Below are 72,089 nucleotides of genomic sequence, written 5' to 3' on the forward strand. Positions count from 1 at the left end.
AAAAAAGTTCTTGCCTACCGGAGCTTAAGTACCCACAGCAGCAAATAAACACCAGATTCCTCAGTTCAACAAATACACGTGGAAATTGCCTTGAACCAATGCCTTATACTTTCTGTAGTGAGAGGTGAAGCCCTGAATCAGCAGAGGAACTTTGCAACACAGAGTTAACAATGTGCAGTGTGCACTTTGAGAAATCAGACCCTCAGGCACCCATCTGAGCAATCAGAAAGGATCCTCCTAGTAAGCCCTCTTAGTTTAAGAGCAAGCGCTCTGCCCACCCTCTGCCTTTCTCAGCTGGTGGCTGCCTGGGTACCTACCACTTCCTTACCTTGGGGCTGGCTGGACTCTGGTTTGCCTTCCTGGCTGTGAGCTTGCTCTCTCAGTGCTCAGCCGTTTGTAGTAACTGTGAACTCTGGAGCTGCAGGCATCTGAGAAATTTGGAGTAACTGTGAGCTATGGAGTTGCTGGCATCTGTTATATAAGCTGCAGAAAGGTGCCTTTAGGTGGCAAATTTGTAACCCTCATCCCCTTCTCCTGAACTTCCCTGCTCCTCACACAGGCATGCATGCAGACACCCAGAGTACACACACCCTCTGGTAAACATCCACTAGTGTCCTTTCTGGCACATGCACACTCTTGGGAAACCCAAGTCTTCCTTCATTTGTAAGCTAAAATGAATCACAAGGTCTACATCCCTTAGGGGAAAGTGTCAGCAGAAGAAAAATTGAAAGAAATCCTAGTACTTTGCAAAATCATCAAAATTTATCTAGTCTCAGGTAGATTTTTAATAATCCCATTAACACCAGAAGTTCTTTTAAATGCATCTAGCTATAGGGAAGACTTTGTTCCAAACATATAATACCCTGAACTTCTGAACTTTGGTGTTGATTTATTAAGCCTGTGTTCTCTGGATAATTCCTCCAAAACAGAAGTCCCAGTTTTGGTATAAGCAACTAATCCATACTGAACCATATAACTCAAAGTGTGCAAAAGCCCTTTAGTAATAGATCTTAATATAGTTTCTTTCATACATTTTTTTTGTAAAGGTCTTTAGATGCAAAATCCTTAAGACTCTCTAAGGGTGTTCTGCAGAGAGTGCTTTATGCCAGGATCACATTTAGTACTGATCTATGTGTTTGATAATTTCTTCCCTCTGGTGAATGTAGCAAACATGTTATTATCATCATAATCATCATTATTAAAATCTATATTCTTATCTAGAAACAGAGTGTAAACTACTGTACATGGAGGAAGTCAACCTAAATATGGGTTTCAATGTCATGTCTCTAATGCTCCACTTAGTGAAATCAACCCTGTAAGCCTAACTTTTTCTTTTGGGTCTTCAGAACTGAACCAAGGGTACTTTGCCACCAAAGTGCATCTCCAGTCAGCTTTTTTTTTTTTTTCTAAACAAGGGATTGAACTCTGGGGCAAGTAACAACCGAGTCACATACCCATCCTCTTTTATATTTTATAAGAGACAGGGTCTCACTGAGTTGCTTAGGGTATCACTAAATTGCTTAGGCTGACTTTGACCTCTCTCAGCCTCCCAAGTTGCTGGGATTACAGGCATGTGCCACCACTCAGACTTTTCCTTGAATTTTTGAGACTGAGTCTCACTGAGTTGCCAAAGTGGCTTCTGCTGGTGATCTTCCTGCCTCAAACTCACAAATCTCTGGAATTACAGGAATGGGTCACTGCCATCCTTGTCCCCACTGCTGGACTTTTAAGACCATGCTATTTGCCAACCTTGCCCGGCCAATTCTGAAGCACTGGCCTTCATTCTGCTTTCTGATTCTCCCAAAGTCCTTTAAGAAGAGTTGAGTTCCAATGTGTGGAGGCACCAGCTGTAAACACACTTTCATCTCAGCTACAAGTTTTTGAGATTCTTTTATGCAGCTACTAAAATAAAAACAGATCCCTAAGTGCTGAACCTTTGGGAGTGGAAGGTCAGTGTCACGTGACTGGGAAGCTTCAGTGTGCAGAAAGCTCTTAAGAGAAGTAATATTTTGCTCATACAAGAATGTAGTATTTTTCCCCTGACCTGGGCAGACCTGCTAAGCAGTAGGCAGTGGACAGCATGCACACCTGCTCTCAGGTGGCTGGTGCCAGGCATTAACCAGTCCTGAAGTCCCTACCCTGGGAAAAAGCTTCAGTGTCCAGAAATGCAGCATGGCAGTTCTTCCAGCCAGATTAGACATTCCACCAGGATTGCCATGACACCAAGCCCCTTCTGCAGTGGAAAGACTTAGAAGTAAGTCAGGATCCTATCCTCCAGGGACCCAGGATCCCAGCAGGGGCTCCAATCAGACATACCTGGCTCCTGGCTGACCTGCATGCCCCCTCAGGCTGCTCAGCCCCTTAAAGGGTTAGGTTCCTGCTTTAATGGTTAAATAATGATGAATTCTGTTCTTGCAGAAACTCATTAGGATTCAATGAGGGTCCACATTAACTGTACCTTGAAGGTACCAGATAGGCTAGTTTTCCCCTCCTCCCACATCTGTCATCACTGAGTTCAGTGGCACTGAGCACATTTAAGGAATATAATAGGACATAACCCAGGACTCCCAGCATTTTATTGTCTCTGGTGAATTCAAGAGGCTTCAAAGCACACCTAAGCACAGCACTGTTACCCATGCCTATCAAGGATGTAACCCACATTCTTTCATTTACTCCTCATAAAAATAGTATTTTGTCCCACTTTTGTGACAAGGAAACTAAGGACCAAAGAGAGCAAGTGAGCTGCTTAAGGGTGACTGCCAGTGTACAGAGTGGCCATGCAGATCCAAGTTGGCCAGTCATAGCACATGCTGTGGACACCACAGAAAAACAAAGAAAATAAGTGTTAAGCATATATCAGAGACTGAGGATGCAGCTCAGTAGAAGACATGATCTGGGCATGCACAGGCTGGGTTCTGTCTGATATAATTAAATCCCTTAGAAATTAGGAAGAAAGGAAGAGAAATACACATCGGGCTTGTGCTCTGGCTAAGTGTTTTCACAGTCTGCTGTGCCATGGCTCTCTGCAATCCAGGCCAGGGAGATGAGACTTCTGCTCCTAAGTCCTTCATCCAATGCATGAGAGCTGCTGGTGGAAATTGGGGGAATTGGGCTCTCAGATACTTCCTGACCTGCACTCTCCTGGCCCAAGCAGCTCCCTTAACCTGAGGTCAGGCTTTCCACAGTGAGCTACCTCCCACTCAAAAATGGACTGCACACCCACATGGAAAGTGCAGGAGGGAGCCCTGCATCCCCAGTGTACCCTGCCCAAGCCTCTGACCAACTAACACATCAGTTATGGCCAAAGTGAGGGTGTGCTCTCTAACACTCAGGCCTACCAACTACTGCCTCAGGTCTTTGCCTTACCCTTGGAGGCTTTTCCCAGGGACTGCTGTAGGGCAGAGTTCTTCTCATTCTTCTGATTCAGGCTTAAATATGATTGCTTTAGGAAAACCATCTTTGACCCTGGTCTAAGTGCCTGCCATCCCAGTTCCTGTCTCATTAGTCTGTTTTTTTCTCATTACCATCCCACTTTACCAGTTTATTACTTGTCTGTGTCCTCCACAGAAATGTCGCTATCTTACTCAATGTAGGGTCCCCGCCATGATGTTCTTGGCATATCCTGGGTGCCTGTGAATGCCATGTAAATGAACATCTCAGAATCTCACTGTGAAATCAGGGTTTTGTTCCCCCTCCTGTATTTCATCCACTGTCTTCCTTGTAGAAATGAGCTGGCAGCAGGGCATTGGAGTCAGTTTAGAAAGGGCCCAAGTAAAATCTCTCAGGGCAACTTAACACATACTTTGAAAATGGGCAAATATTTGATAAGTACTTCATGCAAAGGGATATTCAGACTGTCAGCTCAGGGGGGAAAAGACATACAACTTCCTTAGTCCCTGGGGCATCAGTACCATCCAACAGCACACACTCCAGAAAAACTAAAGTAAAAACTGCCAACCCTTAGCAGGGACCTGGAAAAAACAGAGTTTCCACACACTGGTGCTTCTCAAATTCCATGTGTTGGGAGACCAGCTTTCTCCTATTCTTTTTAAATGTCCAATTCATTGCTCGGTTTCACTGAACTTGCCCAGGATGATGCATGTTCCACGTGTGTCTCGTTACACAAGTGTCACAGCTTCTGAGCAAGCCTGAACATGTGCAATTTCTGGACCTGCCTTGCTGCATATAAACAAACATCTCATGGTCCACACTCAGGGCAACACCACTGCACCCGGTGTTTTGTGCACATGGCAGGACCACTTTGTCAGCATGTACTCAAGCCCAACACACACACACACACACACACACACACACACACATCTCCTCCATCCCAGGACATCACTGCAGCACACACACCCAACTGGAAAGTGTACATGCTGCACTCAAAGAACACTCAAGCTCACTTACAGCAGGAATGAAGGAGCCCTGAACTGAAAATAACCCAACATTACTAGAAAATAAGTTATAGACAATATACTTCATGAATATAGAGATAAGTTTCCTTTTATAAAAGAGAGGTAAAAAAAATACAACAATATACAGACTACACTAAAGGAAATGCAAGGGCTTCATCTTCTGAAAATTAGTGTCACTAAAATTAAAGTACTTGACAAAATGCAAATTTAATTAATGACAACTTCCTGTGCACTAAGAAAAGAATCATTTCTATTTTATTCATTTCCTTGATTTGATATAGGAAGTGTGGATTTGATGCAAGCCAGATAGGGACTCCTAACTAACTGCATGCTTCATGATGGAAATGGAATACTTGGCCTCTACCCTGGAGAGCAGTGAGGCCACCATTCTCACCACTCCCTCTCATGTCCTGCAATGAGGAAGAAAGAAAATGCATATGTGTGACCTGGAAGGAAAGAGGCAAAGTCACTGCTATTAGGGCTGACAGGTTATTTATGCAGAAATCCTGATGGATCTGCAAAACTTCTTCAAGAACTAATGAGTGGATTTGGAAAGTCCAACTACAAAGTCAGTAAATGAAAAAATGATGGTGTTTCTATATTTCAGCAGCAAACAAATACAAAATGAAAGTAAAAAAAAAACTTTACAATAGCCTGCAAAACAGAAAAGACACTGAAATAAATTTTACCAAAGACACAAGACCTCTACCCTAAAAACAGAGATACTAGAACAGATCAAGCTGAACGCAGACGTGTCACACTTGTGGCTCAGAGGACTCCATATTGTTATTGATTTTGTGGAATCTGTTTTCGGTCTATAACCTCTAAATTTCACTTTAATTTATATGGAATATTAAAATCTGCTCATGTAGAAGTTGAGAGCAGAAGGGTGGTCAGAGAGGCAGTGTCTGTAGGAGGGCTCGGCAAGTTTAATGGCAAGCAACAAGTCAAACTATGTCCAATGTTTGAAAAAGCTTGAAGAAAGATTTTTGCACATTTTCACCACAAATAAATGACAACTGTTTGAAGAGATCAATGGGTTTACCCTGATTTAAACACTACATGATATATACATGTACTGAACTCATCACATAGATCCTCATTGATATGTACAGTTTATTTTTATGTACCAGATAAAAATGATTTAAGTTTGTTTTTTTTTTAAAGAGAGAAATCAGTCCTCTCTAGTGGGAGCACATTTGCACTGTTCTGTTTTTCAAGACCCAGTTTGGTCATGATTCTAATTGTCTTTAGGAATTTATTTTGTTCATTAGCTTTCAAATAACAAAACAAATGACTACTGGAAATTATTCATCAGGTCTAAACTATGGTGAGAAAAACAGACTATTTGTTTAAATTCTACCTTAATTAAAAAACTCCTTCACAACAAAGGAAACAGTTAAGAACATGAAGAGAGTGCCTATAGAATAGGAAAAGATCTTTCCCACCTACTCCTCAGATAGCACTTTAATATAGATTATATAAAGAATACAAAAAAAAAACTTGACACCAAAAACAAGTAACTCAATTAATTAAAGGGAAAAAGAACTAAACAGATGCTATTCAAAATAAGAGATAAAAATGGCCAACCAACATATTAAAAACCATTCAACATCTCTAGCAATCACAGAAATTCATGTCAAAACTACTCTGAGATTTCATCTCACTCCAGTCAGAATGGGAATTTTCAAGAATACAAACACTATTAATTGTTGGCCAGGAGGTTAAGAAAAAGTACACTCACACTTTTTGGTGAGATTGAAAATTAGTGCAACCACTCTAGAATGCAGTATGGAGATTTCTCACACCATATGATCCAGAAATTCCACTCTATGCAATATATCCAAAAGATCTAAAATCAGCATACTATAGTGATACAGCCACATTGATGTTTATAATAGCACAATTCACAATAGACAAGCTATGGATCCAACCAACATGCATTTAAACACAATGGATAAAGAAAATGTAGTCTGTATACACAATGGAGTATTACTTAGTCATGAAATGAATGAAATGATGACATTTGCTGGTAAATACATGGAAATGGAGACTTTCATGCTAAGTGTAGTCAGACGCAGAAAGCCAAATGTCAGATGTTTTTTTGGATATGTGGAAACTAGTCCAAAATAAAGAAGAAAAAATAGAAAGGAAAAAAGGAGAGGAGGGATTTCTTCAAAATATAAGGAAGTTTGTCCACCAGAGGTAAGGGAAGAGGGGGAGGGAGAAGGGATGGGATAAGAGAAGAACGGAGGAATGAATTGAACCTCAATTTCCTATGTACATATATGAACATAACACAATGAATCTCAACATCATCTATATTCACAAGATTCTAACAAAAAATCTATAAGTAAATAGCAGAAAGATCAGTAAAGTAGAGGAAAGGGAATGGGAAATACTAGGGACTGAATTTGAGCAAATTGTATTCCATGCTTTTTAAGTTATATCAAAATGAAACCTAATGTTATGTATGACTAAAAAGGAATTATAAAAGAGAATTAGCACTTCCCAGGCTGAGATGGTTTTTCTGTTTTCCTTTTGTTGAAGAATCCATTTTTCAACTTTATATGATCCTCCTATTTAATTCAATAAGTGGGCAAAACTAGCCAGGTGTGGTGGCTCATGCCTCTTATCTCAGTGATGTAGGAGTCTGAGGCAGGAAGAGAGAAAGTCTGAGGCCAGCCTAGGGAACTTACTGAGACCTTGCCTCAAAATAGGATTTAAATGGATGGGGGTGTAACTCCATGGTAAAGCAACCAGGATTCAATCACCGATAACCCAACAAAGTGGACTAAACTAAAAAAAGCATATATCTTTATTATAATAACTAATACTTGTGAGACACTATGTGCTGACAGTGTTCTTATTACCATAAGTGCCCTTTCTTGGCTTTAAAAATAAGACAAAGGATTCCTAAAGATGAGTTTTTCAATAACAAGAGGAAAGAAGGAATTTTTAGTACTTGGAGAAAATGGTAGGGTGATCGATCTTTACAGTTATGGAAACTATTTCATTTCTCCCTTCTCATCTACTTCTGTAAAAGTGACATTATTCAAAAAGAAAAATCAAGATCCAAGTTGCCACTTTACTTTTGATTTTACATGGATTATATGCAAACTGACCTGAAGTGTTGAATTTCAGAGTTTATCATACTATACTATCTAGTGTTTTGAAAGGACATTTTATTATTGATTAAACAAATTTAAACTTTTAAGTGAAAACATGTTAATATATACACTTATCTGTATTTAAACATCCCTGTGAGGTAAACTAATGCAAAATAGAAAAAAATTGATCACATATATTTGAGTCTCCTTCAGTTGTTTAAAAGACACATTACTTGGTTAATTAAAACCTCAAACCATGCTTAATAACTTTCCATGATTAAATAGATGAGCAAATGGCTATATTAAATATACATATGGGCTGGACATGGTAGAGTATGCCTGTAATTCTGGCACTCAGGAAGCTGAAGCACAAAGATTAAAAGTTCAAAATGAGCCTCAGCAATTGAATGAGGCCCTCAACAACTTAGTGAGACCCTTTTTCAAAATAAAAATAAATATGAAGAACAAGAATGTGAATCAGTGAGCAAGAGCCTCTGGGTTCAGTCTCTAGCACAAAAAAAAGTATATAGGAAATATTCATATAATCTTAAACATAAATGACCTAGAAAATATAAAAGAAAGGTGTCTAATAAATGGATATTTCCTCAAATGTGATATTTTAGACATCACTTCAAGACAAAAAATAGTCTGATTTCTAAAAATGTAATCAACTATTTATAAATTTTTAAAAAATCCAAGGTTTGGAAATAAAATGAAGTGATAAAGTGATAACCTAGTCAGCAAAAAGACCTGGGTTTAATCCCCAGAATGGCAAAAGAAAAAAAGAAAAAGAAGTCTAAGTGCTAATTTTGGGGGACATTCAGTAATTAAGCCAAATGTATATGTAAGAAATTAAAATTTATACTTAGGTCAATTATTTCCAAAATCACTAAAGATAAAACAAAATCACTACTTTGTAAATGTTTCAGAGAAGTTTTTAAAAATTTTTACTTATTTATTTATTTTTTTATTTAATTTTTTTGTGATATGGGGGATCAAACCCAGGGCCTTGTGCTTGCAAGACAAGCACTCTACCAACAGCTATCTCCCCAACCCTCAGAGAAGTTTATAAATCAAGACCAGAAAAGAAACCTTTTATTTGGTGTCTCTTCATTTTCTGGCCTCTGCTGGCAAAAAAGAAAAGTGAAAAGTAAAGAAGCTTTAGATGCCACATATTGTGAAAGCACATTTCTGAACAAGATGTATTTAGTGTCATAAAACTTTTTCCTTAGACCACATTAACTTGCCATTACATCATAATATCATTCATTTTAGATGAAATATTCATACATGAAGCATACTGGTTGTGAATTAGTATTGAATTTTTAAAAATGAGAGTTGGAAATAGTTTGCTATTCAGACAAATGACCAAGTTAAAATAAGGATACAGCATCTAAAAATGTCATAATGAGAGATGTTTTATGTCATTTTTATTTTCACATCCTTAGTGACAAAAAAAATGGACCAAATGTGAGTCCCATTAGTAGTATTCATAATTGATTGAATAACCGTCTAGAAAAATCTGACTTCTAGTAACTGTGAGTCAAAACAGAAGTTAGTAAGGATGGTAAATAAGGTTCTAGTTTGAGTCCTCCCTGAACAACATAAATGCTTAAATTGAAAATAACTCACAATCCATAAATATCCTGTTAGATTAGGATCAAATTCTACCACAATAAAATAAAGCAATTACTGCACAGGTTCAAAATTTGTACAAGCATGAGATTCAGTTTTGAAAGAGACATTGATGTTTAAATTATTAACAAACTCAAAATAAACCTATAGTGCAATGCAAGATACAAATAGTTTAACAAGTAACTGTCTTGAGTGCTCCATATATGTCAAATCTACATTGAGCAGTTTGCATATATAATAAAACCCCAGAAAAATGCAAATTAGGATCAGTAATTTGCTCATTTATTGCCCAGCTCTCATTATCAAAAATGCTGAGCTAGAATTCTTTTTTAGGGGAAAGGATGAGAAAATGATAGTCTCTTGATATTTTCAGTCTCTCACAAAAAATTCAAATTGTTGAGTGCAGTATAAGTTTCAAAATATTTATATTGTGTTTACTATGAACATACATACAGACTTATTAATTTCACAGCATAGTAATGCAAAATATTTAAGTAACTGATTTTTAAACCTAATTATGGGAATTATTTTTCATTTTAAAGTTCACTTTTTTTGATACCAGGCATTGAACTCAAGTTTACATTACCCACTGAGCCACATTCCCAATCCTTTTTATATTTAATTTTAAGACAGTGTCTCCCCAAATTGCTTTAGGGCCTTGCTAAACTGCTGAGGCTGAATTTGAACTTGCAATCTCCTGCCTCAGCCTCCCAAACCACTGGTATTATAAGAGTGTAATATTTTACATACTATATATTACTTTTATGTATGTATATTATCTTTCAAAAAGTGAACATTCAAGTCCAGCTACAGTTCACTTTTGAAACATACTATATATATAGAAAATTGCCTACTTCCTATAGATGAACTTTTGCAGGTTGAATACACTGAAGTAACAATTACCAGGGTAATAAGAAACCTTACTTCTGTCACTTTCTGGTCATTTAACTTACCCCCATAAAACTATCTGACTTCTAAGACCATACATTCATTTTGCTGGTTTTTAGATTTCATGTAAGTGGAATCACAGTATGAAATCTTTAGTGTCTGGTTTCTTTTGCTTAATTTATTTTTGTGAAACTCATGCATGGTGGTGTATGTAAAAGTAGTCATTTCATTTCTACATAGTAATCCATTGTATGTATATAATGAATACATTAATCCATTCTACTTTGTCAATATTTGGGTTGTTCAGTTTTTGCATATTTTAGGTATTATCTAGAGGTAAAAAATCTTGGGCATTAAATTTGCACATGTTAAGTTTTATTAACTATTGTTATAGTTTTCAAAAATATTAGCTTCAGTTCATAATTTACATTTTACCAAGAACATATGGGAGTTCTAGTTGTTCCACATCCAAGATAATACTTAGAATTATCACAACTTATGTTCTGCTTTGTTTTAATTTTAATCATTGTGGTAAGTTATAGTATCTCATACTTTTAGACTGTATTTTCTGATGGTTAATGATTTTAAATACATTTTTATGTTTATTGGTCACCAAGTATGTTTATTTACAAAGCACTTGTTCAGTTAATCTTCTCTTCTTCTGTTTTTTTTTTTTTTTGATTGTTTGATTTTTAGGAATTTTTCACATACTATAGATATAAGTACTTTGTCAGATGAAATATACTACAAATATCTTCTTCACCTCTGTGGGTTGGATTTTCACTTTATTAGTGGTAATGATTATGTAAAATTTCTTCATTTTAATGAATTCCATGTGATTAATCTTTTCCTATATAAATTGCTTGTAGCCTGTTGGAAATCTGCAAGTATCTTCTGGTGTATAATTTGGGCTTAATTTCTTCAGCATCTTGGCCTCTCAAGCCCTGGCTGCTAATATTCTTGAGCAAAGAGAAAGAAGGTTGGTAATAACATGGTGTTGTCTTCAAATATTTGAAAGTTTATCATAGGGTTGAAAACATTTGGCTTATCTGCATAATCTTGTGAAAGACAAAAGACCCCAGGCTGAAAAGTGAATGGAGGAAGAACTAGTCTCAACACAATACTGGATGTCTGTATAACCAAATAACAACAGAGATTATGTGTTCTTCCTATCACTGGAAGTGTGAAAGTGCAGATTGATATCTTTTTGTGTAACCTTTATGCCAGTTTATCTGAATTTAAAGGTGTGGTTATAGCTCATGAAATGTCTAGTTGCCGTTAGCCTTGGCAACTAAACTTTCAGGAATGAACTCCCATAATATGATTATTTGTCTCTTAATAAAATACATAAATAAACTCTTATTTACAACTTTCTATTTTGACTCCATATGATCTCTACTTTTAGAATAATATAACAATTCCTTTTGCCATAAGTTTTCTGATTGAAACTCTTTATGGAAAGATCTCTACATTTCATAGGCCAAGATTTGTCACATATCATTTTGCTTATCCTAAACATAGCCTTCAAGATTGAAATCCAATCTTTGTTCCTTTTTACCTTCATTTATTCAAAAGAAAAAATATTTATTGATAACATGACAGCAACAAAATCCTTCAATTCTTGTTTACTCTAACATGCCAATCTCTACACCTTCTATTCTAGTTTTGTGTACATTCTCAAGTTCATGTTTCAAAACTATATTAGTGTTTCAATGGAGGACATGACCACTAATGTGAAATTTTGCTGTGATGCCTAAACAAGTGAACACTAAAGATAGACCTAGTTCAAATTCCAATTATATCACTTACTCAAGCATGGTACTTAAACTTTCTAGGCCTCAGTGTTCTAATCTATAAACTGGAGATAATCATATCTCCTATATTAGATTTTATGAGGATTACATGAGATATTGCCCACCAAATACTCAGCATGTGCATGTCTGATGGTATACACTTCCTTTTTTTAAAAAAATTACATATAATAAAATATTTTTCACCCATTACAAGGAATGAAGTTCCAATACATGTTATAAATTACTTATACTTATTACTTATACTTATTAAATTACTTATACTTGTTACTTTTTATTACTCATTACTTATTACTGAATTAACTTATAAAACTTTGCTAAATGAAATAAGCCAGATACAAAAGGACGACTGTTTCATAATTTTATTTTTAGGAGGTAGATAGAATAGGCAATCATAAAGATTACCAGGAGCTTGCAGGCAGAAGAGTGGGGAGATATTTTTAAATGGAATCAGAGTTTCTGTTTGGAAAACTCAAATTTTTTTGGAAATTCATGATGGGGATGATGGCACAACATTGTGAAGGTACTCAATGCCACTGAAATGTACTTAATGTCCCTGAAAGAGTTAAAATGATAAATTTTGTGTTAAGTAATCTTACCACAAAAAATTAAAATAATTTAAGTGTAAGCCATCGTTTGGATTCTTTGTAGTCATATAATCTATCTTATGCTTAGCCATACCAACGTTCAACTCTCAGTTCTCATTTGCAGCATTTAGGACATTAAAAACCTTTTTGTTCCATTTTTTCATAGACAAAAATCATTTGTATAATATGATTGAAAACTCAGAGATCTAATGTAAGTACCCAGTCTATAAAAATTCTGGTTCAGATAAGTACATTTTGCTGCGGGAGTCAAGTTCAACCTTCTTTTTAATAAGTAACTGTCCCAACTCTGTGTTGTTTATAAGTCAATTCCTCAATAAAACAAAAATTTTCCCCTATCCTGTAGTTAATTTATCTTTCTAAGGTATAGCTTCTTGTGTGCATGTCTGTGTGTGTGTGGGGGGGTTGTATGCACACACATGCACATGTGTTTGGGGTTGCATGTGGGGTTGGTGGAGCACAGCAGAGGAAAGGAAAACATTATCAAAGGTATTTTTGCTAATGTTAATAAGTTACATCTTCTTGTTCCTCTTTTTTCAGAATGCTATTTATTTTTTCTTGAATTCCTGATGATTAGTTGCCATGATTTCCCATTATGTAAATCATACTGTTTATTCCCAAGTAGATTATGTGTGCTTAAATATTCAACAATTACACCTTTCATTACAAATTCTACCTGCTTCCCTGATTTTGAAATAAAACTGTACAATCTGCAGTGAACAAGGACCTCCACCAGAATGCTTAGTGAATCAATTACACAGAAGTTATTTGTCATGATAAGGTGTACCATTTCATTCAATGGTAGTATATTGATCTGTGCTTGAAAAAATTAAATCCTTTGTGAACACCACCTAGGCAGATCACTTTGTTTCTTAATTTTGGTGTTTCCAATTCCTGGACAGGTAATCTGTATTATATTCTTATTTCTACATACTTTTAAAATTCTGAATGTAAAAGCAATTTGCTTAACAAATCTATATACTAGAGGCAAGACACTTAGTACTCTGTAATAGAGAAAATACATAGTATTGCATGGAACCTAGTTTTCTATCAACAAAAAATATTTGAATTTTGTTTCTAGTGATATAATTTTATTATCAAAAATGCTAAATATTAAACCTAATTATTTTCAGAGGAATATATTATTAAATTTTCACTGAATATCCTTGGACCAGCATATTTCATCATTGATTACAAAAATTTATCCATTTTCTACTTTAAAAAACTCTCAGTGAAAAGAGTGTAGCCTAAGATCAAATGAAGCTGATCATGAGATGCAGTCATCAGTAGGATTAACTTTATCATACTATTAATTGACATGAACAATTGAGAAAATGTATCATGAGTTAATAAAGTAAATCTTGGTTCAATAAAAACATAAGACAATGTATTGTAGTGGTTAAAAAATGGAATTGGGAGTTTACTAGGTCACATTCAGTAGAAAAACCTGAGATGATTTTCTTGTCCAAGAGTTTTACTGTCTGCTCTCCCAAAAGAAGATAAGGGGAGGAAGTAGGACAGATCAGCAGAAGCATGTTGCTCAGTTAGATATTGATTTTATTTTGATCCCAAAGGAAAACCCTTGAGCACAAATTGCACCACGGAATCATCCCCACCTGAGTCAAGTGGTCATCCTGTTGCAAACCCCTATTGTTCAATCTTTGGTAAGACCATTGGGAGGAACAGGAGGAATCATAGTCTCAGAGTAATGCAATTCTCTGAGTTATCACTCCAGTCATGTCAGCTGGAGGTTGGAATTGCCAGCAGAATAAAATGGAGCTAGTTGCACATCAACATCAACTACAGGGTCCAATTTTTCTGACTTTGAATCCCACCCTGTAGCTATTAGTCATGAGATACTTGGCAAATATTTAAGCTGTTCTCTCTTGGGTGACTTATCCATAAAACTGAGAATTACCCTCATTCCTTAAAGTTCTTTCAAGTGTATAAAAGGTAATAATGCATATATAGCACTTGAGCTGATGATGATAAAGTGTTCAATCAGTAGTTGCTTTAAATTATCCTAAGTGGACAAGAAGGCAGGAATGATGAAAAGAATGGTATGTTTTCTTTCAAAAAGACATAATGCTTGGCAAAGTTTCACAAGTAATAAATATTTTGGGACCCTGACCAGCAAACTATTACACAATAAAGACATTCTTGCCCACTTTAGATATCTATGCAATTACTAAGTCTCTAGAAACACAGGGATGAACTTCAGTGACCAAGCCCAAGTGGTTGGATAAGTGCCATAATTCCCATGGGAGCAGTAGCCTGGTCTCAAAAGTAGAGAATTACCAGCAGAAGTTCCATTACTTAACATAAGTAATAGAATGGGAAGAAAAAAATGGTGGAATCCATGAGGTACCTGACAGAACTTATTTGAGAGGCTATGAGAAATGTGGTAATTGAGCCATGGTGTGGGCAAGGCAGCTGATGCACAAGACACAAGCCCAGTAATATTGAGGAGGAGTGATGGTGAGAGTGAGCTAAAAGAGAATAGTGCTAGTTCCTTAGGAACTACTGCTTCCTCATTCATATTAATGCTGCATGTTTGAATAGCTTAAAAGAATAGGTACAGGCTCAGAAGAGACATTTATGATTGAAATCAATTTCAGTCAAATTCCTGAAGCTCTACTCAAGGGTATTAAGATCTATTAGGAAATGAAACACAAATGGATCACCAGTTCAAAGCCAGTCTCAGCAACTTAGGAAGCCCTAAGCAACTCAGAGATTCCCTGTTTCTATAAAGATACAAAAAAGAGCTGCAAACATAGGTCAGTGGTTAAGTGTTCCTGGATTCAATCCCCTGTTGCTCCCAAATCCAAAACAAATGTCTTATGAACATTTCCTGGCAGTTAAATTGATATCTTCCATATCCTTGGAACTTTGAAAACTGAGAGCTCTAGAATTATTTTGATATTATGGTACACATACATGAGAATTTATTGAGACAGAAAAAAATTATCTTAAATTTGTGTATTTACAAAACATTGTAGCAACAAAAAAAATGATGTTGCCTATTACAATGTGAAAAGTAATATAAACTTAATTTTATTACAAGAAACAAAAGATTCATTTGAATATTCAAAATAATTGACATGAATTATGTCAGTAAGGTTTTGATTTCTTTCAGACAATAACAACAGTGTCTATAGCTTATTTCCAACACAGAATATACAATTACTCAGAGTTATATTTTATAAAATAAAGCTATGGAAATACTGTGTCTTGCCTTACCCCCTCTCCCCATTGTGTTACAAAATTTTAAGGAATCAAGGAATCAAATGTGGTATCTCAGACACTACCATTAAAAAATTGTTGAGAAACATTTAAATGCTTCCTTTTAAATTTTTAAATTTCTGTTATAGATGTAAGAAAATTTTAAAATGTAACACTTGTTTCAATTATTCTTAAAATTATAATAAAGGATATAGGGAGAACACTTGCCCACTATTGGTGGTGATGTAAATTAGTCTAGAAGTTCCTTGAAAATTTAAAACAGAACTACCATAAGATCCAGCAATCCCACTACTGGATATATACCCAAAGGAAAGGAAATCATTATGCAAAAGAGACCTCAATAGTCTAACCTTTCATTGCTAGTGTTATTCACAGATTCCAAGAGATGGAAACAATCTAAGTGTTCATCATCAGCTGGTGAACAGATAAGGAAAATGCAGGACATATACTCAATGGAATATTCTTTGACCATAAAAATAATAAACATTGTCATTTTCAACATGAAATATTATTTTTATCATATTAAATGAAATAAGCTGGGTACACAAAGGCAATCACTGCATAATCTCATTCATACATGGAGCCTAAAAAAAAATTGATCGCATAGAAGTTTGGAGTAAAATGGTGTTTACCAGAGGTTGGGGAGGTTATGTCAATGAAAAGAGCTAGATCAATGGATATTACAGTTAGATAGCAATAAGAAGTTTTGGTACACTACATTGCACAGTAGGGTGATTGTAGATCACAATAGTGTACTGTATATTCAAAACCCTAGAGGAATTTTTAAAGATTTCACTGTAAAGAAATTGCAAGCATGTGAGGAGATAGAAATGTTTAAACTGATTTAAACATTATACAATGTGCATGTGTATCAAAAGTTACATGGATTCACATTCACATGTTAAATTTTCCTGTTTTTATGTACCAGCTAAAAATGAATTTGTAAAAATCATTCTCATGAAAAGACTTCTACCTTGGCAGATATCTAATCAAGTAAAAAGTGCCTGCCTCTGTGCAAATCTGAATTGAATTCCCAGAACTCTTTGACACAACCTTGACCTAGTATTCCCAATTATCCATTGCAATCACATCTAACTCTCTGTTTCTCACAGGATTTATGAGAAAATCTCAGATATCAGGTATGAAAATTTTAACAATTCATGGAAAGAATGATTTTACAAATTTGAGTTAGTTAAGTGGTTTATTGCTTTAGAAAGCATAAGAGTAATAGCACACTTTTATTTGATTTTACCCTTAGGTGATACATTGTCTATTATAAAAAACATTCATGAGAATAGTAAGAAACAATATGTATGATCACTCACAGAAGAAGATAAAATGTTATGTCTATGGATTTTTCCACACCATAGTAGATTGGCTAAGAACAAGGTAGATTCTGGAGGCAGACCATCTGATTTGATTTCCAACTCTATGCTATTTAGTTTTGTGAATTTGATCTAATTTTTAATTTATCTCTCTTAGTTTATCATTTGTAAAATGGTGATAAAATTACCCATCTGATAGGCTTTTCAAAAGGACTGCATGGACTCAGGGCAGTCACTGTTGGCTGTCAAATCTAAGACCCATTCCCAACCTATTCCACTATAAAAGCTCAAAAAGTGTGATGACTGATTTCCCAACCCCTCTCACTACTTGGGTACTAGGTAATAATGCCAGTGAAGGAGACCAACACAGACATCTATTGAAGTTTATAAAAAAGGTTTGGTTTCCCTGATAAGAGGGGACAGATGTAGCTGGGACCCTCTTTTATTCCTTTTCTTATCTTTAACACAAACATATGACTTGAGATTGAGAGATACATCTTGCAACAACAAGGACAAGGCAAAGAGAATGGAGTAGATGCTGTGAGAAATTATTGTGAACTGAACTACTATGAGCTATCAGACTATTTTAACTTGAAAAATTAACCATTTAAGTGAATATTAATGCATATTTTCACCTGCAGCTAAAAGTATTCCTAACTGATACAAGGTTAGTATATATAAAATGCTTGGAATAGTCTCTAGCCATTGTAAATGCTAAATGAGTTTCAGCTCTAAGTATTGTAGCTGTCCCTTGGTATATAAGGAGAATAGGTTACAAGACTTCCTGGATCCAATATTTGTGAATGCTCAAGTCCTTCACAAAAAAAAAAATGGCAGAGTGCATAAAACCAAGAAGCACCCTCTCATATACTTTATATCTTCTCTAAATTACTTACAATATCTAGTACAATAACAATATCATATAAATAAGTGCTTGATCATATTTTGAGGGGTAAATGACAAGGAGAAAAGACTATAAATATTAAGCACAGAAGCAATTTTTACAATTTAAAATTTCTATCTTCAATTTGTTGAATCTGCACATACAGAATCCAGAGATACAGAGGGACAATTGCATTTTTCAGTTAATAAACTATTGTAAGGTATTAATTTTATTCATTAATTTGTGATGTATGTTTGATATCTTATCTTGTAATTTCAACAGCTGTATTATTTAGAATGCATTGTAAACACATGATTGATTTTTTTGTAGCAAATAATTTATCTAAATGCCCATATTTTGGTACCTACTTTAATTCAAGAGCCAAATATATCTGTTTAGTTCTCCTTGGTGTTCATCAATATATTACTAATTTTCAAGTGTCCTGTATTCAAGAAAGTTCTGGAAATAATGTTATAGGATTTTATCATTAGTTACTTTTTAATCCAGTTTTTAAACTTGCATTTTTTGCAATGTTTTTTAATACAAGATTGCCTCTGTTTTTATAAGCCATTTATATTTCTCAGTGTCTATAATTAATAATGTGTTTGAATAAAGGTTAACATACTCTTAAGAACTATCTTCTATAATATCTGTCTACAATGCAGCAGGGGATACATTAAAATCTAGAAAGAAAATAATAGATAACATGAAGTAAATTTCTACAGACAGTAAATGTGTAAGAAGATTGCCTTCAGAAGTGAAGTAAATAAGTAAATTTCCTAGTTAATTAAAAAATGTAAATTTCCTACTTAACTAAAAAAACATAAAATCAAAGAAGCATCCCAGGAAACAATTTATACAAATTGTGAATCTATATCTACCTTTCTATTTAATATTCATTTTAGTTTAATTAACACTGTTTTTTTGGAGGGGAGACCAGGAATTGAATTCAGGGGCACTTGACCACTGAGCCCATATCTCCAGCCCTATTTTGTGCTATTTAGAGGAACGATCTCACTGAATTGCTTAGCCCCTCATTTTTCCTGAAACTGGCTTTGAATATGAGATTCTCCTGCCTCAGCCTCCTGAGCCACTGGGATTACAGGCATGTGCCACTGCACCCAGATCTCAATTGGTACTCTTAATTTCAATGCCCAACTTATCCCGTGCACACACATTCAAATCTGCCATTATATTTATTTTTCACCATTGAGGTAAACACCATCATTCTCCAAATTATCCAGGTCTATAATTTCGATGTCATTCTGACCTCTCTTTCTCTATCATCTTACTTCTAACTTATTAGACATTCTTATGTGCTGTTGAAGAAACAAACATATAAGAAACATTTTTATTAACTTGATTCTTCATACTGTACTACTTGATGCTTCTTAACCAACATCAATTTTCATAATTTCCAGGTGAATATTTTCTACTTAAGGATTTGGGTTATATTCTTATCTTTTTCCAGAAAGAAACTTATAAGAATACATAAAAGAATTCACTACTGTATTAGTACCTTAACTTCAAAATTCTAAGTATTTTTTTATATTTTTTTATTTTATTTTATTTATTTATTTATTTATTTATTTATTTTTGTGGTACTGGGAATTGAACTTAGGGTCTTGTGCTTGTGAAGCAAGCACTCTACCAGCTAAGCTATCTCCCCAGCCCAAGCTATCTCCCCAGCCCTATATTTTTTAATAAAACTTAATAAAAGTTAATAAAAACTTGGAACTGCCTTACATCCAAATCCTGAAATCTTTCTTTATATTCACTAATTCATGTGACTGGTCTGCTTCTATATGTATACCCTTTCCTCCTTGCAGTCAATGATTTTTTTATAATGGTAAATCAGATTCCTGTTGCTTCCCATCACACTAAGAATAATACCTCAGAGAGGACTTCCCTGGAATTCCTATTTTAAATTTCCATTTGCTTCCATTACCTTTTATCCCCTTTACTTGGCTAATTTTTCTTAATAGAAAATTTCTCCTGATATTAAATATATTCATTCATTTGATTCTGACTAGACTATAAATATTCTGAGGTCAAAGATCTTGCCTGCCTTTCTTACAACTTCTCCCATGATGCCTAGAAAATACAGCAGGCAGACAGTAAGTATTCATGGACTCAACTAATGCTATATAATAAAAAGATATAGCTTATCTTTCTCCTTAAATGTCTTGTGAATGTAAATTGAAATTTTTTTTTGCCATTTTATGCCTGCAAAATTATCTCCAATGAGAGAGTTAACCCAACTGAAACTCAGACCAGATTAAGATTTTAGGATCTCAATAGAATATTTTCAAATTTTTACAAATAATACCACACATAGTCCTATAAAAAATAAGAATTTTGAAAATGTGATAATACTGACAGTAAGACAAGTTCTCATTAAATACAGCATCATCATTTGTTATGGCAAAATGAACTGTATTGGCTAATCATCACTAATGTCTGAGTCAAAGCTTAACAGTTATTAAAAAACACAAGAACTGGAAAAGTCTAAATTTGAGTAACAGTTACTCCTGGTGTGTCACTGGTTTCCTGTTTTCTTTGTTTTACCAGGCTCCTGTCATCAGAGAACCACATAGAATACTGAATTCTTTCCTGTAGTGGGTAGGTGGTTTTCCAACCATTCCAGGAAGTCATCCTGGGGAAATTCCCAAATGTTTTCAGACAAAACCAAGTCACCCATGACTTATTTGTCCAGGAATAAACTTGTGATTTACCTGTAAATGAATCATAGTTTATTCTGAGTCTGGTTTTCTAGTAAGAAGATGAAAGCTTCTTTGGAAAAGAGTGCTTCCCTTTACAGTGCTGGAATCATTCAAATGGCACAAGTATCCTCAAACAAGAGAGTGCTTTATGGGTATTCCATTTTCCTAGTTAAAACTGAGCACAACATGGGAGCCAAAGAGCCTGGTACAAATTCAGTTTATCCTACTTATGTGTTCTTGAACAGCTTATATAACTTCTGTACTTCAGTTTCCTTATCAGTAAAATGGTGATACAATGGCATATTAAAAACTATAGTGAGAATTATATAAATTAGTGGATATAAAGTACTTAGAGAAGTGTCAGAACACACAGAAGTACTAAACCCTGTGTCTTTATTTCCACTTCTGTTAAATTGATATAGCATTTACTTCCATAGAATTTCATGAAGTTCACTAACAATATAAGTAAAGTCATTAGAACACTAACTGGAATATAGGAAGCACTATCAAATGAATAGTATCATCATTATTGTTATTATTTGGGTTATAATTTGGTACAATTTTTGAAGCACTGATCTTTCCCTTATCTTCTGCTAATTTGATTACTATTCATTAAGCCCCTTGTTTTGCTCCTTTTCCTTTGGTGGTACCCAAGGATATATTCCCAGACCCCAACCTCATCTTTGCTCTCTTTGGGCAATTATTACCTTAATTTGTCATTTCCTTTTAGGAAGATGACTTCTTAAGTTTAACCAATAGCTCAGGACTCTCTGAGCAACTCCAGACTTACCTGGACATCAATGTTCCTTAAACATTTATGCTGTTTCCTCCTCTTTATTCTCTTTATTATTTGTTATTTTATTATCTACTTTAACTTCTCACCTCATCAACCTTCACATTTAATTACAAAATCCTATTGATTATAATTCACAATAAATTTTGTAGGCAATCCCTACCTTCAACTTTCCAGAACAATGAGAGAAAAAAAAATCTAACTTATAAGCCACATAATTTTGTGATAATATGTATCAGCGGCCCTAGGAAACTAATACAGATGGTATGGATATAACAATTTTGTTTATCCATTCATCAGTTGATGAAAATTTGAGTTGTTTTCTACTTTTGGCAATTATGAATTATGTAGTTATTAGCATTCATGTAGACCTATGACCCATTTAAGTTACTATTGTAAAAGGTTAGGTTGAGGTTTTTTTAATTTTTAACATATATATATTCAATTGCTCCAGCACCATTTTTTGAAATGACTATACCCTTCCTGCTTTAAATTGATCTACATCTTTGTCCAATTAGCTACACTGTAGTTACATGGTGCCATTTCTAATTTCTCCATTCTGTTCCATTGATCTGTATCAAAAAGTCCTGAAAGTCTTAAAATCAAGTGCTTACTTCATTCTTCTTTTTTAGAACTGTTTTAAGTATTCTAGTTCCTTTACTTTTTCCATATAAATTCTAGAATAATCTAATTAATATTTACAAAAGCTCTTGCTGGATAAACCACAAGGTTTAAAAAAACTACTTGTATGGGGATGACTACCAATTGCAAATCTTCAAGACAGACTCTCCTAAACTCCTTACCTCTAACCACCCACCTGAAAATTATACTTGACTGTTTGGCTTTGAATTAATTTTGAGATGCTCATTATGTCTTCAAGTTTATTCTGTAGTCTTCCCTCATCATAATAAATGATATCACTACTTATCCAGTTGTTCAAACTAAAAGACTTATCTTCAAAAGGAATGTCTTTAAATTCACACACACACACACACACACACACACACACACACACACACTTTTCAGAATACATCTTTCCTTAGTTTAAAACATTTCATTTTTAAAAAGCTCTTAACAGTAAAACACAAACTCCTCACTTAAAGTCTGAAAAGCCCTTTCATTTCCCACTCTCCTCTTAATGATTCTACAAGCAAGGAAAGGGATTAAAGTGGCTGAGATTTAAAGGGGCCCTCATTGCATTTGTTAGTGAATACATCCTTAAACTTTGCCCTTTTGGGGTCTCATTTATCCACCATGGTTATATACCTGGGTCTCAACTTTTTCCTGCCTTACAGCCATGCCTAGGCTTCTCCACTGTCAGTCAAGCTTTACTCTCCCATGTTTATGACTAACAACTTTTTGTCATATGGTACCCTTTTCAGGCTTTAAGTACCTTGTCTAAACTTACAATATAATAGTTAAGATTTATTTACCTCACATTGAGATGGGCCCTATTTCAAGCCCATTACTTAAATTTAATCCTGACAACTCTTTTTGTTGAACACTATGGGCATCTCCATTTTACAGAAAAGTTAACTGGTACAGAGGTAGAAGCTAAGTAAATTGCTCAGGGGCTCACAGCTGCAACTAGTTATCCCACCAGAAACAACCTAAGTGATTTAATTTCAAAACCTGCACAAAAATAGTTTATTTCCTTTAGGGCCCTTAGTATCTGAAAGTCTCATTTATTTGCATACTTTTACTCATTAAAATGTTGGCTCCATAAGGCCACTTGGTTTGTCTTTAATGTTGTCTTATCAAACCTAGCTGGGTCAAGCTATACCTACTGATTCATAACATGCATTGAATGAAAGCATTTAGAAAGAAATATGTGATCCCAAAATAACTTACTTAAAAGTACTTACCTTTGAAAGTCTCTGAAGTAAATAAGTAACCAAGAATCTTCAAGGAAAAAATGCACTGCTTAGCACTTTTTGAAGAATGGTGCATGGCTACTTCCCTTTTAAATAATCTTGATATATGAACGTGTTCTGTTTCTTGATGAATCAACTTTTCTGTGATGGCAAAGATAATGTGCTACCAACATTCCATCTAGAAGTCAGATGTTGAAAATTGTGTTTGACATTGGGCTGCTGTTAGGAGGCTCAACTTAAGAACAGACCGATCACCACTGAGAAGTCCAAATTTGAGAGTCTTTAATAAGCCGGCTGGCTGACTATCTCACACAATGCCCCAAAAAAATGGCTATTAGGAGAACAACCCCAACCACAGGGTTGTAGGGTTTCTTATACCAAAAATCACATTAATTATAAGTGTCTGTTGCTATGATATAAACTAACATCATGAGATCATTGACAGAGGAGCAAGAGGGTCAAACTGACCCTTGCCTAGGTACAAACTAAAGAATGGTTGCTACAAACTAACATCATGAGATCATTGACAGAGGGGGAAGTGGGTTAAACTGACCCTTACCTAGGTACAAACTAAAGAATGGTTGCTAACATCCACACAATTACTGTTTACATGTTACATTGGTTAAGAGCAATAGAGATCAAAGGAAAGCAATTATTTACTGTTGTGCCCAAAGGCTTGAGACCCTACAAGGACCACCAGAGACCACGATCAATGCAAGCAGCAAAGAGTCATTTATTAGCGAGTTCGAACCCGGTCCTCTGCGTCCTTAATCAACGACGTTAGGAGAGAGGCCCCGAGCCCTCGTCAGCAGGGTTTTTATAAGGAAAAGCAAGCAGTTTTACAGTGTTCTTCTAATTGGCTAACATTCGAACAGCTAAACCTCCCCTGGTTGGGTCTGGTCAATCTATTTGATTTTCATTGGGTCCGGCCAGATCTGGACGGTCCTAGAGGAAGAAGGGAGGAGGGAAGGGGTGAACTATTCAGGAGCTGAGTTGGGGCTAGGCCCTGCTCTCGTCCTTGACGGATAAGGTCTCCAGGCAACTGCACATTCCTCGGACAAATATCTCTTAACAACCTTGGTAAGCACAGGGGCCCAGCAGTCCTGTTTGTCCTTGAGACAGTTAGCAGCACAGATACCACCCTGCTCTCAACATTACTACATAGGAGTTGCCATTGTATATTATTAAACATGTCACGCTAAGTAACTTATGATGGGTATAGAGGCGGGGTGTTCTCATGGGAGAAACTTATTTCTTTCATAACATAGATTCTTAGAGCAAAATGGAGTCTGTTTAGTCATTTCCCTTAGACTCTGACCTATAACATTCTCATGGAGCCAGATCAGTCAGCCCATCACACTGCTTTCTCCTGGGGTTTGAATCATTTACTTCCTGTCTGCTTGTTTAAATCTTTGCAGTCTTTCTAACTCCTTGGACCCACTGCTCCCTGCACCCCCAGTTCTTGGCTGAGTTTTCCTCTGGGACATCTATATTTCACAGTGGGCAATTGTTCCCATGGTCTAAAGTGTCTAATTCTGACATCAACTTAAGTGTAAAGAAATCCTTGAGGGTCCTCCTCCTAACTCCTCTTGGCTCACACTGTCTGATGGCATCTTGAGTATGCGTGGTGCTCCACCACTGTGAGTCCTTGCCCCTGGACACACGGTTAGCAGCAGAACTGGCCACTGGCAATGGAGGGGATGGTAGACCACCAGGAGAACCTGGTCTTGTCGGCTTCTGCCACAAGCGGGCATTCCTGCCCCAGTAAATACTTCACCAAATACTCTATAAGGATGGTGGGAGAGTACCTGAAAGGAACAAAAAATTCCAGTCAGGAGCCTGTCAGCCTGGGGGACACTAAGTGTTGCCACCCCTCAAGCTCTCCCTTGGGTTAGTAGGAGCCCCAGAGAAGTGGGCATGCACGCAGCCATGCACTTGCGAGGAGACTTAGGTCCCAATGTTCTCATGTGGCACATTCCCGCACCACACTTAGGGGCCAGACCTGCGCTAATGCACTGTGCACACGCACCACATATGTGCACTCCACAGAGCATGGGGAGAGAGTGACTGGTCTGGCACAGTGGCAGATGCTGTAGTGGGCCTGCTCCAGGCGTGGTGGTGGCTGGCGGAGAGGAGAGTAGCAAGAGGTAGGATGACAGACTGGCAGATTGGGTAACTCCACCGTTTCTCCCAGGTAGGGCCGGGGTTTTGTGTGTATGGTTTTTGAAGGCGATGTCTCAGCTGGAAACTTCTTAACTCCTTGGGGTGTTTCTCTTTTCACCAGGGTTTCCAAGTTCGGGTGTTTGGGCTGAAGCAAATCCCTCATTATTCCTTCCATTCCCCAGACATGGTTTTTAGGTCTCAGGCAACTCTTTGCTCAGGTTCAGATCTGTCCTTGCCCCTCCTCTTAGGTAAGGACAAGCTGTGCCTGTGGACCAGACCCTGACAGCTGTGCCCTCATCAGTTGCCACTGTTTCCTAACCTGGGAACAGAAACACCATTAACATGGAGCTAACTTTTTGACTTTCTTTAGAAATTAAACATTCCTTTGCCTGTACAAGAAAAGAATGCAATGTTTAAGAAGGCATTGGCCCCTGGAGATACTTCCTCAGTGGAGGAGCTCCTGGATTCTGGTGAGAGTTAAGGGGTAATGTCAACTGAGCACACTCTTCTAAGTTCACAAGCACTCCTTGTTTCAAGAGGCTTGTGCTGCTTTTATAATGAAAATGCAATAGATGTTGATATATCCATCATTCTAAATATCTTAGTTGTCTTTGAGTTCTGCCTGCCTTAATATTTTTGCCTTCTCATTGTGTGCCATGCTAATTAACTTACATCATTTCTTACAAATCATTCAAGAGGGCTATTTGGACTAATCCTAACCCACCCTGAGTTTTCTTTTTCAGCATTTACTTTACTGTATTTTATATTTCTCAAGAATTATCTCCAGTTGTAGTTATATACGTTGTAGTGATTTTTTTTTTCTGTCCTGTAATTTTGCTTTTGGTGGGATGAGGCCTGAGCTTAGATATTATAAAAAAAAGCCTTGAATATTTGTTCCAGCTTTATTGCCTATTCAGTGTATTTCTTAGGAAAATTACTTAAACTTTTGGAGCATCTGTTTGTTTATGTAAAACATCATGATTCTGTCCTGGGTTCCATTTTGCTTTTCTGTTTCTTAAATATATTTTTTAAATTACCTTCATATGCAAATGTAAATTGTTGACTGTAACAACAATTTATGCAACAATATAACAGATATTTACCATCTAGTTATAGCTACAAAACATTCTCACACAAAATAGGTGAGATTGTACATAGTAAGATGATTTTCTTCTCTGTTAGAGATGATATATGGTTTGGCAGAAAGTAAAATCTTTGGGAAACAAATTGGATCAGACTTTGATTACTAACTCTCCCACTCAATGGCTCTGTAATCTTGACCCAGGTACAAATATTTCCTACCTTCAATCTTTCTCCCTTGAAAAATATGGATCCATTTATATAAAAGGGTTGTTGGGGAGAGAGAGAATTGAAATGAGAGAATATGTAAATTAAAGGATGTAGAACATATAAACAATATACAAATGTTTGTTATTATTAGCAAAAGAAAAAATGTTGGACTTGGTAGTCAGGTAGTGCAACTTCAGTTTCTACTTAAAGAATGAAATCAAATTAAATTTGAATAAGGAGAAAGAGGTCAGAATAACTAACATTAATGGATGTATAGTTTTAGTAGTGTTGCTGGGAAAGAATAGGCAGAAATTTGTTTTAGAAAAGAAAATTTGTCCTGGAAATAGTGGGATGAGATTCAATGAAGGTGATGGAGGCTCTTGAAGAATTAGAACTTGATATAATTTATAGCATATATGGGTTTTTGATTCTTTTGAAAGAACCTACTGCTAAGTAGTCAACCATTTGAAATTTGATCTTAACTACAAAATATTGAAAGGTAATTAAAAAATAATAACAAATACACAGGAATAAAGTGGAAAGATATGTTACCTTTTTGTCCCCACTCATACACCCTTACTGCTGTTTTGGGGTATTTTATTCTACATGTCCTCATTTAAGTCTTTAAAAACTATTTCTATTATTTTGCCTCTCAAAATCATTTTTGTTTTTGATACATTTCTACACCAGTCAAAACCTTTAATTAAAAATTGAAATCATGCCAGGTGAGGTGCCACAATTCTGTAATCCCAGGGGCTCTGGGGATGAAACTGGAGGATCATAAGTTCAAAGCCATCCTCAGAAACATAGTAAGGCCCTAAGCAATTCAGTGAGACAATATAAAAAAGGGCTTGGAATGTGTCTCAGTGGTTAAATTGTTAAGCACCTGGTATTTGGGAAAAAAAAAAAAAGGAACAGCTATTTTTAAATTTGAAGGTGTCTCAAGTGTTTGTTATTTTTCTGTATACTAATATTTTTAGTTCTTCATAAAGTATTTTACATATTCAAGAATGGTATAGAAACCCCCCCACAATGAGTTGATCACTTTCCTACAGTTGTTGAGTATCATTCCTATGAATATCTTTATGTTTTTATGACATATATCTATATCCAAAAACAATGTAGTGTTAGAGTATTTTGAACTATATAATATATTGTATTAATCTTTATAAGATATCTGCTTTAAACACTATACCTAGAACTTAATATTAATATTAGAGGTGGTGATTGGTAAGAATTTTTATATCAAATGTTTTATTTATTTTTGTTTCATGTCTTTTCCTTTTTCTATATTTACTATCAAAATTCAAACAGTATTGTCAATAAGAAAAGAATGAGAGAGTTTTCAGTTGTACTAATTTAAAGAGGAAAATTTAAGAGTTGACAAGTTGTGATAGCATTTTATGTATGTACTGAGATGGTTAAGTATTTTTTTCTCTCAATGTTTTTCATTGGCCTTATACCAATTAAAGTGAGACAATTGGGAATTGGAGATATGTAGTTTTTAAGTGACTTAATGTTTCAACAGAAAAAAGTGATCCCTGCCCTAAGTTTATATTTTCTTGGTGATATTACCTTCATCTTTACAAGTGGAATACATCAGAGTCAAAGACAATACAATCTGTAAATTATTCAGTGTTAAAGACAAGTCCACATTCAGTGGTGCTTCATATATAATTTTTCCTTCTTTGAAACAAAAATGTTTTTCTTATTGAGATTACCAAACTCTACTTAGGTTGAAGAGAGAGGTTGCCATTAAAATCTCTATCTCCTTGTAGAAAAGTTTTTGCCTAAATGTAATGGATTTTGTTCATTGCCTTACTGTATCCTTAGCCTTGTATTACATCTTTTATGGTCTTCTTCAGTCCTAAAACAGTTCAGTCTTTTTGTATATAACCAAATCCATATTATTAGGGAAATATTATCCATGTTGTTAGGGAAAAATATATAATTTCAAGGATTTTTACCATTACATAATTAAGGACTTTAAGGTCAACTTGTTCTTGTCCTAGTTACTATCTATCCCTATATCACTCTGAAACTTTTTCCTACACCTAAGTCCTGATATGTCATCTGTGAAGAGAATTCTGACTCACTACTTATTATTCATTTTTCTAAGGTAGAACCTGATAGTCTTTTTGATTTCTTTTTTTCACTCCTTGTCAAAGTAATGTTAAATTCTGATGATCCTACCTTTGAATGTCCTTTTGTTATATACACCCTGCCCCACCCTGCTCATGCCTTCTCTCTCTCTGTCTCCCTCTGTCCCCTTCTCTCCCTCTCCCACTCATACCTCCTCTCTTCCTGCCTCTCTCTGTCTCTCTCTCTCTCTCTCTTTCTCTCTCTCTCTCTCTCTCTCTCTCTCTCTCTCTCTCTCTCTCTCTCCCTCCCCCCTCCCTTTCCCTCTGCCCTTAAATTGATGTTTATAAATTGGTCTCCCTACATCCTGCCCCATTCTCAACAGTGATATATCTGTGTTATCTTTATAATACATATAGAATGATGTTAATCCCTAGATCACAAAGTATAGTTTGTATTTAATAACAGGGCTTTCAAAATCTATCCTAAACCTATCTTTTTAGCTTCTTGTTTTATCTGGTCACCCATGGGTAAGTTTTGTGTTGAAGAGAAAGTTAGGATATCTTAGGGAAATATGTGGTATTTGCAATCTTAGATATGGCCCAAGTGTAATATTCTAACTTAAAAGACATTCCCTGTCTGAAATCATTCCCAGCTCCCCTAGAGAGAAAGAAGTGGCATAGAAAAACCTATTATACTATAAACTATTTTATATTTATATTGATAAAGTCAGATCAAATCTCAGAACATAGCACATATAGTGAAACTTAAGTTAGCAAGTTTATCAGTCACAATATTACTATTTTTCTAAGGCCATTATTACCAAGAAAACCTCTCATAGAATAAACTATATTTTGTATGTTTCTATGTGTATATATGTTACACACACTGTAGTGAAGGTCTTTTTTTTCTAGTTTTCTTTTTTTTTTTGATGGTGGGACTTTTAAAAGTTTGTTTTTGTGTTGACAGGCATTAGTGTACATTCCAGCTTTCGATATGGATGGATCCCTCTGATGTCTGCTGCTAGCATTGCCAACATAGAGATGGTTCAGCTCCTTTTGGACAGAGGTGCTAATGCAAGCTTTGACAAGGGTAAAATGTTTGAGAAAACTTAACTGGTTATGTCTGCTGTGATTCTTTTAATCCCAAACAGCAATTAGGCAAGGAGAAAAAAGTTAAAGGAGTTTGGAAAATAACCTATTAGTTGAATTTTATAAATAATCTGCACAAATTAGAAGCCTAATTCAAAAAACTCCTTGCACAAAGGTAGATTCTAGATATGTTTTCTTTATAGCATATAGTTATGTACTTGTAACTTCTATAGTAGGTTTGGCTATTTTTAAAGAAAAAATGTGTTGAAAAAAATCAAAAGAGAATTTTTGGAAAAGTACTTGAAAATCAACATTGAATTATATCACATAAAGTTGTTTCAAAAGTAGTTTACTTAACATATTTATTTCTGTTTTTGTTAGTATATGATTTCCACTCAGTGGTACTTTTAATGTTCTTAAAGAACAAAAGTATGTATTTTCAAATCCAGTTTGTTATATTGATTTACCAAATCTCTTTTTTTTTTTTTTTTTGCAGTCCTGGAAATCAAAGCCAGAGTGTTCTACCACTAAGCTACATCCTCTGTCCTTTATATTTTTTTTATTCTGTGACAAAGTGTCACCTAGGTTCCAAGGCTGACCTGAAACTTGAGATCCTCTTGCCTCAACCTGCAAGTCACTGGGATTATACACATGTGTACTTGGTTTAACTTGTTTTTAATAGGTAGTTGAATTCCCTTCATTATTAACATATACATGTTATTTTAGAGTTAATTTTCACATTCTTTTTTTTCTATGTACATTAGGTACTTGTAAAACCCTCCCTTTTTAAAAATATATTTTTAAAAATTTGTCTTAGTTTCATGTTTAAGAAGAATGTTTTTCATCTTGTTGTTTAAGAATATCACTCAATGAAATATATATGTAAGAATGGCACTTTTGAAAGGATAGAAAATATTCTGCACAAAAACTTCTATTTGGAGGAATACTTACAGTTTTAAAAGCTTTCATATTTTTTCTTAGAATGTACATATAAATATTTTTATGTGACTGTTAGCACAAGTCAGGTAAAGTGGTAGGTATTAATTTCATACTTTTAATTTAGATCTAATGAAATATTAAGACATCACTGAACTCACAGTTTTTAGTCACAGAGCTGGGAGTAGAATTTTATGCTCTGTAGTGAATCACTAATATAAACTATGGCTATAGTGACTTTTTGAATTTCTGGGTTCTTGAGAAATTGGTTTTGTTTTTTTTCTGTCTACCCTCTTCCACATTGACACCATAGGAACTAAGGGAAGAATAGTTTCAGGGAACAGTGTGAGTTTAGAGAGATTAAGTAGACCAGGACTGAAAAGGAAACAATGAATATGGTTGTTGTATCAGTTTTATTAGGGAGGTTATAAGATAGATTTCAAGAGCTGTCAGATGGGTGAGAAATAAAGAAGTGAAACCAGAGAGTACAGTTCATTTTCCAATCATAAATTGAGCAAGGAAAATTTTAATCTACCAAGAACTGTTCATATTCAGGCAATGTAGCAGAGTCATATGCTTCACCACTTCATTGTCTTGAGGAAAGGGTAAGGGGAAGTAAGTTAAGAAGTGCATTTTACTTATAATATGAAGAGGAAAGGGATCCATCCCTGATCTCATGTTTTGGTGACTTAATCTTATGAGTGAGATTTCAGGAGATTTTGTATAATTGAAGAGTACAAAAAATATATAGAATATTTTAAATGTAAGGAAGTCAATTAGATATACTTTCTAAAGTAAGAGAACTTTTTCTGGCTTGGTTATTGTACATAAGCAGCCTGTTTTGATGACTGCACGTTCTTCTTGTGGCTCTGAAGAACAGATCTTGAAGTTTGTAGAGCTGCTACTTTCAAGAAACCCTGATCTAAATGTAACTTGTAGAAAAGAGCCTTACTGTTGGTTCAACATGTTGAAGATACTTTTATCATTCTGTTAAATACTTTATAGTATGAATTTTTAAAAATCATAAACAATGCTTATTTACTCGGCCAAATACTTGAATGAAATTAGGTCATAAGTTTCTAGTTCCAATTATATAGGAGTACCAAGAGAAGTTGACCTTTCAACTTTTACTTTTAAGAGGAATATTATACACATTTGGACAGAAATGGAAAAGAGTACATCAAACAATGATTTTCTGTGAATACACTCAAAAGAATATGATGATCAAGCTAGAGAAGTAAACCTATTAAGTACTTTCTCTGTGTAAGAAGTTTTACACAAATAGTATGAAAACATATTGAAAGGTTTCTATTTGCCTAAGATTTTAGCAATTAATTATGTATAGAAAACAAACAAAAAATATATCTTGCATCTGTTGAAATATCTATAATAAGAAAAATGAATACTTTATATGTCTTTAGATAATTCCCAGATGAAAAAGAATTTGCTCTAATTGGAATGATTTCAAGGTTGGTATGTTCTGCTGCCCAGGGGCGATTTGGTAATGTCTAAAAGGATTTTTGATTGTCACACCTTTAAGACATTATTAGCATTTAGTGGATTAGGTCAATGGGGGCTGTTAAATCTTCTATGGTGTGTGGGACAGCCCTCCAAAGAATACAAAACCCAAAATGACAAAGTTGAGAAATTCTGATTTAGTATGAAAAAGGCCAATATTTATATAGTAGACAATATTTAAACAACTAAAGATTAACATTAACTGGAAAAAATTCTATCTATATAATGTTAGCACGTCAATTCACAAGAATTTTAATTCTGTCATTTTTGATATCCCTAATGAGGTGTAACTTTTGAATCCAGTTGCGCCTTAAAATTGGGGCATGTACTTCAGGACACTAGCTGAAGTACACTTCCAGATGTGTTGTGATTTTGATTTATATGTTTTGAAATAGCATAAGATAAGACGTGCCTCTCTGGGTTCAATGGAAAATTAGTTTTAACTGATGTACCTGTTTTTAAAATTTCTTTTGGTACTTCTCCAAGATATTTTAGGTAGTCAAGTCTTTACCATCTCACTCACTTACCATCTTCTAAATTCTGAATGTAAAGTTAAGCAAGTCATTATCATAGGCATTAGATTATTTTTTCTCTCAAGAAGTATATGGGATCTTTCAGCTACATAGGATATATCTGGACAAAGATTTCATTTGAATTAAAATAATAGAATTATTATCTCATGTTAAAATCTATAAAGCAATCATACTGTAAGGTGATTTTAAAGCTGAAAACTGAAGAAAAGCTAGTGAATTTGAAGCAGCACAAGATTTAGACTGATATGTAATCAAATAAAATACATAATTTTACAGCATGATTAAAGAAAGCTATTTAATTAACAGATATGAGAAATAACTTCAGAAATAAACTTTCAGCTACTTTGTCTTCTTTAATATTCAGAGCTTGAACCAATACAGTTACTGAATTATGTTTTCTTTGTACTCCTGAAAAGAAAATACCTCATGGCAAATAGTGATTTTTAACCTGCAGATTTTATGAGGATAGCAATAAGTGATTTTACAGTGGAGTAGGGAAAACATACATAAATATGAAAGGGGACAAAAACATCTCAGGGCTCAAGAATACAGTGAAATTAGGGAAATTTCAGAGACAAATTATATTGTTACTAAGTTTCATGTAAAATGTGCCAAAATATGAATTAGGGAAGCACTATTCAGATATCAGGGAGAAAAATACATCTTTAGATGAGTTTCCTTTCATTCTGTTTACATTCCCTTCTGTTGAGCAATTCTTTTACTGAGAAAAATATCCTTTCCAGAAAAATAGCACAAGTGAAGAGTTGACCATACAGCTCATAGTTTTCATCAAAGCTGCTTGGCCACATACTTACTAGTTGCAAAAGACATTGAAAACTAACTTTTTTCAAACTAAAATGAGACCCATAATTTTTTTTCTCATAAAGTGAAAGTAATAGCTGTCTTAGTGGTCAATCTCTAAACTAGGGAATGAAGTCCCAGTTCTGATATGTAATAGTAGCATGGAAACTACTCATTCTGTGGAAAAAGTTCAAAAGACAGGGCCTTAGTTTGTAGATAAAATGGGGGAAATAAAAGAAATGGATTTACTTGTGTTTGTAACAAAAGGACAATTCTAGGGGTTTGTAGATCTTATAGTGAAAATAAATTAGTTGACTCAAATCACTTGGTTCCATTTGTACTAAAAGCCAGTAAATAAAACAATTAGAAAAATTAAAATTAATTAAGAGGAAACTGATGAATTTCCTATACTTAATTTATTTGAAATCTTTCTGAAATGGTACTGAAAAAATTCTATAATAGTTTTCAAAATCGGGTATAACTTAAATACATGAAATACAATTTATTCATTTAGATCAGTTTTGAACAATGCATTTAGTTTTGTAACTCACACCTAATTTGTTCTTAAGTTCACCAATTGAATCAATAATTTGAGTTACTTTTTTAATTTCTAGAACTTGTTTCCTTATTTTTAAAACTGTTGTATCACTTTATAACTCATTTTTTCCTGAAATATTTTAAAGTTAAGTTTAAAATTTCTTTAGCCAGGTTGGATGGTGTGCATCCAACAGTGAGACAGTAGGCTGAGACAGGAGGATCACTTCAAAGCTAGCCTCAGCAACGGGAAGGCACTAAACAACTCAGTGAGACCCTGTCTCTAAATAAAATACAAACTAGGACTGGGATGTGACTCAGTGGTGGAGTGCCCCTTCATTCAATTCCCCACTATGCCCCAATTTTTCTTTAATATGATAAACATATCATCTAGATGGAGCATTTCCAATTTCTGTAAGTTTATTTCTGTTAGTAATGTGTATGATGCTTCTCATTCATGCCTAGGTGCTAGTCATTAGGTTAAAAATCTGAATGGAGAACTAATTATGAATTCTAGGAAGTTCCATTAGAGAGAATTTTATATATTTTTAAAACATGCTTTGAGTACTGTGGATCCATGACTTGAGTGAACTTATATTAGGGATTGTGGTTCTTGGTCATTTTGGAGTATACAACATGAAGAGCTGTTTTTTTTTTTTTTTTTTTTTTTTCTGGTTTGTCCTTAACCTGAAGATATAGCCCTTTGAGTCTCAGCTGAATTTGTCTTAAGTATAGCTTATCAAGCTCTATAACTTGTACAGACTCAGGGTTGTCAGTTTTGTTCCCCCTGATATATAGGCCACCAAAATCAGCTGTGGCTCATTTTCCCATCTGAACTGGTACATGCCATTAGGGAAAAAACAAATGTGAATGCACATTTTATGTCTCAGGCTTTTTGCTATCTAGATTTTGCTTCCTTGGTATCTTAGTTCTACAGTTTTTAAGAAATTGAAATTTGTTATCATTGAGCTGTTTTATATGCTTTAAAATTTTGGTCTGAATTTTGTTCTAACTTGCTATTTATTACTAGAAATAAAATTCAGAATTTTGGACCTTTTGAATTATTTATTTGTTTATAATTATTTTATCTATGTCAGCTCTGTTGTTTGTTATCCATGGAGTTTTTTTTTTTCAAATTTTATTTAAAATCTCATTGGAAATAGCATTAGTTTAGTATTTCATGATAGACTTTTCATAATTAGTACATAGGAATCTAGCTTGTTCTTTTAATTGTATTTTCTTTTATAGTTTTTCTTTTCCCTCCTTTGGGACTAATAGTAAAGAACTGGCAACTCGAAATCTATTTTTAAGTATAACTCTCTAGAACACAAATCATATCTTTTGTTTCTCTTAGATCTTTCTGTAGAAGATACTTAGCACAGTGTACTGTGTCAAGCCAATATGGCAATTTAATGGTTTATTTATTTTGGCTATAGAATTTTTCTTTGAGAGGGTTATGCTTTTTGTTTTTAAATTAAATTTTAGTTGAATATTTTCTGTATACCAAGCCCCATGTTAATTGTTTTTAAATATTGTCTAAATAATTCTTATAACTCAGGGGTAGAAGTTATTTGTACAGAACAGAAACTGTGAGCTGAAATATGTAAGTGCCTTTGAATGTAGCAGAAATGTGATAAGGATATTTATAACAATTTAATCCAAACAGCATCTGGCAGTAGAATGTACTTATATTTTCCATCATTTTTACCTATATTTAGGAGATTTCAACACAAACCAGTTAAACAGCATGACTTTTCTAATTGTTGCAAAACACATATTTGTGTCAAATTGCCTTTATCTGAGTATTTTGATTTTATTGTCTTTTTCTGTAAATTATAGTAGATAGTGAAATATTTTATAAACTTGAGTATTTGTAAATATTCAGATTTAAATATTTGTAAATTGTAGTAGGTAGTTGAGTTTTTAAAAGTCCACAAACTGTATAGGGAAGTATTGCACAGAAAAATGTTTTCACTTAATTTAGCTTAATTATATTTAGTCCTGAAAACAAAATGGCCTTGATGAAGTTATTTGGGACTAGGCATTTATGATGTTGTGTGAACTTACTATTTATTTTCTTTTTATATTGATAATGCAATAAAAAATGGTATTATAAGTTAAAATCAAGCAGGCCTGTATTAGATTATTGACTACAGAAAATAATTTGAAACACATCTTGAATGAAGTTGGCAATCTTCTTGTTAAGAGTAATAATAAAATTGGAAATATTGTGTGTAGTTAACATTTGTTTTTTGTGAGGGTTTTTTTTTCTTGCTCACTGAAACCTTTTGTGTCTTAAAAAAGGAACAGATTTTTTTACATTTAGAAGGCAGTTTTTCTAGCATAGAAGTTTATTTTCAGATTGTTCAGTAGTGAGATAAGGAGTTTGTAAAACATTATGATATTTTAATTTCAATAAATTTTATTATCATTAGTAAGGTAGCACATATTAAACTGATGCCCAAGATTTTGACCTAATACTTGTTTGGTTTTTACCTTGTTTAATGTTATTGCTGTTTTAAGAAACAAAAGATGCCTTCAGGAAAATGTTCCTCACTTTCTTAGAATATAATTTTGGTTGCAAATGTCACTACAGTAGTTTGGTAGATTTACAGTATTGACTTTCAATACTAACTTGTTTTCTGTTTTTAAATTTATTTGTTTTGATTCATTGTACATAAGTGGGGTAAAACTGTTGTTTCTCTGGTTTTACACAAAGAAGAGTCTCACAATTTGTGTAATCATACATGTACATAGGATGATGTTTGTCTCAGTCTGTTATTTTTCCTACCCCACCCATCTTTTTCCTCTATACAATGTTTCCTTCCTCATTCAAAGAACTCAAAAAACTTTACATCAAGAATACAAATAAGGAAATCAATAAAAGGCTAAGGAAATGAGCAGACAATTATAGCATGGGAAGTATGTTACATTACAATATGGGAAATATGTTCATATTGTTAAATGAAGAGGTTGCATCATTCTATAAATTAACCATTCTCTCTTTTTTAATGTGCCATTAATACTGTTGAAAACAATTCCTATCTCTCTCATGTGCTCTCCTTCTCTTTAAGCAATTCTCTTTTCCTCCCCTTATAGGCTTTAACATGGGCAGCACGTCATGGTCATAAAATGTAAGTTTGAAGTTGCTTGAACTTGGAGCTAATAAAATGATACAAACCAAAGATATAAAGACACCAAGTGAGATTGCAAAAAGAAACAAATATCTTGAGGTATCATCTATATGTTAAACTAATTTTTCTGTGGTATAGCATATTTTCTTATATAGAACTTTTATGTTATTTTGTTGGAATTCACAAGTGTAATAATAGTTTTTTTCAGCTATTAAATGTATATATATTTTTTCTCCACCTAATATTTGTCTAGTAATTTTTCATCTACTAAATCAAAGACATTTATAGTGTGATGTTATATAAAAGGATAAAAGTCTTATTCTGTTGCTGATAATGAAAGTAGAGTACACTAATATTATAAACTGGTTTAGATTTTTAAAAATTAACTTATGTATTGAGACAGTATAAGTGTCAACATTTGAAGATGTATTTAAAACATTGTTGTATAATTTTAAGTTTTAGATGTTAGACAATTTAAAAGTTAAATCCTTTAAGCTACATATATTCCCATATGTATGACAAGGTATGTGATAAAGTGATAACATAATTGGGTATATGATCTGCTGTCATTCAGATTTTAAAGCTGAATGATAAGTATTTGCCATATATCAAATTATTTTATGAATAAAAACTTTTGGTGTGAATACTAAACTTTTAGTCAGTGGACTGTACTTTCTAAGCATGAATCAAGTACAGTACCATTGTAAAATTATTAAGTTCAAGAGTTCATAACACTGAGGTTCTGAATTTTAAAGTTTGTGAAATTCTACAAGCTCTGTCATACAACTGTCAGACCATGTCACTTACACTGCATATAAAATAACTTCACTAAATTTTAAGCAATCTAGTAAGCATGATATAAATTTCCAAAGAATATGTACATTTCCAAAATTATTCTAGAATAGAGATTAATCACTAAAGTCTTATGAAATTTCAAAAAGAAATCTGGGTATGGGGGTGTATACCTGTAACCCCTGCAGCTCCAGAGGCTGAGACAGGAGAATCTCCAGTGAAAGCCAGCCCCAGGAGATTAGCAAGGCACTTAGCAATTCAGAGAGACCTTGTCTCTAAATAAAATGTAAAAACCTACTGGGGATGTGGCTCAGTGGTTATACACCCATGGGTTCAATCCTTAGAACAAAAAATCATTTTTTTGCATTATTTCTTCTAATCATTGAAAATTTGGAAACTAAAAATTAGTACATTATTAAATTTTGGATAGATGACACTGAATTTGATACAATATATTTATGAGCATCAAAGGTTGTATTGAATCATAAATCATTTCTTATAATGAAATTTGATCTTACATGTTGAATGAATACATGACATTGCCTTGACTTTGTAAAAAGTTAGATTGTAAAACTAACAAAATTTGCCATATTGCTTTGAGTTATATAGTTGAGATTTGTATACATTTAAGCAAGTTTATTGCTCCCTTCCCTCTTAGCAATGTATTTCAGTCGCTACCTTTATCTTGATCTTTCTGAGTCATTTATCAAATGACATTTTACTTTTGCATTATGTATTACTAAAAATTCTACTCTAATTTTACTCTTTCAAATAAGTTATACTCTTCTACTTATTTTATAACAAGGAACAATTTACTTGGATTTATAAAAGTCATTCTCAGGGTAATAGGTCATGAATATTTTGTCTCTTATACCTTGATAAATTTTATTTTTCATTTGAAAAATAATCATGTTATTTCTTTTTAAGTGTACTTAACAGTATATAAAAATATTTACTATATTTGGCTAATTTCTGAATCTTTTCAGGTCCCCAACTTTCTTTCTTTGACTTTAAATCCATTGGAAGGAAACTTCAAGAGCTACCTAAAGAAGAGGCTATTTGTAAACACTTGATAGCAGATTCTGATAAAGGAAAAGATCACATATTTGGGTAACATATTTTACTTCAAAAGAATTCCTGTAAATAAATTAAAAATGTATGCTTTTACTACTTATTCTAAATATAATGATGTGTTTAAGATATATGATATTTTATATTTTGACAAGCATTTTTAAATATCACTTAGAAATATCTGGGTTTTAGATGCATTTGTCTCCATAATTTTAGAGGGTGTTAATTATGTGTACCAATATTAATCATAAGAACTTTGACTTTAAATATAAACTTAGTAAAATATCAGTAAAATGTATTTGAAGGGAGTCAGCATCTGCATTACTATTCAAACAGTATTATCCCTTGCTTTCTGAGTGTTTTAAGCACATTACTCATTGTTTAAGGGAAAACTAAAAATATTTTTTCCTGAGCACTATTGTTCATTATACAATTATAAACCATTCTCTACCCCATATAAAGTTGTTTGTTAATTCTTACTTATCACAATTAAAGAGAATTTTACATGCAGATATTTTACACATTATTTATGTTAATGTATATTTTCATTCTTAGGAAAGATGAGCTACACTTTGCCATCCTTCATTTCCTGTGATATCATTGCTTAGGAAAGCCTGCTTTGAGTTGAGAGGATTGCTCAGTGGTATGCTTTGCTTAGCATTTACAAAGCCCTGGATTCTGTTCCAACCCAAGTGGATGAAAAAAGAATTAAAACTTGCTCAATCCTTGATACAGCATCAAGTCTGGAGTGTACATTTATAAATATATTCTATATGAATTCATTCTTACTATTCTATTTTTTTCTTGAAATATAAGTATATATTTATTATTTGTACATTGATAGCCTGTTCTGAAATTGACATTACTATACATATATATAGTTCATACACAGGATTTGGAGATCTGGAAATATTTTTACATGGTCTTGAACTGGAACATATAACACACTAAAGGTGAGATTTATTTATTTTTATTTGTTGTTTAACATAACATTACATTTTAATTCATAAAGATGCCTATGAATGAATGCTGTACCTTTTCTGCATATTTTATAATACATCCCATCTAAAAATTGTAATAAATATCCCTAAATTTTATTATTATATTTACATAAATTATAAGCTAGTTGAATTTAACAACTTTTGCCAACAGTCCAATGCCTCTGTAAATAAAGCCATTTGTTTTTGCAGTTGCTGATATTCTTGTATATGATACTAGAAGCATGATTTTAAACCAAACAAACATGACATAAGATTCTTCCTCTGATTTTTCACCAAAATATGTTACTTAAACAATTTTTTCCCCTTAAAGATAATAATAGGTAATGTCAGGTTGTCTTGAATATTAAATTATAACCCTATGCCAAGCTTTACCTAGGTATTTTAAGCATACATTTTGAATTTGAGTAGACAAGAATTATGAGGATACTGAAACAATAAATTACTACTTAAAACAGATCCCCCATAGGGTTATGGACATTTTGTTCAGGTGTTTTAGAGTTGGGTTTCTTTGGGGGGGCATCAGGTATTGAACTCAGGGATACTCAACCACTGAGCCACATCCCCAACCCTATTTTGTATTTTATTTAGAGACAGGGTATCAATGAGTTGCTTAGCACCTCACTTTTGCTGAGGTTGGTTTTGAACTCTTCCTGCCTCAGTCTTCTGAGCCAGTGGGATTAGAGTCATATGCCACCATGCCCAACTAGAGTTGGGTTTTATAGTTCAATTTTGAAATTATTTCAAAATTTTGAAACTATTATTCTATTTGGAATAATCTTCAGCATAAATATAATTTCTATCCAATTTTATAGAAATGTTTCCATGCCATATAAGCAAAATTGTAATTTGAAAGTCATCATGTTATTTGAATCTGGAAAACTAATTATATTTATACTTTTTGAGGTGTGTATATATTATCTACCCAGTAGTATAGTGCTCTATCTATCCCCTCTGGAAAGTTGGAAGTTGTTTAACAGTGCAGCAACTCATTATCTTATGTACACTTAACTACTTCCCTTTGTACTATTTCTATTGAAAGGTAATAGGGTTTTTTTAACATTTTCTACAGGAATGAAATATAACTTTAACACACTTTTTGACCATGAAAAAAGATGAATTTGTAAAGGTTAGTATCATTTTCAAAAACTCTAGTTATACTATTTTTTTTAAATTGGACCTTCTTTTATTTTCTATTTCAGTAATCCTAGGTTACAAACTAATTGATATTTTATTAGGTTCTTGATTAAATATGATTATGAAAAATTCATTCAAAAATCTGATTATAGTATTAAGTTACTTTAAAAGCATTTAAAGACATAAAGTTGTGGTTTTGTTCCTTTAGGTGATCATGATATCTCAGTTAAAGCCAGTACTTCATTTCCAAATGTGAAATAGATTTGCAAAACAGACTTCTTAGAAAAAAGAGGTGCTCTTTAAATGTACATGGATATAAGTATGTGTCTTCCAAATAGTACCACTATTGTTATTTTCTCAAAACTGTCAAGATATTATTTTGCCTACATATGAACACGCAACCAGTGGAATCCAAATCATATACAACCACAAGAATGGGATCCTAATTAGGATAAGTTATGTTCCATGTATATACAATATGTCAAAATATTATCTACTGTCATGTATATCTAAAAAGAACAAAAAAGTCATGAATTTGACATTAATATTACTAAGAATTAAAAAGTAGTGTGAGAAATATTAGAGATATTTTGATAAATAGACTTTGTAAAAAAGCAATGAACTTTGTTATCTGAATACATTAGAAACTTGAAATTATTATAATCACTAATTTTGATTGAAACCTGAAATTATTATTAGAATCACTAATTTTGATTATTATAGAAATCAAAGTAAGCATACTATATCAACTTGTACTCTGTTGTTTTGACTATTATGTCTTAAAATCTAGTAATTGGTTTGAGGGTCTATCACAACTATTATATATTGCAAAAATATTTTAATAGTGTAGATAGCTTTATCAGTCACATTTGTAAGCAAATTATATATTTTAGTATATTATTTTCTAATATGTCTGTTTTTCAAGATGCAGATTTCAGCAGAAAACCTTTTAATGATTTTGAAGATGAAATTATTCTAGTATAATTATCTTAACTACATCTTAAAATTATTTCTACTTAGTTTGGGATTACCAATAATGATCAGCAGAAAATTCTGGCTGCTGCTAAAGAATTGGAGGTAGAAGAGATACATTTTGGAGAGTTACCTGAAGTGGCAAAGTTGGAAGTCAGGTAAAGTAACTTATCAATTTATTTTAATATTATGTAGAATCAACTATTCTTGTTGAGTTTAATATTGATAATGTCTCTCATTTGATTTTATTATATTATTTTCTCAAGGAAAGAGATTTTGAAATATTCTTTGTTCAAAAATAGATACCCTTTGTAAAGTCAATTTTTATAGTTATTTACTAAGAAGCAAACCAGCACACCATCTTAAGTCACGTTGAAATATTGTTTTTTTTTGCATTTTGTTAAATCAGACTATATAAGAGATACCACACTTTTCCTAGTATAGTTCTTACACTGTTTAAATTATTTTAGATGTCAAACAGAAAAAAAATTACATTAGTAATATTTTCTCTTAATAAGATAGCATTTCTCATATGATCTTGGATATATTTTAGCCTTAATTATGTGAGATATTATATTATAAAGATAGAAATTTTATTTCCAATAATATACAGTTGTTAAGCACTGATTACTAATAATCCAAAGTCTATTTGATTTTATTAATAAATTATAGAGAATTGAATGTTTTTTAACTTTTTTTCAAAGAATATAGATTCACATATTTCAGAGATAAAAAGGGAGGTCCCATGCATCCTTCACACAGTTTGATCCAGTTTTCATATCTTACATAACTGTAGTATAATATCCAAACTTGACAATCTGCAGAGCTTATTTGTATCTTACCAGTTATACATGCATTTATTAGTGTGTGTATATTTAAGTATGTAATTATATCATGTATACTTTCCTGTAACCACTGTCAACACTTACAATATTACTTACTACTGGCTTCCTCATCCAACCTCATTATTGCCATACTCATCCCTTTCCCCATTTTAACACCTAGCAAACAATAATTTGTTCTTCATCTTTATAATATTATTTTATGACTATCATATAAATAGAATTATGCAGTAAATGTCCTTTAGAAATTGAATTTTTGTGATCATTGTTAAGTTCAATGTTGTTGCATTTATCAGTAAAATACTTTATTCCTTTTTGTGGATGAGTAGTATTCCATGGTATGTTTTAACCATATTTTAATCATTTACTGATTGAGGGATATTTAAGTAGATTTTAAAATCTGATTATACCAAATTAAACTGCTGTGAATAAGATTCTTTTCTAAAGTAAGTTTTCATTTCTCTTGGTAAAATATTCAGGAGAGCATTTTAAAGGTTGCATAGGAGCTACACTTATGTTGTTTTGTTTTTATTGACTAGTCCCCTTTTTTCCAAAATGTCAGTATTGTCTTATGTTTACCCAACTATTTATTAGTGATCCAGTTTCTCTGCATACTCATCAGTATTTGGTGTAAGCACTAAATATTTTTAGCCATTTCTACAGGTCTGTAGTGATTGATCATTGTGATTTTATTTGCATTTACCTAAAGGATAAAGGTGTTGAATATCTTTTCATGTCTTATTTGCTATCTGTGTATCATTTCTGGTGAAATGTCTCTGTTGCTTGTCCATTTAATTTTGTATGTATTGTTTTATAACATTGATATTGGGAAGTTGTCTAAATTCAAGTCTTTTTTTGAATTTGTGCTAATGTTTTTTGAAGTCTGTAATTTTGTATTTTATCTTAATGGGGTCTTGCATAGAGAAAAAAATTAATTTTCAGGGCTAGCATTTACCTTTTATAGATCCTACTTCTAGTGTCAAGTTTAAAATAATTAGATTCTTAATTTTTTCAAGTCCATGGTACATTTTTAGTTCATTTTTGTGACTGTATGGTACATGATGAAGTTCATTTTGTGGCTGTGGATGTCCAATTGTTACAGCACTATTTGTTAAAAAGCTTATTCCTTCTACAGAATTGGTTTTCATTATTTGTTAAAACTAAATTGGATATATTTGTGTAGAGTCTTCTGGGTTCTCTATTCCAGTTTCTTCATATGTCTGTCCCTCTATAAGTACTACATTGACTCTCTACCCTTATCTGAAATGCTTGGTATCAGAAATAGTACAGACCTTTTGAAGCATTTTTGGATTTGGAAAATTTCCCGAGATGCTACCTGTTGAGCATCCCTAATCCAAAAATCCAAAGTGCTCAGAAATTTGATTGAAATTTCAGATTTTCCAGTTAGTGATGTTCAATTTTTACCAGACCGTCAAGATTATTCTAAATGTATATGGACAGACTTAGCATTAGGAAAAATTATTCTTATCATTTTTTTCTTTCCCAAAATTATCTTGGCTATTCTGGAACATTTTTCTTTTCATATAGAATTTAAATTAAGCAATTCTATGTCTACAAATTTTTTTTCTGACATTTTTATAGTAATAGCACTAATCCTTTGTAAAATTGACATCGTAACTATGTTAAGTCTAGTAAATTCATGAACAAACAAGTTCAAGGTTTTCTTTTAATAAGCATTTTGTAATTTCCGTTGCATAAATCTAACTATACACAGAGTTGAAGCCTTTCATTATCTTTAGAGCATTGTTAGTGGTATTGACTTTTTAATTGTTTCCACATGCAATTCATTTCTATTCTCTGTGAGTGTTTCAGCTTTGCTGAACTCACTTACTAGATCTAGGAGGTTTTTTCCCTAGGTTCTTTGAGATTTTCTATAGAAATAGTGTGGTATGCAGAGAAATCTGATAATTTCTTTCTTTCCAATCTTTGTTCCTTTTATTTCTTTTTCTTGCTTTATTACAGTGTTCAGAACTTTCAATATTTTGTTGAATAAGAGAGATGAATAATGGGCATTCTAATCTTCTCATTTTTAAGGGAAAATCACTTTTTTTGGTGTGGCGCTGGGGATCAAACTCAGGGACTTTTACTTGCAATGCAAGCACTCTACCCACTGATCTATCTCCCCAGTACCTCTAATTACTCTTGTGATTTGTTATTATGTTCACAAAAAAGGTTGAATTATAGTTAATGGTCAGTGAAAAATATGTCCTTTTTTTCACATGAAACTCACTGAACCTCTGAATTGTATGTAAACTCAAGAGTCTGTAGACCTCAGAGTAAATATTCTTGTAAGACCTGCATTATCTACTATTTACTAGTGTTTGCAATCTGCCTCTCATACTAATTGCAGTCATTATCATAATTAAGTCTGCTTGAATGCCAGCCACTTGGAAGACAAAATGCTTTATATTGCCTCCTGCAGTCCTTCTGAAAGTCCTTTTGTCACCATTCTAGAGATATGGAAACATTTGGCTTAAGATTAGACTTATGCAGGATCATAAAGCTAGTAAGTGTGGAAGTTGATTCCAAACTCAGCTTGAGTCTTGATGCAAGAGTCTGTGCTCTTAGTTATTATGCCATGGTGTTTTCTCTCCATCCCCTATTCTCCTAGCCACCGATTCTCAAATTCAGTTCTCTACTTGTCACCAACTTTAATGGAAAGCAAATAACTGAGAATCATTCTAGATTCTTCCTATTATTTTGCATGCAATCTATCATGAGAATTTTAAGTTTTTTTATCCTAGAAATTTCTTAAACTACCACTCAACCTCCTGCTTCCAATGAAACTTCCAGATTCTTAGTTTAATTTCATCATCTCTTCAATGCATCTTTCTATTATTTTCCTAGTGATTCTCTCTACTTTTGTTTTTGTGTTACTCTAAGCCACATCACTCTCCTAATAAACTTTCTTCTTCAAAAGTCTGATTTTATACTTTCTTATTTAAAATTCTTTAAAAACTCAGTTATAGATCTCATTTACAAACTAGTATTAACATTATTTGTTGGTGAGGATTGGAAAAAATAATATATGTAAAAATAATCTAGTGGTCTGTTCATATAGGAGATATTCAAATATTGGATCTTTTATCTTTCTTTTTCGTGTCCCTTCAGGTAACAATGGTATTGTGTGTTCACATTCATATTGAAATATGAGACCCTTAAGATTTAAACTTATTTTTCACATTTTTTTAATTGGTATAGTTCAAGGTCTAATTCAGTTCCTAATATGTATTACCTAATATATAAGCATTTTTAAAGGATCTATTAACTTTATAACTAGATTTCGTATCTACCCCAGTAGAAGGAAGTAAATTGCTCTCAAGTGATTTCTATTTATTTGCTTCCTTTCTTTAGTGCTGATGAGTTCCTCAACTTCCTTCTGAAATTAAACAAAGTGTGGCCATTTAATAACAGCTGTTCAGAATATCATTACTAAATTACCTGTAAATCCTCATAAGGTATTCTACCAAAATTATTAAGTGAAAAAGTTTGAACACTGAAGAACACTCCAAATAAGTTCATGATAATTCAGTAAAAAGTACTGATCTGGTAAAATAGCAGTTGTTCAATGTAATATCAAATTAAGTAAATTAATTTAATATTATTCCTTTGCATACTAACTAGTTGAAAAATACTGTGTTCTCACCCACTAGCAAAAGAAAATGAATAAGACCAAAAATTAAGCCAATTCCTATAATGAACTTCCCTTTGTTTTTAAGGGGATTTAATTGTTTAAAATATAAAGTGACAGGAGACTCAAATTAAAGTTGAAACAAAAGATGTGGTTCAGTGTTATTAAAAACTATTATCAATATAAAGTTGTTTTAGTGAAGGAAGTTTTAGTGAGAAAATAAGTGACCTATAAAACAAACTTATTTTTTAGTTATTTGCAGTTGTTTTAGTTGTTGTTGAATAAAAATTTTTAAATAAATTTGTTTTCCTATGATCTTATGTAATATTAATATGGGAATCATTTATTCAAATATTATATTAATTACCATTTTATCTGTACCTATATTTAGGAAACACATTTAGCAAGCTGATTCTATATTTATACAAAATTACTGAATTATTTATATAAAACTAATATATATATATATAAAATTACTGACTTATTTTTGTGTCAGGATTTATCCAGAAAAAAACAACTTCTCACTTATATAATTTAGTGTTTAGAAATTTTGTGTGACCATTATGTATATAAAGTTGAAAAAAGTTATTTCTGTTAATTAAAATGTGACTTTTGAAACTATTAATAGATAGTCCTGGAATGGGCTTCTCCCAAGAATTTTACTTCAGTTTGTGAAGAACTTGTTAATGTTGAAGATCTGAGTGAAGAAGTTTGCAAACTAAAAGTCTTAATTCAGAAGATATATGTTTAACATTAAAAGGGGGAGGATAATTATGCAAAATGTTTCACAGCAAAAGATGCTAGACAGTGGAGCAGTTCTGATGAGAGCAGTGAGTGGAACATGGAGACAAGTGGGAAAGGACAGTTTCCAAAGGAAGGAATTCACATAACAAACAAACTTTTGTGGTCTTCAACAAATGGTGCTGGGAGAATTGGAAATCCATATGCAACAGAATGAAACTAAACCCATATCTCTCACCATGCACAAAACTAAACTCAAAATGGATTAAGGATCTCGGAATCAGACCAGAGACCTTGCATCTTATAGAAGAAAAAGTAGGTCCAGAGCTTCAACATGTCGGCTTAGGACCAGACTTCCTCAACAGGACTCCCATAGCACAAGAAATAAAAGCAAGAATTAATAACTGGGATAGATTCAAACTAAAAAGCTTTCTCTCAGCAAAGGAAACTATCAGCAATGCAAAGAAAGAGCCTACAGAGTGGGAGAAAATCTTTGCCGATCATACTTCAGATAGAGTGCTAATCTCCAGAATCTATAAAGAACTCAAAAAACTCTACACCAAGAATGTAAATAATCCAACTGACAAATGGGCTAAGGAAATGAATAGACACTTCACAGAAGAAGATCTACAAGCAATCAACAAACATATGGAAAAATGTTCAACATCTCTAGTAATAAGAGAAATGCAAATCAAAACCACCCTAAGATTCCATCTCACCCCAATTAGAATGGCAATTATCAAGAATACAACCAACAACAGGTGTTGGCGAGGATGTGGGGAGAAAGGTACACTCTTACATTGCTGGTGGGGCTGCAAATTAGTGCAGCCACTCTGGAAAGCAGTGTGGAGATTCCTTAGAAAACTTGGAATGGAAACACCATTTGACCCAGCTATCCCACTCCTTGGCCTATACCCAAAGGACTTAAAATCAGCATATTACAGAGATACAGCCACATCAATGTTCATAGCTGCTCAGTTCACAATAGCCAGATTGTGGAACCAACCTAGATGTCCTTCAATTGATGAATGGATAAAGAAACTGTGGTATATATATACAATGGAATATTACTCAGCCATAAAGAACGATAAAATTATGGCATTTGCAGGCAAATGGATGAAACTGGAGAATATCATGCTAAGTGAGATAAGCCAATCTCAAAAAAACAAAGGAAGAATGATATCGCTAATAAGTGGATGATGACACATAATGGGGGGTGGGAAGGGTTAGTGTTGGGGTTGGAGTTGGGTTTAGGGAGGGGGGCAGGAATGGAGGAAGGAAGGACTGTATAGATGGAGGGGAAGGGTGGGGAGGGAAGGGGGGAAAGGGAAAAAATGGCAGAATGAATCAAACAACATTACCCTATGTAAATTTATGATTACACAAATGGTATGCCTTTACGCCATGTACAGACAGAGAAAAAACATGTATCCCATTTGTTTACAATAAAAAAAAAAAGAAATGCATACTACAGAAGCACGCCCCTTTCATGCTTTTGTTCAGAAAGGGAAAAAGGGTTACCCCAGTGATTCTTTCTAATTAGAGTTTACCAGGTTAATATTCTCAGTGAAACTGGTGGTGCACCTTTCAAAAACATTCTAGCAAGATGTGCCAAGGACTGTAAAAACATTTCTGTCTTCAATAGTAGTTTTTTCCAAAATTGTTTGTAACATAAGTGTCAAATACTGGGAAAATAATTTGATAAATTATCATATACTTGTTTGTTTTAATGTGCACAGCCAGGTACCAGGTAGGTAGCATAGGACTATAGAGTCCATATGGATGCACAAAGCTCTTGGTTCAATCCTCTGCACCAAAAACAGAGAAAATGATGTTCAGCCAGTTAAAAAATTAATGAAGGTCAAATTGTTAGATTGTTAAAGATAGAAATTTCTATTTATAAATTATTTATGTGCAGCTATGTAGTTGTAAAAGGCCAAAATGAAATATACCTCTGTTAATACAATTATGGATGAAATATTCCTTCTATTTATCAGACTCTATATTAATTTGTAATTTAACTTGTGTTTTTTGTTTCTGCTTTTGTATTCACATAGAAGTGTATGTTTGGTTTTATGGGCAGTTGATTTAAAGAAAATTGACTATACCAAGATCTAAACTGCTGAAATAGGAACCTTTGATGAAGGAGAAGAAAGAAGAAGAAAACATTTAGAGGAATCTAAGGAACTCACTTCTGAGTTCTTCATGTGTATTTAATGAAAAAATATTTATTTCTATAAAGATTTTGCAAAGCATATTAGGTGAAAGTTAGATTATATATTAAAATTTACACCTTCAACTTTTGTAATTTATTCAATGTGCTCACTAATATTTTATCAAAAAAGGTATTTTCCTCAAAACAAATTTCATACATGTGCTAGGTAATTTTTCATTCTGACTATAACAAAATATTTAATCAGAAGGAGTCTTTAAAGTGAGAATAAAAAAGTTGTGAAGCAAATTCTACAAAGTAATGGTGGGGAAATTAAATTGTAAATGGGGAAATGAGCAATAAATTTTATAATTCTTTGAGAAAGTAACTCCTTGTCAGTGAAAGAGGCATCTTAGAAGTTGTGTTCTGACTTTATTCACTCACCTGACATAGGACTGCCTGCTGTATGCCAGGCCCCTCTTCTGAAAAAGCTAGATAGAGACTGAACTGACTGAGGACAAAAATTATGGCTCCATTTATCTCTATTTATCTAGAAGAATTTATTTTAACTTAATGGGATATTTTTCAGGGTGAACCAAGGAAAATTTGGAATGATTTTTGTACAGAAATTTCCTGCAAAGCATCAACTTTTTAAAAATATCTTCTCACTTGTAGATGGACACAATACCTTTATTTTATTGATTTATTTTATGTGGTGCTGAGGATCAAACCCAGGGCCTCTTGTGTGCCAAGTGAGCACTCTGCCACTGAGCCACAACCCCTGCAAAAAGCATCAGATTTAAATGTAGGAAATTCCCTAAGACATACTTTCCTCAAGTTGGTTATTAATTTGGTTTCCCAGTTAAAAGTTTCAAAGATTGGGTGGATAAGTGGGGAAACATATGTAGTACTTGAGATAAAATTGGGGAGAGAACCAGGGTTTTCTGAAATGAGGAAATTAAAAAGCATTGCTTTAGAGACTTATTGACTTTAAAACATATATAATGCAATCCGGTGTCATAATATTTATTTTGATAATGTATATCTGTAAAGAGAATTATCTTTTTTTTTTTCTTTTTTTGGTACCGGAGATTGAACTCAAGGGTACTGGAGCACTGAACAACATCACCAGTCCTATTTTTTATTTTATTTAGAGACAGGGCCTCACTGAATTGCTTAGAGTCTCACCATTGCTGAGGCTGACTTTGAACTCTCATTCCTCTTGCCTCAGCCTCCAAGCTGTTAGAATTATAGGTGTGAACCACTGCACCTGGCAAGAGAATTTTTATCTTTATTTAGCTACATAGAAGACCTTCTTTTTCAGGGACCTTGTATATCAAGAATTTATAGATTTCTGTATAAGAACTAGTGTTGAGAACACATTTATTATTTTATAATAATTTCTGTATAAGAACTAGTGTTGAGAACACATTTATTAGTTTATAATAATATTATGTACAGTTCTTTGGGCAGGAAAATCTTAATGTTTGAGCAAGCTATTGAATTTTTTTCTTTTGATTAGTTTTCAAGTAGTAATTATCATAATGGGATTTAACTTAGGAATTGTTATGGCTTCCAGGTTTGGAATATATTATTATGCTTGTTAAATTTATAATGTTTCAAAGTTTACCAATAATAACTGAAGAAGATTTAAAGAAAAAAAGAAACATGAGTTATCACGGATAAATCTGTGGAGGTAACAGTTAGGGTGGGTGAAGTCAAGGCTAGACATTAACACCACATCACTCTTTTTCAAACCAGCACAGTGACAGCTCCTGTCAGAAAAGATCATTCAATTAATTAGTTAAAAAAGGAATAACTGTCTCAGGATTCAGTAAATGGGGCATCAGTGTCAAAAAGAATCTTGTTGAGTGAAACATTTCAGAAGTTACACCAAGATGACATTCTTAATGAGATTGGCATTGCAGTTTGTTTTTCTGCTATAAGTTTAAAATTAATTTTGCAGGCTTTTTAAGTTAAATATTTACACTGTAGAATTTAGAAGTTATTACTTCTTGTGATTTGAAAGTATTTATATCACCACTCTGACACAGGATGTTTATAATAAATATTACTCTATAAATCCACCTGATTCTTTTTGTCTCCAGGAACTTTTGGTTTCTGCTTATTCTCTTCCTGCTTACCCACACAGCAGCCATTTCTTCTTTCCTTTCTCTCTCCTTTCTACCCTCATTCTCTCTGCCTCCATCCCTGTCTCCCTATTTCCCCATTCCCACACTGAATGAGGCTTCTTTCACACATTATTTGTTAAAGGACCACCTCAGTTTTTATTGACATGTGTTTCTGCAATTATATTTGAATAAAGTATTTAATTTCCATCATAAGTCCCTTTTCTTTGAATTTTGTTCAGTTTCATAAATTGTAGTTTTGTTACAAGTATGATTCACTCTTTTTAAAGACATTAGTTGATATTTAATATGAAAACAAATAAGTATCAGTTGTTTTTCCTTACAGGTAATATACAAAATTTAAGTTATAATTAAAGAAACTTTAACTCAAGACATAAAAACACCAGCTTAAAACATGATAAACTATTAAAGTATTTATTTTAATGTAAAACTAATAATTTACATTAATGGGATGATGGTGCAGAACTGTATTTCAAGATGTGTTCACTTTAAATCTTCATTAGAATCTTGAGTTGCCTCCCTCTATATCAAGTGAATTAATATGGATGTATTTTTCAGATCTTAAAAGAGGTCCTATTTTCATTTTTTGTATATTAACTCTTTTTTCCATTCTAAATATTAGCTGCAAAATGAACAGGCAAATGATCCAACTTGCATACCATTAATGGAAGAAGTATCTACATGAAAGAGTAGAATTTTGAAGAGGAAAGCTGTTACAATATGTGGATTTGGGCTGATTATTTTCATTTGCAAGCTAACATTTCAGAGAATATAACTAATATTTGCTTTAAAATTATGTATGTAGATCTTATTCAAATTATCCCCATATTTCTTTTAATAGCCATCTGTGGTACAATATCACTTATTCTTTGCCTATACTACATAGAAGAATTATGATAATATAAAGGAGAGAATTTTTCTTTAGAAAGTGATTTGTCAATTTGAGTTGGAAATATAGTTTATTATATTCTGTTAATTTTGATCAAGCAGTAAATTATACATAAACATTTAGTTTGAACACAAAAGTAAATCACAATCAAAAAATTTTTATCTAATATTCTTTTATTTTAAAGTGGGTTCAATTGTCATAGATAATCTAAGAGACTTTGTAAAGAGTTCATAAATCAATAGCTTTACTTTAGTCCTTATTTACCCCTTCTGTTACTACAAAATAAGGACTTTCTTGTTGAATTTTTTAAGTTATATGTTTAGAATATTATTGATTTTGAAAGCATTTCAGAAAATGTAAAGGATGAAGGTAGGATGTAAAAGATTTTAATTGTGGATTAAGTACATAGGAAAAATATTCCAAATGTAAAGTACAAAAGCAGAAAATCAGAAGAGTGTGAAAAGAACAAAGTACATTAGTATTTTTCATGCAAAATATTTCTGAAATATGACCAAACATAGGTATAACATTCTGAGGGATATTCTGAAAGTGGAATTTGACATGTATTTTCCCTCATCTAAAATAAGATTTATTTTATCATAATCAAAATATTGATATTCAGATTTAAAAACTGAAGTGAATAACAGTCCCAATTTAGCAGACAAAATTGTATTTAAATCTTGCATGCTTAAAGCATACGTAGTTATCTAAAATTACTTGAGATAAACATCAAGCAAAGTGAAAGAATTATTGAAAAAATTCATAATGTGTTTTTGTTGTTGTTTTGCTGGGAATTGAACCCAGGGTCTTGTGCTTGTGAGACAAGTACTCTACCAACTAAGCTATATCCCCAATCTCTCATGATGTTTTTAAATATTTTCTGTTACTTTGAAAATGTAGAATGTGTACTGCTCAAATGTAAACTGATCATACTATAAAAAAATCAGGGATTTTCTTGGGAAAGGTATAGATGAACCAGTCAATATCTGAATGTCTTTGATAAGCCCTTCATAAACATTTGTTTTACATCATAGGATAATGTCATGAGGAACAAATTCTATTTTATAGAAATTGAGTCTTAGAGACACTGTTGAAGTAAATTGTTGAAATTCACATCACTAAAAATACCAGGTTGGAGTTTGTTCATTATTTCCTGTTTAAATTTAAATACCATGCTCTTTCCAGCATTCATTCATTCATTCATTCAAATACTTACTGACCAGTTCCCATGTGTCCCCCATTTTAGGAAATGAACGATCCCTGCCCTTAGTGTAGAACTTACATTTCAATGGAAAAAAACTACAAAGCATGAGATACCATAAATACTTTTTATAAAAATTATACAAGGTGAAATAGGAAAGTGCCGGGTGAAGGTAGTATGGTAGAGAGTAGTGAGGAATGACCTCACAAACTTCAGGTCTTTTGTGAGAAATAAAAAGATTACAGAGCAAGGGCTGGGGTTGTAGCTCAACAGCGGGGCACTTGCCTGACATGTGATGCATTGGGTTTGATTCTCAGCACCAGGTATAAGTAAGTTAGTAAATAAATAAAATGAAATAAAGGAACATTGACAAATAAAACATTTACAGAGCAAAACATGCAGACATCTGTATGAATCCATTCAAGAACACAAACAGGCAAAAATATCACTACAATACTGAAATGCTCCAGAAATGGCAAGGAAACCCAAAGTGCTACAATCAGTGAGTGACTAAAGCAAAAACTAACTCAGAAACAAGAGAAGCCTCTTGACTTTAAATTAAGTGAACTTAGAAACCATTGGCACATTTTGAATAGAGAACAGATCTGATGTATATTTTAAAAGTATCTCTCTGACTGCTACTTTAAAATAGGCTAGGCTAGTGTGGAAGCTGTGGGACTCTCTAGGAGTCTGCTACAATGAGTTTGCAATGCAAACAGTGGAATCAGCTGTGCCCAACACAGACTTTTAAAGAACCAAAAATATTTACTTACAACCAAACACCAATAGCCTAAGATAAGTTTTTTTGGCTTAAATCACCAGAAGGATAAAATTGTCATGTACATCTAAATAGAGATGACTTTAAGATAGATATTAACTAGGATAGAAAGCAAGAATTCCAGAAATATCCTACATCTTAGTTTTGCTAGGAGTTACTTTGTTATTTGCATAAAAATTCCGCAATACATACAATATCTAAAATTCTAAGACAAAGGGTTTTTTAAAAAACTGGGTGTGTTAATAAAATGAGTTATGGAGATCTGAAAAGTAGAAAAATAGGAATAGGGAGGAGGGAGGAGAAAAGAGGTCATTAGGGACTTAAGTGGAGTAATGAAATTCCTGCATATATGACCATGTTAAAATAATGCCAACTATTATGTGGAACTATAATGCACCAATAAAAGGAAAAAATAAAGTAGGATATAAAAAAAATAAAGCTTAAAAAATCTGCACAACAAACTTAATTTGAAAACAAGTTTTGAAATGTAGGTCTTATTTTTCTCTTTTATCATTTTATTATAGATACAATATTGGGGTTTATTTCTACACAATCATACAAGCATATAATATAATTTTCTCCAGGTTACTTCTCCTTTCCCACTCTTCCCCCTTCCTTTTCTTAATCTTTACTTATCTTTTCCCTATTATTATTTTTTAAATATTGTAATATGGATGTATGTAAATTTGAAATTTACTATGGTATAATCATGCATGTGTATGGGATAGTTTGATCATTCTCTAAAATAAAGATATTATTGAAAGGAAAATACAAAATATGTTTTAAAGAGGAATGTAAAACAATTTAATATCTATTAGCAAGGATAATTTCCCTAGGTATTTTGCATAGGATACTAAATATACAATTAGAAGAGAATTGATATGAGCAAGCTCATAACATTTTTGATACACAGCAAATGCAAGTTATAAAATATGAATAAAGAATGCATTATAAGAACTTATAGATTTTAATATTGAAAAATAGCAAATTCTATAAAACCGATCATATATATATGTTTGATTCTCTTTAGATATACATGACAGTAGAGTGTATTTTGTCATATTGTACCTATATAGAGTATAACTTATTCTATTTAGGATTATATTCTTGTGGTTGTACATGTTGTGGAGTTATTGTGGTCTTGTATTCATATGCAAGGATAAGAAAGTTTTGTCTGATTAATTCTACTGTCTTTCCTCTTCCCCTCCGTGCTCCCTTCCCTTTCTTCCACTTTGTCTAATCCAGTGTACTTCTATTCTTCCCCTACTCACCCTTCTTTAATGTGGGTTAGCATCTACAAAGCAGAGTGAACATTTAAACCTTTGTTTTTCTGGGGGGAGATTGGTTTATTTCATTTAACATGATATTCTCCAGTTCCTTCCATTTACTGGCAGATACCATAATTTTTCATCCTTCTTTATGGTTGAGTAATATTCCATTTTGTGTCTATATAACACATTTCCTTTATCCATTCATGTGTTGATGGGCACCAGGGTTACTTCCATAACTTGACTATTGTGAATTGAACTGCTATAAACATTGATGTGACTGCATCACTGATATATTCTGATTTTAAGTCCTTTGGGTATAAACTGAATAGTGGAATAACTGGTTCAAATGTTGGTTACATTTTAAGTTTTCTAAGGAATCTCCACACCACTTTCCATACTTGTTGTACCAATTTGCAGTCCCACTAGCAATGTGTGAATGAGTCTTTTTTCCCATATCCATGTCAACATGTATTGTTATTTATATTCTTGATAATTGCCATTCTGACAGGAGTTATTTTATATTGTTAATTAATTTTTTCTAAATACCTTTTCTGAGATTTTTCACCCAATTAGAAGGCGAAATTTGTGACTCTTGATATATTTGTTTTCTACCTAAAATTGAAAACAATTTTAGGACATATTTTTACTGCAAAAAGAAACACCTCACCACTTAGCACTTACCCACAAACCTACCACACCATGCCACCCAGCCCTGGGGAGCCAGTGGTCCACTTTCTTTCTGTACAGGTTTGCCTAATCTGCACATTTCATATCAATGAAATCAATGATATGTGATCTCATGTCTTTTAACTGTTCTTTAAATTTTCACACAGTTCTCTATAGTTTTCAGAGTATACAGTTTGCTCTTCTTTTGTTAGGTGTATTCCCAAGCATAATTTTATGTGTTAAATTTTTAGTTTTATTTTCAGTTGGTTGATTACTAGTCTCTTTTACAATCTTTTTCATATATATATTGATTCCTTTGACACTGCTGAGGTTATTCTTTTAACACATGTTTTAGCACATGTCTTAGAATTTTCCATATGCAAGCTCATATTATCTGTAAGTAGATAGAAAATTTACTTCTTATTTTCCAAACTTCATGGCTCTCATTTTATTTTCTTATCCAATTGTCCTGACCTAGAACCTCCAGTACAATACTACATAGAAGTAACAAGAGCAAACATTTTTATCTTGTAATTGATCATAGAAGGAAATCATGCAATCTTTCACCATCAAGTATGATGCTATCTGTGGATTTTTCATAAATGTGATTAATAAGATTGAGGATGTTCCCTCTCTTTCTACTCTTTTGAGTCTTTTTAACAGGAATGAGTGTTGAATTTTGCCATATGCTGTTCTATATCTGTTCACACCATGTAATTTTGTCCTGTTTTCTATTGATATGGTGTGTTACTGGTCTTGGATTCCTGGAAAAATTCACTTGTCACGTGTTTAATCCACCTGGATATTATTTCTGGATATGATTTCTGGATATGCATCTGGATAATAATATGGATATGATTTGCAAGTACTGTCAAGCACCTCATACTGGCATCCCAGTCGTAACTGACTGCATGCATGACAATACTGCCTCATAATGCCTTGACAGTCTTAGTTTATGTAAATATACTCTATGTTTGTACAGTGACAAAATTGCCCAACAGTGAATCTTTTGGAAATTATCCCTATCATTAAGCAATGCCTAACTATTTTGCTGAGGATTTTTCCATTGGTATTCATAAAAATATTGGTCTGTAGCTTTCATGATGTCTTTATCTAGTGTTGATACCTGGGAAATACCTCAAAGAATACATTCAGACATGTTCCTTCCTGTTTTGTGGGAAAGTGTGAAGGACAGAAATTAGTTCCTGTTTAAATATTTGGAAAATTTTGCCAGTTAGACATCTGGGTTTGGGCTTTCCTTTGTGATGTTTATGGTTACTTATCATTGTCTTTACTTTTTATGTCTTTTCAACGCTTGAGTTCTTCTTAAATCAGTTTCACTGATTTGTATCTTTCTAGGAGTTTTTCTATTTCAACTATGAATAAATAAAGAAGGGAAAATTGTAGGAAGACCCTGGAGTTCTTCAAGGTATCAAGGAGAGGTGCTGATGGATGGTAAGAGTAGTTTGATTTCTTTCTAAGTTCATTCAGAGCACTTTAGCCTGTAGTTAGGTCAATTATAGTAATTAGTTCTATGCAAACACTGCAGCAGTAGAAGGAATGTTGACTCCTAAAGCATCTATCCAATAATGACATTGGCCACTCCCCTTTATCTCAGTAGCAAATGGAAGTCAAATGACTGTGCTAAAGTCAAAATGAGAAGAGTAACAAACCAAATGTCTGTAAGACAATAAGGTGAGATATTTAGTGAATACCACAAATGATAACTATTTCTAACACACTAGCCATGTGTCCAGGATGAAGATAGAATGGTTTGAAAAGCCTTGCATCAGACCACAGTAAAATATAGTGGCTTAAGATACTAAAACATAAAAAATAAACAAAATCAGTATGAAAATCATAAATGTGAATGGTTAGGATATCCAGAAAATTAATAATATCCAAAGGAAAATAGAATCTATTTTCAAACTATCACCTTAGTAGCAAAAGCCTTCTTGGTTCTAGTCAGTGTAGATACATGTGTGTGTGGGGGTAGACACAAGTAAGATCAATGACTTTCTGAGAGTGCAATTCTAAACAACATAAAGGTAATGAATGCAAATTAGCTACCCATAGAAATTGATTTCTCTGAACTCAGCAAATTTGAGAATGAAATTTAAGAATTTTTAAGTCTGTCAGTTACTAGCATGTGGTCTCCAAATAGCATTTGTTCATTTATTCATTGATTCACTGGTACAATCATTGATGGTAGGCAATTGTGCTATTGCTGCTGAAAAGTTCAATAAGAAAAAAATCGCAAAATAACTACTGAATCTTGCAACATGCAAACCAGGGTAATAGCAATTTCTGTGCTGTGGGTTGAAGAATGAGGGGAAAATAAGAAAATGAAGATGGTAAGTGTAAATAGGGACCTCAAGGCATAAATTAATCATATTAGAAAGTAAATAGTTGTAACATAATTAAATTTAAACCTAATATATCAGAGTAAAGGGAAAATTTACAAGTTCAAAATTCCATTACTTATCTCTAGATGAAAATTAATTAACAGAAGGTAATAGCATAGAACATAGAAAAGGGAGGCCAAAGTCCAGGAATCTAGTGCTATTAGTCCATTTGACTCAGAGGGAGAGTTCTTTCCATTAATGAGAGCTGACAGTTGAAGGGCAAGGAAAAAATTCAGATTTTACTGTTGACTGTGCAAAACTTGCCCAAGACTATCCATCTCTCTTCACTTTGACTTCCTGCCTACTAAACAAGCTTCTTACCTACAAATCAGTTTCCTAAAGTGACTTGATATCCAGAGAGAAAGGAAGGAAATAAGGGGAGAGGAAGAAGCAGAAAGAATTTTGATGGAAAGTGGTAGCACGAGGGCTGCAGATTTCAAATCCAAAGAATTACTTTGTAGATAAAAAGGCCTTTGTTTTTTGTTTCTGTTTTTTCCCCTCTAAAAGGCAAGCAAATGAAAATAGTATGTAACCAGACTCAGCAAAATGTGTAGTAATTGACAGTAAGATACCCTAAGAGGACCAGGAGATAGTATGTTGTTCTAAGCTTAAAAAGTGCATAATTTCTGGAAGTTCTGCTTTTGTAAAGAAGCAGTAAAATTAAAAGGAGGATACCAATTTCAAAGAACTGGAAGTAGTTGTGATAAGGAATAGGAGCAAATTTGTTAATTCCAATCTTAAATTTTGAAAAAAATCCCTTCTTTCTCTTTTTTTTATCACATAAAAATTACAAGGTCATATTTGTTTGGTCAGTGGATCATCTAGCTCTAATTTCTTTGGATACTAGTACAAAGAAATATTTTTATAGGGCAACATAATTTTCTTAAGCAAGAATTAAAACTCCATTTTTTAAAATTATCTTATCTATTCCAGATCAGCAGGGCATGGTGGTGCATGTCTATAATCCCAGCAACTCAGGAAGATGAGGTAGGAGGATCACAAGCTCAGAGCCAGTCCCAGCAATTTAGCAAGACCCTGTCTTAAAATAAAATCCAAAAAGGACTGTGATGTAGCTCAGTGGTAAAGCACAGCTGAGTTAAATCCCCAGTACAAAACAGAACAAAAGGAAAAACAGTCTATTACAGAGCAGTTATCTGTGCATTCACATCAGTTTTTTTAAATATACTACAGTCCTTATCTTAGTAATAGTCACTGTAGTTTTTAGACAGCTTCACTGAGATTTGCATCCCATGTCTTGCAATGTATACACTTGGGTAGGACTCAATTGGTACTTTTTGTATTTATAGATATTGTTATGGGGCGCAACTTAAGAACAGACCCACCACCACTGAGAAGTTCAAAGTTGAGAGTCTTTATTAAGCCAGTTGGCTGACTGTCTCACACAATGGCTTTTGGGAGAACAACCCCAACCATAGTGTCATAGGGCTTCTTATACCAAAAATCACATTAATCATAAGTGTTTGTTACTATGATTTAAAATTACAAACTAGCATAATGAGATTAACAGAGGGAGAGGTGGGTCAAAATTACCTTTATGGAGGTACAAACTAAAGAATGGTTACTAACATCCAACAATCCCTATTCACATGGTACATTGCTTAGGGTAAATAGGAATCAAAAGAGAGCGATTTTTCTTTACATAGGCATTGTCACTTTGTATCATTAAATATGTCACATTAAGTAACTGATGATGGGTACAGAGGTGGGGTCTTCCCATGGGAGAAACTTATTTCCTACATAGCATGGAGTTTCAGAGCAAAATGGAGTCTTCTTAGTCATTTCCCTTAGAGTCTGGCCTATAACATCCTCATGGAGCCAGATCTGTCAGCCCATCACAGTATGTTCAGTCATCACCATAGTCAAATTTAAAATATTCTTACTAACTAAAAAAATAAAAATCTGTACCCTGTACCTCTCAGTCATGCTCTCCTTAACTCTGTAACACTTAGCAACCACTGACTTACTTTCTGTACCTGTAGATTTGCCTGTTCTGATCTTTCACATAGATGAAATCCTATTAATATATAAATTTCTGTTATCAACTCTTTTTATCTACTATATTTTCAAGATTGATCTAAACTGTATCATGTGGTAGTACTGTATTTCTGTTTCTGTCCAACTAATATTTCATTGTATGGGCATACCCTATTTTGCTGTGCATTGATTCATTGACGGGCATTTATATTGTTTCCATCCTTTGGCTACATATTTTTGTGTTGGTATACATTTTTCACTTCCCTTTGCATGTATCTAGGAGTAGAACTGCTGGGTCATAAACTTTGTGTTTCAACTTTAGATGAATTGTGAAGCTGTTTACAAAGGTGACTCTACCATTTTACATTCCTACCAGCAGTGAGAGTCCAGTCAGATCTCTATGTCTGTGTTTTGGATATCTATAGATTCAACCAAGAACTGGTAAAAGGTATTTGTGAAAAAAAATTGTACTCTGGTGAACATATACAGACATTTTTTCTTGTCATCATTCCCTGAACAATACAATACAACAACTATGTAGCATTTACATTGAAGGAGGTATTCTGAGTAATCTAGAGATGATTTAAAGTACACAAGATGAAGTGCATAGATTATGTGGAAATACTTCATCACTTTGCATTTGTAATTGTAAGGCAGCTGAGCATTCATGGATGTTGGTTATCCCTGGGTGTTCCAGATACTAAGGAATATTTTTTTTTTGATTTCTCTAGTTTTTTTGTCCATTTGTATGTCTTCCTTGGAGAAATATCTCTTCAGATCATCTCTTAATTTTTGATTGGGTTGTCTTTTTGTTTTTAATTTCTGAAAATTTTTTGTGTATTTTCAATGTAAGTTGTTATGGTTTGGCTGTGAGGTGTCACCCAAAAGCTCACATGTGAGACAATGCAAGAAGGTTCAGAGGAGAAATGATTGGATTGTGAGAGTCTTTACCCAATCAATGAATTAGTCCCTGATGGGATTAACTTTGTGGTAACTGGAGGCAGGTGGGGTGTGGCTGTAGGAAATGATTCTTTGGGGCATGTCTCTGAGTTATATATTTTGTATCTGAAGAGTGGAAACTCCCTCTGCTTCCTTATCCCATATAAACTGCTTCCCTCCATCACACTCTTCCACCATGATGTTCTGCCTCATCTCAAGCTATGAGGAATGGAGCCAGCTTTCTATGGATTAAGATCTTTGAAACGGGAGTGCTCTAATAAACTTCTTTCCTCTGAAATTGTTCCAGTTGGGTCTTTTAGTCACAGCAGTAAAAAAGCTGACTAAAGTATGAGTTCATTATCAGATGTACAAATATTTTCTTCCATTGTGGGAGATGTATTTTCACTTTCTGATGATTTACTTTGAAGCACAAAAGATTGTAATCTTGATAAAATCCAATTTGTATTTTTTCTTTCATTTTTCATGACTCTGGGGTCATATCTAAGAGTTCTTTGCCAAGTCAAAGGTCATGGATGTTTACCCACTTTGGATTTTTTGTTTGCTTGTTGGTTTATTTTTATAGTTTCATCTCTTACATTTAGGTTACAGATTCATTTTGAGTTAATTTTAGTATCTATTTCCAGAAAAGAATATTTTTATTACCTCTTATTCATCCTCTTTTTGGGTGAGGGATCTCTTACCCTGAATATTATGAGATGAAACATATGTGATACCAGACATCAGGTGGTAAAATGAAATAGAAATATTAACTGCATTTACATATCTAAAAGAGAACAGAGCATTCCCTGCAGGGCACATAGGAACAGAACCTAGGAACAGAAAGAACAAGCCGAGGTATGGGAGTCAGGCTTTGTGAACACAGGAGGATGAGGGATTCCTTGGTACCCATGAGTATGATTGGCTTCCTTGAATTTCATGGGCTGGCAGAGAGGGAAAATCAATTAGACTGAGGACTGGGTGGGGTGAAGCTGACCCAGTTGATGGAAGAAATAGCCAGGTTGGGGAGTATTTCCTGCTTAGTGAAAGAACTATATTGCTAAAGTAAGGTTTTCCATGGTTAGGTCTTTGGGGCTTTAGGTTTAAGGTTGTCATGGCATCACATAAAGTTGATACATAGGGTCCAACTTCATTCTTTTATGTGTGGTCATCTAGTTGTTCCAGCACATTTGTTGCCAAGACCACTGAGTGATCTTGGCAGTCTTGTTGAAAATTCATTACCCCAATGATGTTGAGTTTACTTCTATACTCAATTTTATTCCACTGCTCTGTATGTCTGTCTTTGTTGCAGTACTACATGTCTTGATTTACATGTCATTTACACGTCATTTTTGAGATCACAATGTGTGAGTCCTCCTACTTTGTTTAAGCTTTTCAGAATTGTTTTGACTAAGTAACCAATAATTTTGTGAGGTCACATTGTAATCTTATAAATAGCTGTTTATGTAGAAGCTATCACAGATTAAGGAAGGATTTGCTCCTATCTTATAAATGTTTACAAGAGAAAACCTCAGCTTGAAAAAGGAGATATGAGAAGGGAGAATCCTCCTGTAAAGTTGAATTAGCCCAGCTAATGAGTTGATATAAAGTGGGAGGTATCCAAATGATGTATTACTTACATCCCTGTACAGTAAATTCATTTGAGAGACTAGTAAGTTTTATCCCCTGAATATTTCTAGACACAGGTAGGAGTGTACTGCTCTGTACTTGGAGGTGACTTGCATCAGAAAATGATATGTGAACATGGAAAAATGCAAGTGGCTTTCCTGTCTAGGTTTTCTGAGTGAGGACCATATGGGCAGAGATCACTCCCTGTCTTCTACCCAAGCTTACTCATAGCTGATGTGTAGCATGTCTGAGAAATAAACCACTGTTGCTCTAAGACACTGCATAGTTGTTACCAAAGCATAATTGAGTATTTCCTATAAAATTATTACCAAAGTACAGCTGTCAAAATATAGAAACCTAAACTGTGTGGTATTGATGTAGAAACTTGATAGCCTGGGAAAATGCTTATTGGAAGTATAACAATCTGTGTATTGTAGTAAAATTTTGAGAAATCTTGCATGCAGTGATTGCAGTGATTTAGAAGAAAATCATGACCCAAATGAATTTGTAATTCTTAGGGAAGAAGTTTTAATCAAAGTATTAGAGATTTAAGATAGCTTTTATTGATTGCATTTGACAAGGTATTACATGATAGAGGCATGCTCAGAAAAGAGTTGGTCTACTAAAAAGAAGGGATTAAATTTTTTGGTGTTTTTAACAAAGTAGTACTGACAAAACATTAGCCTGGAGTAAAATCACTGATAGCTCACTGAGGCTTGAAATAATGCCATATAAGGTCAGAAGAAAGGAACTCAGAATTTTCAAGAAGAGTGTGTGCATCTTGGGTGCTGACTTTACATTTGGCTGAAGAATCTATGGGAAAGAAGTCTATTCTAGAAGCTAGAGCCAGGGACCACAAAGAAAAATGGGAGGCTGTTATTCTCAGGAAGTAAAATCAGAGCCTAATCAACAATAACATTTTAGTTCACATCAGAGGTGATCTGCCTTGCAGATTTCATTAACTGCTAGGCACCAGCATCTTCTACATTATATCTTCCATTTTTTCACTTTTTGAATGTGAGTATGTATTTGGGTGATCCTATTCTGCTTCACTTGTAAATTGGGTTTGTGGGACAGATAATTAGCACTTGGATTTACTAAGCTCTTAGATCTTTTAGAGGCCACATCCGGGGTATGGTCATACAACTTCTATCACCTAAAGAGTTGAACTTTGTGTTTCAAAGCTATGAGTTTTGGATTATCTCTGTGGGAAGGTGATAGTATATGTTGCTTGTGGAGGAAAAATGAGAATGATATTTGTGAAATGTAGGGTATGTTATAGTAGTCATCGTTACTGTTCAACAAATCATTCCAGTTCACTCCATTTTGGGTACATGTTAGGATTGCATTCTCGTGTACCTTTGAAATTAGATAGGGCTATTTATCTTATATTGGTTTATAAAATGTAAGTGGCAATATGCTCTGGATAAAATTTTGAGAGTTAATGTATACCTTGTAATGTGCCCTTCTTCCACACTTGGAACATAGAGCTCAGGTCCTGTGCACCATACCCTGTTGACCATCTAGGAATCACAGTGAGAGTATTGCTCTTATTAGCCTAGCATGACTGATAACAATAGTTTTTGTTTAGTGGGTCTTGGAAACTTAAAAAAATTCTGCATATATAAATTAAATTGATCTCATTCTTACTATATGCTTAGCCACTCATTTAAAAATGTTTACACTCTAGTGGTAAACCTAGACAGAGCTGAAATAACACTGCATTTATCCTCTGGGATGTAGCTTCTGAGGTACTGACTGAACCTCCTTAATTAATTCATAGTCAATGTAAGCATTCCTGACTTTGCTGTCTTTGGCATAAGTCAAGAAAATGCCTGGAATTGGAAACATTTTACCAGTTAACTTTAAAGTGAAACAAATTAGTCACAATTGGAATTAGTTTTACAAAACCAGATTCAGTATGAGACTAGGGATAAGTTTTCAGGTGAACTGAAAATAAGAAAAGAGCAGCTAATTTATCAACTACATTGTTTTTGTTATTTTAACATTTAATGAGATTTAAATCCATATTTATACAGATTATATATGTAATTTTCATTGTTAAATAGTTTGGCATTTATTGAGTGAATATATATACTTGATACTTTATGTAGAATAAAAATTCTACTATGCTTGCTATGTAAATTAGTCCAAAGCAATTTGGTTATTACCCTCAGTAACAAACAGAGATGACAAATTCAAGCTGATTTAGAAAATTATTTATTTAATCAGAGAGAGATAAAATGTGTACAAACAATGAAATGTCTTATTGGAAAATCAGAAAAAAATGTGTACAAACAAAAATAAAATGCTGTATTAGACAAATCAATTTCAGGGTGAAGTAATAATTTCTATATAAAATGTGAGCTTCATATAAACATTAACAATTCAAATAAAAGGTACCTCTATATATCAAGATATGATTTCATTTTTCAGTGATATATTAATATGAGTTACAGAAAATTAGATTCCACATGTGCTTCCATATCTTCCTGGTGGATGGAGCTGGGGTAATGTGTATGAATACATGCATATTCCAATACATATCCATTTATGTAATTATGTATACCAAAAGCATGAGTTAAGAACTGTAGCATTCCATTCTGATCCAGCACCACAAGGTCATTCTAGTTTTTACTTTCCATATTTGTGACTCCCCTTTCCTAAAGTGAGAAGCTTGGCTGCCATTACCCTTAACATATTTACACATTAGAGGAATCACATCTTAAAGAAATCTGTTCTGTTTCTGCATCCAGTCTTGTTCTCTTGCAAGACTCTTCTCTATCTGCTGCATTTGCCTGTTTAGACTCTGACATCTATTTCACATATCCTTGCCAGTGTTCCCTGTTCTGCTGGCCTCCTTACTTCTTGACTAGATGCACAGGATTGTTACCCCCAACCCCCACTTTGATGGATAAATATCTTGCTAAACTTTTGGACATAACTGTTTAGGAAAACAGGAAAAATATAAATTTGCAAGCTTAAATGAAATATTAGGGTAACCTTTTGCTAATATTGCACTTGAGGTTATTGATCTGAGGGACAGAATGAATCATGTGGTTATTTGGGGAAGAATATTGTAGGTATGAGGAACAACAGGTGAAAAGGCTTGGAGGCATGAAGGTATCAATGTGTCAAATGCATTCTATTGTCATATACAGTCAATTAAAACAAGTGAAAAAATAAAAAAAGTAGGGAGGCCACCATCACACAAGTGCCATGAGCAAGAGAGAGAGAATTATATCAGGTCAGAGTGGTGCTCAAGGACAAGACTCTGTGGAGCTTGGTAAAATGTTGTCATCTAGGCTTTTATTTTAGTGAGCTGGAGTATGATAGGAGGATTTTGAGCATTCAGTGATATGATCTGACTTGTGGTTTTAAAGAATTGCATTGGTTTCTGCCCTGTGAATAGACTGTATATGTGTGTGGTGGCAGGGAGTGAGAGAGAGGGAGGTTGAAACAAGAACAGACGAGATGGTATTAGAATAGTCAGAAAAGACATTAGACCAAGTGTGGTAGCTGTAGAGCTGGTGAGAAATGGTGAGGTGTGGGGCATATTTTGAAGATATAGCTGATGGGATTTGAGACCATTAGATGTAGATTATAAAAACCAAAGCAGCAATAGTAATACCACATTTTCACTGACTGGTAGAATGGTTGCCATCACTGAAATGGGACAGCCTGTGGGAAAAGCATGTTTGGGTAAGGTTATTAAGATTATTATTCACTTGTAAGATGAAAACTAAGTTATAGTAATGGGGAGGTTATGACTGAGGAGAACTGGCTTTGTGTAGTGGGGAGGACATAAACTTGATTGGAATGGGGTGCCAAGAGAACAGCAAGAAGAGAACTGTGGAAAGATCCATACTGGCCATCTTTCAGACTTCTGATACAGCAGGAGGGTGGTGTAGAAAGTGGGACCAGGAGAGTTTACTTTGCTAAAATGGGAAATATTAAAGTATGTTTTTGTGTGGATGGAAAAGTCCAGTAGAGAGGGGAACAGCAGGAACCATGGCCATTAGAAGGTAACAGGGAGCACAGTCTGATAGACACATGGGAAGGATCAACCATTTAGAAGCATGTAAAATGCATATGTAGAAGTATAGGAGAAGGCGGAGTGTAGGAAAACAGAAGGAGACTGGCACTCATACCAGGTGGTGAGAGTTTGAGGACATTCTTTTCTGATTTGCTTCCACCCCACCCCACTAGAAAAAAAGGAAGCAGTGTCATTATTTAATACTTTCTAAAATCAAAACATTTCTGAAAATGAACCCAAAGAAAATCAAAGGATCCTGATCATGTTCAGGCACTGTTCACTCCAGGGCAGCAGCACTTGCTTGGCCATAATAATCTGGTTCTCACTAAGAGTAGCAAATTTTTTGATGTAATGTATTTTATGTGCAAGTGCTTTTCATGATGTAGTGTATTATATGTGCAAGAAATTTGTTACTATGAGAAAGAACACAAATTTGAGTAGGAACTACTTAGAAGACTAATATAAGAACAAAGAGATGCTTTCTTATTCCAATTACTATCCTTCCTCCTGCATTTTGATGGCATTGGGGATTAAGCAAAGCCTGACTCTACCAAGGAAACACATCCTTAGCCCTTTTTATGTTTTATTTTGAGACAGGATTTGGATAAGCATCCCAAGCTGAACTTGTGATCCTTCTGCCTCAGACTCTAGAGTAACTGGGTTTATAGGCATTCATTACACTTCGTGGCTACAAGCTTCCTTTTTATTGAGAGAAAGTAGATTTTTAGAAAGTATGCTGGAAAATGTACACAGACTGTCTTATGCAACTCACAGTGCTTAGATAAAACTGGTAGAAACTTTCTAGAAGGATATTGAATATATATTGAATATATATATATATATATATATATATATATATATATATATATATATATATATGAGCTTAAGCATAATTTTCCCTCTCTGATAATGTCAGTTTTGTTTATGTAAATAGATTAACAAATCTCACAATCCTGGTTATATAAAAGTTCATATTCAGTGTAAACAGTTCATATAATTCATGTAAATTAGTCAAAATTCTGCATACTTAAAGCATTCAAATATTTTGTAACTCTCTTTAGGAACCACCTTTATATAATTCATTGATAAAAGTAATGTGTTTTATTTGCCAGCAAGGATGTTCTTCCAAACTCTAGGAAACAAGAGAAAGTGATTACAGCTCTAGTTTATCTTGCCATTGTAACATTTCTTCCTCCCAAACTCTTATGACCTGTGTCCTAGGCTGTGAAGATGCCATCATCACTGTGATGAACTGCCTAGACCACAACAGCTCTTTTCAGAGATCTCACTATCCCAGGCCTGTAGTCAGGCATGAGCAATCCACAGTTCAGAACCCACAGAACCAGCTTTTATACTGTGGACTATAACTTGTGCTTAACAGATAACACAAAAATCAACCATCATTAGCATTTTAGTCCACCCCTTTTTCTTCTTTCTCTATCATTGCTTTCTTGTAATAAATCTTTTAAAAAACATTCAGCTTTGGCACAAAATATTGCATTTTAATTTTCCTTCCAGTTTGGGAAACTTTTGAAAACATTTTTTAATAGCAACCAAATATGGCATTGAAGGGCATACCAAAATTTATTTAAGTAACCCCTGATATTTTTGAACATTTATGCTCTTTTTATCAATAAGTCCTTTTTCAGTGTTCCTATGCAAGTGTTTCAAATGTGAAGGTGGGAGGCTTAAAGAATTGATCTTGACAGGAACCGCTGATGGTAATCAGAGGTGGGCAGATGGATTCAGTTATAAACTCATCTATTGCTTATCTAGACATTATGATTATCCCCATGACAACTCTAATTTTAAAGCTGTATTCTGATTCAGACATAAGGACAGGGGAATCACAGAATAGTGGCAGTGATTATATGTTTTTTTGGGGGGGATGTCTTTGCATAAAGCCAAAACAATTTAAGTTAATTCAATTTTGTGAAAATGACTTCATTTCCAGTATGCTATGATACTAATGACTGATAGAGGGCAGCAGAAACCAGGAGCAAGCCGGAAAAGCATTGACTTGAATAGATTTAAAGACTGTTCACACCTGGGAACCATCTGTTCCTGGCAGAGATAGAAGTTTGGGTTCAAGAATTATGCAATAAATGTTTTAGTCACTAACTGGAAAGGCCAGTGAATTAAAAAAAAAAATACCAATAGTGCCATAAAGATTGAAGGGCATAACATGTACTTGCCTTGCACCTACTGGAGGACTGAAACAATATACTGAAGACTGGAAAGAATTACCAAGTATAAACCAAAAGCTGTGGAGTACTAGGTGTCTAAGCAAGTTAAGGTTGCAGTTCAAGGTGTGGTCAAGATTAAAATGTGCATATTCAGGAGTCGAGATATCCATAAAGAACTGGGGTGTGGGAAGGTTATTACATCATGACTCTGACATCATCTGAGCAGACCATTTAGAGGCCACAGGGAAGGGTCAAAAGGGAACACATGGGAAGGGCCCAAGAAAGTGAGGCATTCCAAAGTTACAAGAAGGGACAACCTGATAGTAAGACAGTCTCCAACTTCTGGTGGCAGAATACTGTTCAGTAGTACTGACAGTGGATTCCAGGTATATACTAACTAGCATATGACTGTAAGCAAGTCATGTCCCTTTCTTCAGCCCCTGATTTTTCTGGACACATTAGAGAGTTGAAGATGGGATGGGTTTTAAGGTATGTAAGATATTGAAAATTCTATGATTAGGGTGACTTGTGATTAGTTTAATCAAAACCATGAACCAGTAACACTGTGTAGACTGAGTTGGGTTAAAGTCCACATGACTCCTTGCTTATTCCCTGTAACTGTACTAATGTGACTGCTGAGAGTGTTGCAGACCCACTGAGTCTTTGCGCATATATGAAGAAGAGAAACCAGAATATCTGACATTTCATACTGTGGATTCATGTAAGATAAAGAAAGATAAAATTTCTAGAATACTTTGATCCTTTTAAAAATAGACTAAGGTGTGTTTTGGTGAAATCTTTAAAGATTTTGTTACAGAATTACAAAAAGTCATTATTGCAGCTTAAAGTCTTAGTTGTTGACACTTTGGGTCATGAATTTAGGAAAGCTTTAAAGTATCTTGGGGATATTTTAGATTTCTATAAACAGTTTGTAGTTTTGAATTCTTAATAGGTCATGTTAAACACATTATCAAAATGTTTGTTATTTCTTTTTCTTCAGCAATCACTATATGATTAAAATGACTTGATTTATGTTTTCAAATTTATTTTAAATTTGTTTTTAACTTTATTCAAATGGGAGTTATTAATATTCAAATTTTATTTTAGGAATATTTCAGTTGATAAATTTGAGGAGGCTGTTTATTGTTATTATACTATAATAATTTTGATAATTTACTTTCTTATGAGTACAAATGAGGAAATAAAATGTAAATATTAAAAAATATCAAATGACTACAAAACTTTCAAAATAAAATAAAATCTGCTTTTTTCTTCTGAGCTAATACAAATGATTTAAAAATATGATTAGATGTGATGCATAATCAAATTGATTTTTAAAGCTGGAAAATATTGTAGACATTCTCTGCTATTAGTGGTCCTTCTGCAAATTCTAGATATAGTGCAAGATCAGGGATTGGCATGGGAAGTGAGAGAGATGTTGCTCAAAAAATGTAAGATTCAATTTAGGTAGAATTAATTCAAGGTATCTATTGTACAACAAGATAGCTACAGAGTAAATACTGTGTTCTTTTATTTTTTATTTTTAGGTTCTGTGAATTGAACCCAAGGTTGCTCTATCATTGAGTTACACACACCGCCTTGTCCTTTTATCCCATTATGTTTCAATAGAATGCAAGGTATTAATTCAACTTTTTGGTATTTGCTAAGATTTTCTTTTTTACCTAAAATGTCTCTCTTAGAATATGTTTTATGTGCTTCTGAGATGAAAGTGATTTGATTGATGAAATATTCTATAGATGTCTGTTAGGTCTATATTATTACTTGTATTTTTTAGTTCTGTAGAATATTTTTTAGTTTTATGTTTGCATGATATATTCAGTAGTGAGAGAGGTGGGTTAAAGTAACTGCAGTATTATATTGTAGTCTATTTGATTATTCATATTGAGAAGTCTGTGTTTTAGGCACATAGATACTCCATTGTTCAGGGCATAGATGTTTACTTTTATTACACATTATTGATGAATGATTCCCTTAAGCAGTATGAAATGACCTTCTTTGTCTCCTCTGAGTAATGATGGAATAAATTCACTTTATCTGATATAAAAATAGCTACTCCTGCTTGCTTAGGAGACCCATGTGAATGTTATGTATATCTATCCTTTCACCTTCAGTCTGGGTGCCCATTACCTGTGAGGTGAGTCTCTTGAAGGCTGAATATTGTTGTGATCATGCATCTGGCTAGGTT

The 72,089-nt window shown here is 33.6% G+C and overlaps 1 pseudogene; it reads left to right on the top strand.

The window, feature by feature from the left end:
• The first annotated feature begins 25,401 nt into the window (after positions 1-25,401).
• LOC124975517 (ankyrin repeat, SAM and basic leucine zipper domain-containing protein 1-like) lies at positions 25,402-52,666 on the top strand (annotated as a pseudogene).
• Positions 52,667-72,089: the final 19,423 nt, after the last annotated feature.

This window comes from Sciurus carolinensis, unplaced genomic scaffold (genome assembly GCF_902686445.1).
Source record: "Sciurus carolinensis unplaced genomic scaffold, mSciCar1.2, whole genome shotgun sequence".
In the NCBI taxonomy this organism is placed as follows: domain Eukaryota; kingdom Metazoa; phylum Chordata; class Mammalia; order Rodentia; family Sciuridae; genus Sciurus; species Sciurus carolinensis.